General features: G+C 36.6%; 4 protein-coding genes, 1 non-coding gene and 1 pseudogene across 7 annotated transcripts; 4 read left to right on the top strand and 2 right to left on the bottom strand.

Annotated features, from left to right (window-relative positions):
• The first annotated feature begins 10,712 nt into the window (after positions 1–10,712).
• LOC113276252 lies at positions 10,713–12,993 on the top strand. Its single transcript, XM_026525831.1, has 4 exons — positions 10,713–10,748; positions 11,525–11,635; positions 11,771–11,955; positions 12,219–12,993. Exons 2-4 carry the CDS (start codon positions 11,540–11,542, stop codon positions 12,553–12,555), a joined length of 618 nt encoding a protein of 205 aa, XP_026381616.1. The 5' UTR covers positions 10,713–10,748; positions 11,525–11,539; the 3' UTR covers positions 12,556–12,993.
• Positions 12,994–31,589: 18,596 nt separating this feature from the next.
• LOC113272934 lies at positions 31,590–40,304 on the top strand (annotated as a pseudogene).
• Positions 36,091–38,555, top strand: LOC113276251. Of its 2 annotated transcripts, none has more exons than XM_026525829.1 (4): positions 36,091–36,371; positions 36,861–36,971; positions 37,122–37,306; positions 37,578–38,555. In XM_026525829.1, the coding sequence occupies exons 2-4, from the start codon at positions 36,876–36,878 to the stop codon at positions 37,912–37,914; spliced, it is 618 nt and encodes a 205-aa protein (XP_026381614.1). In that variant the 5' UTR covers positions 36,091–36,371; positions 36,861–36,875; the 3' UTR covers positions 37,915–38,555. The 2 variants fall into 2 exon arrangements, with proteins under 2 accessions (XP_026381614.1, XP_026381615.1); XM_026525830.1 differs by having other exon boundaries at positions 36,841–36,971.
• Positions 40,263–40,335, bottom strand: TRNAA-AGC. The gene has a single exon. It is a non-coding gene; the product is annotated as a tRNA-Ala (tRNA).
• A 5,081-nt stretch (positions 40,336–45,416) lies between these two features.
• Positions 45,417–48,393, top strand: LOC113276250 (UDP-galactose/UDP-glucose transporter 2-like). Its single transcript, XM_026525828.1, has 6 exons — positions 45,417–45,813; positions 45,930–46,160; positions 46,480–46,722; positions 47,001–47,102; positions 47,688–47,795; positions 47,927–48,393. Exons 1-6 carry the CDS (start codon positions 45,688–45,690, stop codon positions 48,158–48,160), a joined length of 1,044 nt encoding a protein of 347 aa, XP_026381613.1. The 5' UTR covers positions 45,417–45,687; the 3' UTR covers positions 48,161–48,393.
• Positions 48,394–50,246: 1,853 nt separating this feature from the next.
• On the bottom strand, positions 50,247–58,505 carry LOC113276248 (valine--tRNA ligase, mitochondrial 1-like). 2 transcript variants are annotated; one of them, XM_026525827.1, is made up of 20 exons: positions 58,412–58,505; positions 58,193–58,332; positions 58,042–58,089; positions 57,892–57,954; positions 57,539–57,708; positions 57,386–57,458; positions 56,594–56,659; positions 56,427–56,510; positions 55,337–55,414; positions 55,133–55,216; positions 54,938–55,017; positions 54,721–54,778; positions 54,345–54,647; positions 53,461–54,234; positions 52,722–52,973; positions 52,138–52,638; positions 51,750–51,856; positions 51,497–51,596; positions 50,964–51,112; positions 50,247–50,657 (listed from the first exon to the last, which is right to left on the bottom strand). In XM_026525827.1, the coding sequence occupies exons 2-20, from the start codon at positions 58,238–58,240 to the stop codon at positions 50,504–50,506; spliced, it is 3,192 nt and encodes a 1,063-aa protein (XP_026381612.1). In that variant the 5' UTR covers positions 58,241–58,332; positions 58,412–58,505; the 3' UTR covers positions 50,247–50,503. The 2 variants fall into 2 exon arrangements, with proteins under 2 accessions (XP_026381612.1, XP_026381611.1); XM_026525826.1 differs by lacking the exon at positions 58,412–58,505 and having other exon boundaries at positions 58,193–58,398.
• Positions 58,506–72,089: the final 13,584 nt, after the last annotated feature.

The following is a 72,089-nucleotide window of genomic DNA, read 5'->3' as shown; positions in this document are numbered from 1 at the left end:
ATAGATCTGATGCATACAAACAGTAGGACTTATACCCTTAATGTCTGCTATGGTCCACCCTAAAGCTTCCTTGTTGTTTTGAAGGACGGTACTAGCCTACTTTCCTGATCACTATCCAAGTCGGAAGCAACAATCACAGGTAAAGTCTACGGGCCTAAAAACACATACTTCAGGGTATCTGGCAATGGTTTTAGGTCCAACTTAGGAGGCTCTTCTAACGAAGGAACTAGGGTAGACTTAGAAACTGGTAGTGGTTCGAACTTAGGTTTCCATCCGTTACTAGTGTCTAACAAAGGGGTTGAATCTAACAAAGCATTCACCTCATTAATCACATTATCATCATCGAAATCAATCCCAAAGTGAGCTAGGCATTTCTCTAATGGATCTTCTAACAAAGTGTTTGGTAATGACTCCTCGACTAATGTTCCTATCATGTTACCTCTTCTATGCTCGAGTCATCTAGTTCAGAGGGTAGCTTACTAATTGAAAACGTTCAGCTCAATAGTCATATTACCAAAAGACAATTCATAATACCAGTTCGACATTAATGATCGCATTGGATGTGCTAAAAATGGGCGACCTAAAATCACTGGTATCTGGTTCTCTGGGTCAGGGACAGGTTGGGTATCTAGGATAACAAAATCCACTGGATAAATAAACTTGTCGACCTCAATAAGAACATCCTCGATCACACCACGAGGAATTTTAACGGACCTATCAGCTAACTGAAGTGTCATCTGGGTAGGTTTCATATCACCAAGTCCTAGCTTAAGGTACACATGGTATGGAAGTAATTCACACTGGCTCCTAAGTCAAGCAAGCTTTCTCAACACGGTATTTACCTATTGTGCAAGAAATGGTGGGGACCCTGGGTCTTTATACTTAGGAGTAGTGGTATTCTGAATAATGGAACTCACGTGACTAGCTAGAAGGCTTTTTTGGACACTAAGCTTACGTTTCGTGTACACATATCCTTAAGAAACTTGGCATAAGCGGGAATCTGCTTAATGCATCCAACAATGGTAGGTTGATAGTTACCTCCTTAAAAACCTCCAATATATCATTAAATTGGACTCCCTCTTAGTTGGAACTAGCAGCTGGGGAACGGGGCTCTGGGACAAAGTCGGGCTCAATATGACCCTCATTGGTCTCTTTAGAGACTCTATCAGTCTCCTCATTTCTGGTTCAGAAGGGTGAACTACAACATGTTCACTTCAGGCATGGACCTTATTGTCAACTTTCTTACCACTCCTAAGGGTTTTAATAGAATTCACATGATCAGATGGTCTTTCACCTATTTCATTAATTCCTCTAGGGTTGGGTTGAGTCTGACTAGGAAACTTACCTTTTCTCTTAAAGACTCATTTATCTGACTAACCTGGTTTTTCAACTCGGAAATAGCCTGAGAGTTAGCCTGACCTATTCTCTTATTTTCTTCTAAACCTTGAGCAAAGATTGCTGAAACTGCACAGTATTACGAGTTAACAAAGCAAGAGACTCTTCTAAACTCATAATCTTCTTATCCGAAGGGTTCTGAAACTGTGCCGGAGCTGAAGGATTCTTAGTATAGCCAAAACCTGGGGGAACCTGAGCATTACTAGACTGACCTTGATTCTGGCCCTTGGACCAAGAAAGGTTTGGATGGTTTCTCCAGCCAGGGTTATAGGTTTATGAATATGGGTCAAACTTCTGTCGGTTATCAAACCTAGTGTTGTTATAAAGAGCATTGGCTTGCTCTTCAACAACAAGGCCTTCCCAAAAAGGCTCATTTCTTCCACTACTACCACTAGAATGACCTAATTCTAAGACTTCTAACCTTTTGGCTATAATTGCTATTTTGGCATCTGACTCATAAGTTCCTTCTACCCTATTAACATTTCCTCTACTTAGAAGAATTTTTTTCTGGGGTTCCCTACTATTTTCCCATTGTTGGGTCTTATCAGCGATTTCATTCAAAAATGTCATCGCTTCATCAACAGTTTTATTCTCAAACCCACCTGTGCATAAGGACTCAATCATGGTTGTTGTTGAATAATCTAAAACCTCGTAGAGGATATGAACTAACCTAACCTTCTCCAAACCATGATGAGGACATTGAGATATCAAGTCATTGAACCTTTCTAAGTACCAATATAAAGATTCTCCCTCTTGTTGGGAAAAAGTACAGATTTGTGTCCTAATAGACGATGTTTTATGCCTTGGGAAAAACTTATGTATAAAGGCATAAGTAAGTTGGTCATAGGTTTCAATTGACTCAGAGGCCAAACTATACAACCAAGATTTAGCTTTATCTTTTAAGGAAAATGGGAATAACCTAAGTTTCAACGCATCATCACTTAGGTTTTTAATTTTCAGAGTGCTACAAACTTCCTCAAATTCCCTAACATGAAAATAGGGGTTCTCATTCTCTTTTCCTAAAAACATTGGGAGCATCTGTAAAGTCCCAGGTTCCAGTTCATAATTTTCCTCGGTTTCAGCTAACTTGATACAAGACGGACGAGAGGTCCTAGTTGGGTTTAACAAAGCATTCAAAGTTGCCATTTATGGCACTACCAAAGGACTAGGAGTACTTTCTTCACTAATTTTCAAGTTTTCAAAGATGAAATTTCCAAAGACAGGGCTCTCAAAAGAAGAGTCTTCGAGCTCCCCGCCTTCACAAGAAGAACTACTAGGTTTGTCACTAATCAAACGACCTAGAGTGTTTCTTTTCCAAGCCCACTCTCTAATGACCTCGGGCTTACACTAGAAAAACAAAAATACAAAGAAAAATCCTAAAAGGAAGGGAATATCTAAGCAAACACAAACAAGGCTGACTCCACCACAGCAAACCTACTGATTTCTAGCAAACAAAAAGCATGATGGCTCCACTTAGATTGTTTCTAGACCAGCTTCTAATCCTTCGAAAGGGAATTCGTTACAATTTAAGCAAACCCCTCTGGAATCAATCCGAGTCAAAGTAAGTTGAATAGAGGCGAGGGAAGCTCAGTGGAGATTTGATACCCAAGGCCTCACCAGTATTACAAGGCGGCGCAGTCACGCATTCAACTCACAGAAACCATCATGAACTTCGAAGTATGCTTAAAAGGGTAAACAATATTTTTCGAACGACTTTCCTACTAAGCTCGTTACCCTATCGTTCTCGTTCTAGTCAGTATTTTAAGCTTAGGTTCGCGTAGGTTACGTGTTCCTAAGGCGGGCAAGAAGAGAACGGTGATGAAATCCGAACCCTTATCTTGTATGGCCAGTCCTTGCGCATTACTAGAAAATTAAAGCAGCTGTATTCAGTTCCTCGACATATATGCAAACGAAGAAATACAGTAACTCGCTAGCAGGGGATTCGCGAGTGTTTCGACAAACTTACCTCCCATTCCAGACGGGGGATGAACCATTAAAGTCGACTCGGGCCACGACTCCTATGTCATGTGCGAACCCGAGGGGCCGAGGCGATATCGTAATCGCCGTCCTTCTCTGCAAACAGTTTAATATTTAAACTACCCTTCCATAGGGTTAAAAAAAATAAAAGAAAGTCCAATTGTCCAAAGTCCAAAAGAAAGTCCAAAAATAAAGTGCAAAAGAAAAAGAAAATTAAAAAAATAAAAGATTCCTAATACAATCTAATAAAATTCTCTCTCTTTTTTTTTTATTATTCTTTTCGCTTCGTCTTTTGATTCCAAATATTTAAGTAATCACCAACAGCTTTGGTAACTTCTTTTTCTTTCACTCCAAATTCCAAAAATATGTAATGAAAAGACAAATACCAAAGAAACGTAAAATAGAACAAAAGAAAAAAAAACTATTAATAAAAACCTAAAAAAATAAAAAATCTAGAAACTCTAGCCTAAAGACAAGTCCGCGTCGGCGGCGCCAAAAATTGATGTGACTCAATAATGTTGTAGTAAAAAGGTTCGTTGAGACTTGTGAAAGCAAAAGGATTTAGACTTAAAAATTAAAGAAAACTTAACTCAAAATTTGATTTCAAGATATGAGAAAATAACCAAGACACTGATTCCACTATTACACATGAATGAATGATGGTAAATAACCCAAAACTCTAATTATCTTTAAGTCCCTTATTTTCTTAACTCACAAATAATCAAGCAAATTCTCAAAAATTAATTGTATCCCCTAAGCATAGATTATCTAATCAAAGCATAACCTATCTAATTGAATCACAACTAATGAAGAAAATTATGCAAACAATTAAAAACTCTGCAAAAGCAGTGATTGAGTGAATTATAATTAAATATTAGAGAAAATGTAATAGTTACCAAATTATTCATGCGTAAATAGCTTCCTCATTGCCTTGGTTGTGAGAGAATTAGCACATCATCATGTTGGAAACACGCTCGAAATTCATTATTATTGCTCAAAAATGGTTTACAAATGATGAAAAGGGAGAAATATAATGAGAACCAGGTTTGTAACAGTTATATGTGTTACAAACCAGAACGATCCACAGTATGTGTCACTGATACTGTAGCAAATAAGTCTGCCTCTGATGTACGACCCTCGGCTGTGAGTCGTTATCACTGTAGAAAAACGACTATCTTTGCTGGTATGTTATTCGTGTTCTTCAGCTATGCAGCAACAGAAATGGTGACTCTCTGCAACTTCAATTTCTCGCCTATGTGATGTTCTAAATCCTCCCAATTCTATTCGTCCTCCCTCTCTGAGTTCCCAGCACCCTATATATACTCAACAGGACCAAAATATCTCGCCATAACTTCATATAATCTTCCATTACTCGACATTGTTCTTCACTGTCTGTTTTAGGAAATAATTTAGATATTTGATTTCTCGACGAGTTCTGAAGCTGCCAAATTACCATATTTATTTCCTTCACACTCCAGATGGTTGTTAGAGTCATCCTAGCATACGCAAACTCATTCCAACTCATGCAAATCCCGTGAATATCTCCATTCAATGACGTGCTCCCTGTTTTTCTTCTCGCAGAATATCAAGCCAATTTGGATCGAACCAAAGGCCTTTACCAAGCCTTTTAGGCTATATCATGTCCACCCATGAAGTTTCAGCGATTTAGTCTACCTCTAACCCATCCAAAATCCGATCGAGAAAACTGCCAGGAGTGAACTCTTCTTCCCGCCAAAAAAATGAATTTGAAATGAAGAAGAAGGGTTGCCCCCTATCCGGTCCTGGGGTGCGATTAGCAACTGCCTAGAAATGGGGTTCCCCTTAGTAATTAGGTTACCCTTTATCCAAAATGAGGGTCCGTATAGCAAATGTCCTCCGGGGAGCCCTGAGTAACTTTTCGAGCCGAATTTTCCAAGAATGTTTATTTTCCCTACAAACACATAAAACACCATAATCAGTACGAAATCGAGTACTAACAATACGGAACATTGAGGACACATTAGAGACATAAATGCGTCTATCATCCATCATAACAGGTTGATTTGTACCAGTATTTTCAATTTCCAACCCTTCTTCAGAAGTATAAGATCCTGTCTCAGTTGGATCCCTTACTTTTTTACCAGATTTAGAAATCCATCCCTCAACATCCACAAAATTACTCTTCTTATTTGTAGCCTTATCACCCTTCTTTGTCTTAGAGATCCACTCCTCAGCATCCACAGTAGTTGTAGTCTTGTTTTGAACCCATTTCTGTACTACTTTTTAGAAAAATCTTTACTTGTTTAGGACAAGTAGACTGGGTATGACCAAACACTGCACAATCAGTACACTTGGGAGTTTCCAAGAGTAATCCATTTTTATTTCTACTTTATCCTTACCCCCAAGAGTAAAAATAAAGGAATCAGGAAATTCACAATCAACATCTACTTCAAGACAAATCCTTGCACTCATTCTAGTCTTATGTAAAGTCTGAGTATCCATCATAAGAGGTTTCCCTAGAAAACTGGCAATCATACTCAGGCCCTTGTTATTCCACATAAACAAAGGAACATTTCTAAAATTCATCCAAACCGGAAGGGATTTCAATTCTGCAATTTCCTGTTCAACCTTCCTAGACCAAGGTTTGATAATAAACAATCCATTTGAAATAAACATTGACCCCATCTCCAAAGCATGAGTTTTATCTTCAGCAGATTGAAAATCAAATATAAACATACTTTCACCATGAATAGTCATTTTAAGGTTACCTTTGGGTTTCCATGCAAGATGTACAGCATTACGAACCCAATTGAAAGGTAATCGTATACCCACAAAAGCTCCAATAAATTTATCTTCACATTGTCGAATATCCTCATCAAACACTTCATAAGGAATATCCATCGATTTCTTACCATCAAGCACTGGATATGAGTAGAACTCCATATCTGCAGAGATAACTGACTTCTTCTTCTTATCAAAAAGGGCAGACCAAGCTGCCGGAACCATCAGTACCTGACTTAGGAAAACCCTCAAACCAGGTGGAATAATTGGATCCATGATCAAATCATTACCAGAGAACTTAGTGTGGAATAACTGGATCCAAAATGGAAAATACACGAGGAAATATTATTAATACGAAGCCGCCACCCAACTTAGGGAATTGAGACCAAAATAAGCACTGGTCCAAAACAGAGAAAAAGTCTGGGAATCAAAATACGAGCTAGAAAGGTGTGAGACACCTAGCTCGTCCAATCCAAAAATTGGCCTCTACTTTATAATCGGAATTTTAGGGGTCTTGATTGGTAAACACAATATAAAATAATAAACTCATACAAAAATTAATACAAGAATATTATATGCGTCGCCTCGTACTTTGTCTAGCCGATCAAATTCCCTGCTCTCAAAACAAGATTGATCTATCACTGTTGTAAAAAATGATCACAAATAATTATTATTAGTATTATTAGAATAGAAATCAAAGAAACTCAAAAGATGGAAATTATTATTATTATTATTGTGACAATTGAATTATTATTACAGAACTAGTCATAAAAACCCAAGGTGACCAAACTTGTGGTACAAAAACCCCATTCAAATGTTGGGATCAATTAAAGCTCCATTTTAAACAAAATTGATACAAAAACCCCCAAATTTTTAAAAAGTGATACAAAAACTCCAAATTTCAAAATTGGTTTCATCAAAATTCTTTGTAGTTTTTGTATTACTTTTGTTTTGATTGGGTTTTTGTGTTACTTTTATTTTGATGGGTTTTTTATGGATGGATAGTGACACCTTTGGGGTTATAACTCGCAGACCGTTATTATTATTATCGAAATTTTCATGAATTAAACCACTACTCTGCATTAGAGCTGGCAAACAAGCCGAAACCCGCGGATAAACCCGTACCCGGCCCGTGAAAACCCTAACCCGGCTTGGCTGGTTTATAAACAAGCCGGGTTAGGGTTGGAAAAATGTTTGCTTGTAGGGAAACGGGTTAACCCGGACCGACCCGTGAAACCCGCAAGCTCACCCGTTAACCCGTAATTTCATTCCCTACAGTATATTTATTATGCCGCGTGTCCCATACTCCCACTCCCATTAATATAACGTGTGTCCCTCATATGTAATTGAGAAACCCTAGTGGTAGCAGCGTCTTCTTTTCTTTCTTTTTCTTCTTTTCTTCTTTTTCATTCTTCCCTGATGGACAAAACAATAGGCTCCTCTTTATTTTCTTCTTAATTTTAATTGAAAAGAAAAAGTTCTTAATCATCTTATCAATTGATGAAAAGAATTAACACGGATTTAAATATGGAGATAGAAATAGGTGGTGATTCGAGAAAAAGATGGAACTGAAAGTGAATCGGGAAAACAGAGAAATTTCTGAAGAAGCTAGGGTTTGAATTTTCGCTGCTGCTGTGACAAACGAGAATTGATTTTGGTTTAAATCTGAATCTATGTTGCAATTCAGAAGATGGATTAGTAGCAGAAATTGAGATAGGGGTTTGACTAAATTTATGCATCTGAGCCGTGAGAGAAGATGAAGAACAGCTAGTCGGTGTCATGATTGAATCTGAAATGGTAAATTAAGATATTGATTTTTTTTTGTAAGCATGTTTGATTGGTTAAATCAATCTTCTGAAAAATTAATTTTTAATTTTGGGGTTTTGGAGATAACTTTGAGCAAGCTTCAGCCAAGAAAGGGGATCTGAGATGTTGAATGAATGGGTTTCTGGTGGAATTACAGAAGATCGAGAGGTGTTTGAATTTGGTGTTGTTTCAAGAAGGAATTTGACGGGGTTTTTAAAGACATCGATTAACATAAAAAGGGGAGTATTAGAGGTGATGTTGTGCACTGCTATAGCTGGATTTGGTGGTGCTGGACGTGTTAGCTTCTTGTGATGATCCTGCTATGGGATTTCAGAGAATAAGGTGTTGGTGGTTTGCTTGTGGAGATAGAATTGCAATTTTGAGCTGAGCATTGAATTGGTTTTCTGCCATTGGTACTTTGTCAAGGATGTTTCAGAAGGGTTTGAACCTGTTGAATTTGTTGATTGAATTAAATCGAAATATTAAATGAAATAGATGAATGTTAGGTTGCAGGGAAGGAGCTTAAGCTTTAGATGGCCTGAATGTGGCCTGAAATACGCCAGAAATCAGAGGAAACTCGGTTTCTGGCAAGTTCTAACTAGAAACACGGGCTAACCCGTGAACCCGCAAGCTTTACCCGTTACGGGCGCGGGTTGAGAAAATGACCACCCGTGAAGAATATCAACCCGCAGGTTTTGGCCCGTGTTAACCCGAACCCGTATAACCCGTAACAAGCCAGCCCCGACCCGCTCGTTTGCCAGCTCTACTCTGCATACGAAGGAAATCTACATATGCCTATTGTGTTCTCGAGCACTACGTAAATCAGCTGTTGTAATCAACTAAACATGCAAAATCTAAATTAATTAAATAATGCAAATGGATAGCTTTACCGTGCCCTAAGTGCTAATGAAAGGACTGATTGATGATGTGAAGTTGAAAATTAACTACTGACTTATGTCCTAATGCATGTGAGCTATATTACTACTGACGAAGAATAATCACTTAAATAATAAACGTAATAGCTAGATTGTGAACCTGAACATGATGAAATACAGAGAGCTGACTTTTACTCAAAATCAATATTACACTGTCTAATACGTACGATGCTTTCTCAAAAAAATCATATTGATAAATTAAAAGAAATAGGCAGATGAACACCGAACCTATCTCCGCAAACAGATGATTGAAATGTTACTTAGCTTAATAAACGAATAATGACGCCGCAAATCGTACAGAATACCTCTCAAATGACTATCGACTTCTTCCTATGATTTTTTTCCCGTCTTTCTCCTCTATAATTTTTCTCCTAGATTTCTACCAAAATTTTTCCTCCCTAAACACCAAAACTAGCTCCCTATTTATAGTTTTTCTCCATTAACCATAGTCATAGGATTAAATGACGTCGATCTTACGGCTCACATTAAAACCCTAAATATTATTACTAGCTTTATCAAAATCATTTCATTTAACAAAAATCTTATATATTATTTCATTTTATTTTCTAAATTTATAAAAGATATCAATTAATTCCTATGATTCTAACTAAATGGGAAAGTCTTCGGAATTAATCCAAAAATTGTGTCGACATATTACCGTGGATGGATGGCAAACACATGGGAAAAGGACGGATTTCGCACAATGAACTTTAGGGAACTTTGGTGACTAGTGAATAGTAGGTGGTGGACTATCATTGGGTCGGATACGGACAAGTCCATATTATCTCGTGCTAATATTGGTTACCTAGTGGACGCGGGTTACGGGGGAGCACAGTGGACCTTCGGTCTTCTAATGAATGGATAGTGGATTACTAGGGTCTAGGGTGGTCAGATTATAACGCTAGCTCACATTTTGGGACTTGTTTGTACGCTCGCACTAGACCTTAACACCCAGACTACTTCCGATACGATTACGTGGCGAAATTTAGTGATCGTGCAAAATTGGGGTGTGTACACTTATTATTATCAACACCCCCATATGAGAGTCCTCTAGGGGCAAGGAGGAGGCCACTAGAGGAGGAGTTTCCCGAGAAGATCCCTGCATCTCATTAGAGGAGAAGCAGAGAAACGGAAAAAAAACCTAACCTAAAAATCGCTTCAGAATCGCCTTTGACTAGGTTAGCGCTCAACGACCCTCTCTAGGTAAAATTGTTAGTTTTTTTCCCACAGTTAGCAAGTTGCTCTAACTTATCATTGTGGAAATGACCGTTGTTCATGATGATGATTAGTGGGTTTGGGCCTCTAATGGGGCAGAGTAGGATATTCATAATAATTGCCGCTGCTTTGTGTTCGTTTTTGATCTAGCAACATCAATTGTCATTTAATCAGTTTAATAAATTTAGAAAAAAATTCATTTACTAAGTATTATATCATCGGAATCACCCATGCATAAATTATGATACTATTAGCTAAAAGCAAATAAATTAACACGAGAACAAAAAGAAATTCGTTGAAAATCATCTATATTTAGGCCATTTAAGCTCCACACGGTTGATTTATTTGGATGGGGGCGGTTTTTGGCACCATTGTGCTAGCTTTCATCACTCTCGCAAGTCTTACCCTGTACCCGTTACTGTATGATGTGATATGATTCAAATGAATTTAAAGCATTTTATACGACAAAACAACCTTAGAAAATTAGGCATACCAGTAATTCTCACCAAGTTAGGTAGAAAACTTGTCCACCTAATATTTCGTCTATAGGTGTTTCTCGGTCATCCATAGCCGCTCACCTATATCTTGGCCAATAGGTGTTTCTCTCCCACTTTTATCCTTTTCATTTCCTTTCTGGGGACGACAAGCTTGAAAAGTCAAGTACGGCATTTACCACCACTTCCCCTCTGTAAACAGCGGAGTAGTTTCTTTTCCAGTAGTTATCTTCCAATGAGTTTTTCTAAGTTTAGACTTTGTGATATACAAACATTAATCTTTGATATCCATGATTACTAGTAGATTCAGTACTTCCATTTCTTGCTCCATCTCCATCTCTCTCTATGTGTTGAGTGTGTATATACATCTTCTATTTCCCTTAAACCCTAGACCCACTTGAGAAGTCAGGAGCTTCTGAAAGCCCTCAACTTTTTAACAATTTATACTACTAAAGTGCAACTTGGGTATAAATTTCTCTCTGTCTCTCCTTAATTTTTTGTTAATTTTTGCATTTCTGGTTGAAATTATGTTGAGAAACTAGGTTATTTTACCCTTTCTCAGGTTGTTGTTGTTATTTCATCTTGGCTGTGTCTTATTTTCCTGTGATTGATGCTTGATGTAAAAGAGTGCTTATACATCAAATAATTTAAACCCAAATCTAACTGAATACTTTGGTAGGTAATAGAATTTTGAGGTATTCTATAATTCGTTATGAATTTTGTTCTTTAATTGGTAAATTAAGATGCAAACGAGTTGTTTCGACCTCAGCATCATGGGTGTTTAACTTCATGACCGATTTATATGCTTTTTGAATACCTATTTGAATATGTAAGAATGTCATGGTTGAAGCTTTTGACAATAGTTTGTCTGCAAAATAGTTCAAGTGCTTTCTTACCTTTAGCTCTTTGTTATGTGCTGTGGTAAAAAACACCACTTATCAGGAATTTGTACAAGATATGAAGAGGAGGGTTCTACTTATATGTATTGGAGTAGGTTTTCTGGGGCTCATAGCTGCTGCACTGGGATTCGGTGCAGAATCTAAGAGGATCAAGGTATTGCTCTTTCCCTATAAGATGACGTTTTCCTGTATGGCAGTTATTTACAACGATTGGTACTAGAGTATCATCCATAGTGTATTTTGTGTTTGGGATGTGGTTTAAGTGATTGGATAATGATCAACTTCGCAGGAATCTGAGATTAATTTTATCGATCCTGGCAAATGTACATACCCGAGGGCCCCAGCTTTCGCCCTCGGATTGACTGCATTTTTGGTTCTTATAGTTGCTCATGCAATTATCAATGCTTCAGCTGGCTGTATTTGTTGTAACAAACTATCTGGTGCTTGGGTTACATTCTGTGCTGTGTTTTCCTGGTAATTGATACTTCATGGTTTTTCATTTGTCATTGATACAAACCATGTATTCTTCATCCTCTAAAATGCTATAAATTCTCATGAACGGCTATAGAACTACTTGACATAGTCTGCATTTAGCACAAGAATATATTACTAACTTGGAATGTTATCCTGTTTCGATTTTCAATCCCTGTGGCATTCTATGCTTGTTATTACTTTTTCCTTTTCATTGTATGCGTTGGTATCAATTTATAACGGACGAGTTGTGGAAATTATTGCAGGTTAATGTCTGCTCTAGCTTCTATTCTATTACTTGCAGGATCACTTCTGAATGATCGACACACTGTGGATGAGAGGTACTCTGTTGACTTTTGTTACGAAGTTCTTAGGCCTTGGATATTTGCAAAAGGTGCAGTATTGGGTCTTATAAGTGTTACCTTTGGGGTTCTATATTACCTCCACATATCTTCAACCGAAGACATGAACCAAATGGGGACCCCTAACAATACTGATAATCATGGAAATATCGCGATGACCCAACCTCAAGTCCCAGCTCAAATGACTCAACAACCAGTATTCGTTCCTGAAGACACGTACAATCGGCGGCAATTCGTGTAACAACTTCGTGGCAGTCGGTAGTAAATTAGTAATATCGTTATGTCTATAATATATAAGATCCACAGCATATAGTCATATACATGGGTCTCAGCAACGACTCGAAGAATAAAACAAGTTTTCAGTTGAATTCAATGCTGTGCACAGCATATAATCATATACCCAAAAATAGTGTCACTGTTTTCTCCTTTTCTTTCCTTATGCTATTTTTGGTGTTTTCCTATGACAGATCTTGCAGACATGTGTCTGACAAATTTTACTGCATCTGTTGCTCTCCCATCGACATCTGACGATTTAAAGATTTGTGGTTACAGGTTTTTTTATGCAATTTTGTTGTTGAATTAAGTTAAAAACAGACTGCAACGAAATCGAACAACTGCAGTGTCTGAAATTTGTCCTTAAATCATGAATAGACAATGTTTACAGACTTGGGTGCGGTCATACTTTGTCTGCCATCTTTGATCTGTGACAGTTGTTTAAACAATATTTCATTAATGTAGTTTGACAGTGACTGTCTCATGTACTTCTGTCCGATCATATTTCTTTGAAGCTGCTCGTTGTTGGTTTAGTTCTAGTCACCACTTTTATTATGGTTTTCTAACTTCCGATTCTCTTGGATTTTAGAAGAAATGGTTGGGCATTGTGTCACCTCCCAAGCCTCCCGGCATGTTTGGCTTCATATCCCTTAGTGGGATCATAAGTTGTTGGTTCAAATGCCCTGCACTATATACCTTTGGCCTGCGTATGCCCAGCCCTGCATGTGTAGCTCAAAGGTTGCGTAAGCCTTGAAGAGGACTTTGTGGGTAAGAACTGTTTTCCCTTCTCCTACTACTCCAAAATCAGAACTTGATTCCCAAAATCCACAATTGCTGTTGTTGGTTGTTGAGTAATATGAGAGATGTCACAAGGATTCAAAGACGTGACATTTTGTACACACAATTTCCATAGGGATTGCCCTAAAAAAGAACCAACAGACAAGTGAGATGAGCTACACTTCTTTGTATGGGAAGTACACTTCTAAAGTATGTCTTGCGTGCAAACAAGATTCAAACACGAAGATTTCGCTTGCAGCTTCAAATTCTTCTAGCCGAGGGCCCTTGCGCATCCTGTTTTAATGTGTTTCCCCAAGCTACATTAATTTGAGATCGGTCCCAAATACTAAGCGCCATTCATCCTATTTTTCCTGTGGCACCCCACCTGAGTACTCTCCAGTTGCTTGAGATGCTAATAAGATAGAATGATTTTTTAAGGACCATGATTTTCTGGAGGGGATCATGGTTTTATTAGACCATCTTCCCTATAGTTATAAGGATGTCCTAAAGCGTTGAAATGACTAACCTATCCTTAATCTAATTTAATTTAAAACCAACCTAATAACCACCTATGTATATATAACCACCACCTCCTCACACCATCGCCGATTACCACCACCACCACCTCCGATTATCACCACCACCAACCACCGATTACCACCACCACCTCCGATTACCTCCACCACCAACCACCACCACCTCTATATATATAGCTTAATTTAAAACATTAACAAAGATATTCACACAAACCCATTACTTGTCATTCGTTTTTGGTTGAGTAAATGAGAAGTAATCATCAAAATGAGTTGAAAATGGAAGTTGCAGAGAGGTTTAATGGAGGTTTTTTTTCAGAGAAAAGTTCGGTTACGTCGCAAAAAGCAAGTCTCAGCCGAACTTTTAGTTCGATTACGTCGCAAAACGTTCGGTTTCGTCGCAAAAAGTTCGGTTATCACGAATTAAATTTTTCTTAACCGAATTCAGAGTTCGGTTGATTCGCAAAAATACTTTTAACCGAACTCCTTGTATTAAAACAACACAAGTCCATAAGTTCGGTTCCTTCGCAAAATAATATCATCGAACTTTAGTTTACGAAAATAATGAGAAGTCCAAAAGTTCGGTTCGTTCGCAAAAATGTTAAGTTTTCTTTGTAACCGAACTCTACCTTTGAAACTTCGTAACCGAACTCTACCTAATTCGCCAAGAAATAAATTTCGTAGTAACCGAACGTTTGCCTAATTGTGTATATGCATATATAAGCCCAGTTCGGTTGATTCGCAAAATATGTTGAAGTTTGCGAACCAACCGAACTTCTAACACTAGGTTACTTTTAACCCGCAGTTCGGTTGGGAACTTGGTTGCGTTGAAGTTTGCGAACTAACCGAACATACCTCTGTAAATCTTATTACTAAAGTTCGGCTACCTACGTGTTTGAAGAAAGAAACCGAACTCTGTGTTCCGTTATATGTTCTTGACATTTATTAACCGAACTCCGTGTTCGGTTACCTGTTCTTCACACTTGGTAACCGAACTACCTGAACCTAGCAGGAATTTTTTATAAAAATTTACAGTTTTATGAATATTTGGACCAATTCAACCACCATTATCTAAGTTTGAACCATACTTGGGTACCCAAATACTCTTCCTTCGGTTGTGGTTGGTAAAATCCATCATTTTCATCTTGAGATTGAGTTTGTGGAAGAATACATTCACCATCTAAGAAATAACTCATATCTAGATCATTGTGACGATTAACAAATACTCTAGGAGAGGATGGAGATGAAGAATCAGATGAGCTATCATCACTTGAATACTCAAACTTAGTGAATTGGAAAAAAAATTTATTTTCCATGTTTTTCATCTTCATCTTCTCTAACTTTACTCTCTCAATAATTCTACTTCTTTAGCTTAATCATTTCACTAATCATCGCCAAAATTAATCAGGAGGATAGTTAGGTATTAATATAAATATCTAGATAAGGGATGACCTAGATTTACTTCTAAATGTCTTACTAAAAATGGAACCATGGTCCCCAAAAAATCGTTCATAAGATAACGATTACTGGGCTTGCCCTCCAATGGGCTAGAAAACAGTCTTCATTTTGATATTACTGCCTTACTGGAGAGTACTCAGACCAGAGAGTAGACCTGTTCTTTGGTTTAGCATGAGCTTGTATTGTCCCCAAGTTTGTGTCTAACTGTTTAGTTTAAGTGTGTAACCATTAACTTCATATCTTATGTGTGAGTGTTTAATTCATACGAGTAACCTTCTTTTCATGTGTTTCGTGATATAAGAGGAGAATAAGCCTACGATTAAAATATATAAAATTTGGAATTGTTACACCAATTCAAGAGTGTTAAGCAGATTCTATCATGTACGTTGTTCAGATACTATTATGTACAAAATTGTTTAGATACTATTATGTACAAAACCGATGAGAAATGAGAATCATGAGATGGTGGAGATAACTGAATGCAAGTAAATTGAAGCTAGGTAAGCAATGTACTAGTATATTCATTACTAGTGGCAGTGTGAAATCAAGACGTCCTGCTTTTGTTTTCGTATTATGGATTAATCAAATAGGACAATCTGGTTGGTTCCTTGCAACAAGTTTTGGCGTAATAACTACGTATCGATTTCACACTTACAAGTACAAGTATGAAACAGTTAATGGACAAATCTTTGTTGGTTGGACTCACACTACATTCACCCGAGAGCCACAAAAAAAAAGAAAAATAAAAAAAAATGATCCTCATATCTCTCGCATGCTAAGCAAGTGCTCTACCATCTGTATTAGGCACCTGTTAGGATAGAAATCTTGGTGAAAACGTACTTATTTTAATCCATCCTGGTTCGACTTTTTTTTGTGTTTTCTACTCACTACTTCTGTTATGGTATTCTAAATTTTGATTCTCTTGGAGTGAATTTGGTAACCTTTTGCGCATGAAGGTAAGAAAGAATTATGCCTGCTAAATATGAAATGTTGCGTAACCCTCCGAGAGTACTTGGTGATTAAGGACTGTTTTCTCCTCTCCCATTACTTTATTTACTGCACCAACAATTATTGGAATCTTGCAACAATGAACAACATGTTAGATGTATCAAAAATAATATGCAAAGAACTAAACCGAAACAATTTTACGAGGACAGAATCACAGGTTCAACAAGTTGTCCTTAACACATTAGTTCGCGGGTATACTCGAGATGAGCAATACTAAACCCCCCACAGCGAAGATGTTTCCAGGATAAGACTGCCTGATATAACTTGAGTTAGCACAACGCAAGTCACCCACTCATGAACTTAGTAATAGGGATTGGAAGTGAAGACGCGCCGCGAAAACGAAGAAAGAAGATGATAAAACGAATTGCTTCTGATGTCTCTTGAAAACACATTTTGGAGTTATATTTATATGAGAAAATACCTGCAAATCAAGTTAGGTTTTTGGTTTCCTTCAAAAACAAGTTTTGTTTCTTGTAAAACAATTAAAACACGTAAAAGGAATTTTCCCATAAATAAAACTCTTAAGAAAACATTTTTGGAATTAATTTCCTAAAGGAAAACTTGCAAAAATAAATTCTACTAGATACGGGACTTGGTACATTGTATTCACGCATGTGCATGGGTCGAAAAATGTATATTTCACAATGTGGGACTCCTCTTTAGTTTTCCACAATGTGGGACTAAAGGATCATTTCATTCACTCACAAAATGAATAAGTATCCTTGGACCCTTAGGTCACTAGATCAAACCACACCAAGATAAAACATCTTTATGAAAAACTCATTTTTCTCCAACAATCCCCCACATGAATGAAATCTTGGTAAATAAATGAAAAATCAGAGTACGGAAAATACCATTTAGGCAAAGGTGCCCATGAGGTCTTGAATCTTGCTTAGTGAGAATTTACCGGAACTACTTGCTAGACAGTGAACGCGATGTCTTGAACTGCTAGCATTTGGTGCAATTCGCGATAACATCCACGCATGATATCCTCCAAGTGTTGCTAAGTTCGTGCCATTTTATCCATTTTGGCCGTGGACATATATATCCTGTTCCTCAGAATGCTTTGGAGAATCGGCTTCATTCTCATAGGAAGCGACCCACTTCCTCATTCAGATAGGTTAGTTTCATCAAGAGTGTTTATTGCTACACCCCACTTCAATCTTAAATTGAAACTATAGAACTCATTAAGACTTATTTAAAAAGTCATCCTCCACATGCAGTTACACTATCACATCTACACCATAGGGAAGGGACAAAGAATAAAATTTTCTGATAGTGTTTATCTTTACCCACCACAAATTAGTTGCCTCATTTTAAACCTTGATCTTGGGGTCTCCAGTCAGCAAGGTTGAGTATCCTTCATGGAAAGTTTAATTATTGAGCCTAAGCCCCATCCCCTTCGATGCTTTACTAACTATCTCCTGGGACAAACCTTTCATCAAAGGGTCCGCGATATTCTCGTTGCACCTTGTACAATCTATGGAAATATCGCTAGTTGAGATTAGTTTTTTCAAATAATTGTGTATTCTATGCATATGTATAGACGTTCCATTGTACAAGCTACTTTTAGCTCTACCTATTGCAGATTTGTTGTCACAGTGTATAGATATAGCTGGCACAAACCTATGCCAGAAAGGAATATTTTCTAAAAAGTTTCTTAGCCATTCCGTCTCCTCTCCTTCTTTATCTAACGCAATAAACTCCGACTCCATAGTGGAACGAGCTATACATGTCTGTTTGGAACTCTACAACATACAGACACACCTGCTAGCGTGAATACATATCCACTAGTACACTTAGAATCCTCTGATCCTGCTATCCAGTTTGCATCCCAAAATCCCTCAAGGACGGTCGGATACCCTTCGTGATTCAAACGAAAGGTCATTGTGTACTTCAAATACTTTAGCACTCTAATAAGTGCATCCCAATGCATCTTCCCTAGATTACAAGTATACCTGCTTAACCTACTCACAACATAAGCAATGTCTGGTCTCGTACGATTCATCAAATACATCATGTGACGCCCCAACCTAATCACCTGCTTAGGTAATATGATTACATTTTAATTGAAACATCAAATTTAGATTATCGATTTTAAGAATAATAATAACATAAAATGCTAATAACAAAACCCCAAACTCCCTGGTATTATATAAATGAAAGTCTCTTGAATGATATGTATATAATAATGTGTTGTTTACATAGAAAGAATACATATATAAAAGAAAAATACACTTATTCCGTTCGCTAAAACTGTACGCTACAAAAACGGATATCTTCATGTGCACCATTTCTTCTGATTACTGCAACTGAAGTGGGAACGAGTGAGCACATCATCCCAAAGGGGTTCCCAAAGGAAATATATAAATCTCAAGTAATCACTAACATACTACTAAAATATAGAATAATTAAAGTACAACAATAAAGGAAAACAGTTGTCTCGTCCGTTCACAAATCTAAATGTAATATCAAAATACGACATTCAAGAAAGAAATAGGAAGATAACATTTCATAGCGCAGTCAACATACGACAGTCAAATATGATATGCATACGAACGATTTCCCCAGATAGTATATAATATAATATTGATACGACCTCTCGTGCTATATAGGTAATATTCAACGGCATCCCGCCTAATATTGACAGAATTTAATTTATAAAATAAAAAGTAATAATATCGTCATGACCTCTCGTGTTAATAGACTATTTAAGCAACGACCTCTCGTCTATTAAGTGCTTAGCGAGGATCTGTGGGGTTACACAGTCACTCCTCGTGGGGAAACAGTACTACGCATATCACACAACATACCCAACCAATTTCACACACGCATGCTCAACAAGAAGTAACTGTACATCATGATCGCAGATAAAAAGGAAGCTCAATGATTACAAGAGGGTTACAAGAGTTCCCACCTTATTTGATGACAAACCATGCCTACCTCGAACCACGATCCACTGGTTCATCCTTTGAATCGTTCTTTGTTAATAAAAGAATAAATGTTAATCACACAAGCACTTTAAGAAATTAGCGTAAAGGCTCATTATAAGTCTACCCAATGGTTCCAAACCCCTTTACAGTTCTACACCTTTTCATTTTCTACCTTTAACACTTTTAAGGGTATGTTAATCCAATTGGGTTGGTTCTATAATCTATTAGATATGTCTTTTGAGTATCTACAACTATGCAGAAGAAATCAAAGGTCATGTAGAAGGAACCAAATGCTAATTCAGACCACAAGTGGTCCAACTCATCAAAATAGGAAGCCTAGACTTAAGCCCAAGTCTACTAATCTCGACCTATTAACACCAGGCATAGTCCAACTGGTCAACTGACAGTCTCTTGCGGTGAGACTGACGATCACAGGTCAACTAACGGTCAACATCTAAGTCCAGGTCAAAGGTCAACTGGTCAAACAAAAGGGTTAACTCGGTTAAGTCATATTCAAATGTGAATCGGATCAAAAGGTTCAACTCAGTCAATTCGGTCAAGGTGCAATGAGTCAAGTATAGTCAAGATAGGGAACTCGGTGAGTCAAAATGATTCATCTCATTCAGATATGAGTCGGGGTAATCTAGGTCAGTCAGATTCTGACTGAGCTGAGAAGCTCAAGGCCAAAGCCCTGTACAGGCCAGAGCCATTGCTCAGGACAAAGAATACTAATGCACAAACAAGGTGCAACACCTAACCTGCCAAGACTAAGATGATGCAATATACAACAAGCCAAAACACAAAACAACTCCTACTCCTTTAAGAATTCAGTTCAATCTAAACAACATCTAAAACTCCCATTACAACGCATAAATCATCTACAACTTGATTTCTATTTAAACTTCAGTCTCCATCCATACAACTCATTCAACTTGAACTCCTACAAATCAGAACAGTTCCCTGGAACAAACATTTTAACTTATATCTCATCTACAATTACATACAAACCCAGCACCATCATGTAACTCAATCTCCACATATGAGATTCAAAATCTCATCTTGATCAGCATCCTCATCACCTGCAATACCAATTCTCATTCTAGGCAACATCTGATTCTCATTCCAATCCCCTGCTACAGTTTATTCCTCTTATAACACATCCATATACATTTCAGGATCCTCTATGACCTGTAGAGCAACAACCAAACTCAGTTTCAACCCATCTCTTGTTCTAACTTCACCAGACTATAACTAAAACTCTCATTCTTGTCACCATCTCTATTCGTTTAGTTGCAACTATAATATCAGTTCTTCAACCACTCTGCAATATTCTAAGCATTCACATAAACTTCAATCCAATCAGTACTCATCAATAACACCACTTTCTATTCATCTAATCTTTATATTTGTATCTTCAAGTCCACCACAGCAACCCACACTAACACCAAAATGTCCTAGCTTAACAACAATATTCCATTCATCCTTGGTTATCAGAATTTATGTTTTCTGCAACACAGTTCAATTGCACAGCTCAACAATATCATTAACTCCTTCATGTTCATCACTTGTGGCTCCATCTCCCTACAACACCAACATACACATCAACCAAATAACATTTCCATTACAATCTGAAATTCATCTTCTCAAACACATCTAACTCTTTCGTCTAACTCAAACCAAACGGGAAAACCCCAATTTCATCTTCAATTCATCAAATCGTAATTCCCAGATGAAATTTCGAAAGAACTAAAATGAAATCTCTATAAAACTATCACCACTCGACTAAGAACAAACCCATGTAATAATTCAATTGATCCAATCAATAATACCAGACTTATATTCCCAAAGAACAGCTTAGTATTATCAATCACCTCACAATAATCTTAATCGACGCAGCGAAAAAAGATATTGTGGAATCACAAACGATGAAACGAAGTTTGTTTGTGATTACGTTTCTATCTTGCCTATCGGAGATATAAAATCTCAAGCCAATTATTTAAATTGTACTCGTACGATAGAAGATGCAAGATCAGATCACACAACTACAAGGTCTGGCTTCACAATCCCAATGAAGTCTTTAAGTCGTTAACCTGGTTTAGAAGAAGAAACCAAAGGTTAAAGGAGAGTCGACTCTAGCTTAGCACAACTAGTATCACACAGAATGTGTGGGGATTAGGTTTCCCAGTTGCTAGAGTTCTCCCTTATATACTCTTTCAAATCAGGGTTTGCAATCAATGTTAGCTTAGTAACAAAGCATTCAATATTCACCGTTAGATGAAAACCTGATTAGATTCAAGCTAATATTTCTCAACCGTTAGATCGAAAACTTAGCTTGTCACATACAAATGAAATGTCCAATTTTGGGTTTATGAACCGTACCCAAACATTAACATTTGTTGGTTCAACAAGTCAACCAAATGGTTAGCCATAAGATTACTCTCATATCAACCATATTCTTTTTCACCATAACTAGTTCAAATGACTCAAATGAACTAGTTAGAGAGTTTTTCAATTGCTTAGATCTTATGTAACTACACAAGATACAATTGAAGAAAAATCGGTTTGATTCACTCGAATCGGTTCATGAACTTTATAGCCACGGTTTGCAAAAGCATTTCTTAGTTTATTTAAACATTAGTTCAAGAACGACCGACTTTAGATATAACCTGCTCAAGTTCGCGGACTGGGTTCGCGGACTTAAGCTCATGGAAGGAGTACACGAACTCCAGCAGAAAATCTCGGGCCGAGAAGTTCCGCCAGTTCGCGGACTTGGCTCACGCACTTCCATTTCTCTTGATCAACAAAGTTCGCAAACTTTGGTTCAAGGAATAGGACTTATGCATATATGTGTTTCCACAACAATGCTTATATCCACCAATTGTTATGTAATCTAAACTCTCATTTCAATCATTGAAACATTCTCAGAGGACGGATATAGTCGTTATTCACATACCATTTTTCGTCAGAGCAATTTTCAAAGTGATTGAAACATAACATGACTTTCGTCACTAGGTAAAGATGAATTCGGCTAAAGCGAAAGCTTACCAACACATATTTCGAGAAAAAGATAGGCGAGATAAACTCGGCTCGAAATAGCAAATGTGTATAATGAAAGTCTATATATCAAAACAACTTTTGTCTCAAGAGTAGGAGATAAAATAAATATACTTTTGAGTGACAGATAAGTTCAAGTCTCCACATACCTTTTAGTCGATGAAGATCCACCAGTTCCTTGAGTAGTCCTTCGTCTTATATGATGATTGTCATGGAGTTCTTGAGCTCAACTACACTTTCTATCCTAGTCCGAGACCTTTAACTATGTAGGCTAGAAATCAAGACTTATAGTTTTGATCACTAACATTGACAAACATGCTTGAGATAGCAATGCATGCGAGTTCGACCGAGCAATGCTCTAACAGTATACCTGTACGGTCAATGATAACAATTCCATAGCCTCCATTAGGTGCACTTTTTCTATAAAAACCATCAGTAAGGACTCCATAGAACTGACTCTCTATGATTAAGGGTTTCTCATGGTATAAGTTGGTGAGCTGGCGAGTAGATACCTGAGGTGGCTGCGGATCTGAGTTGTCATCAGAATTATCTTCATCACCATGGTTATCACCGTTGGGATTTGGAGAGGGCAAACACTGATTTTCATAACGCACAAGTGATGGATTACCACATGAGGATCCTTTCTCCATGACTTGTAAAAACCTTAACAGCGCTTCGATCCTAATCTTTTCTACTGCAAGCAGAGAACCCTAATGACGTTCAAAGAAGAAGAAAAATGTGCGCGAGAGAACTTGTGGTAATTGAAAAGAAATATGACCGGAGAGTCCTTTATTTTCCTGGTTTGATGGAGGTATACCCAAATTAATTGGGGTATACCTAATAAGACAAAAGCTAGGTCATTTTGAAGTAAAAGAAGCCATCCCTCAATCTTGTATTTTCTAAATGGCTAATATGCCCTTGTTTAATTAACACTAAAAATTCTGATTAGGTTAATTAATTGAGTTTAGATTAAATTTTTGAAATTATACCCAGATTGATTAAACCTTGAATCTGTCTTATGAGTTCGATTTTGATCAAAAAAATTGGTTTTGAAAATGTGAAAGGTCGGCAAGGTCGATGTTTGAATAAGGTGTCGGCTATGTTCCGCCGGCATGGTTGACGTTTGAATAAGATGCCGACTAAGTTTAGCCGGCATGGTCCGCGGATGAAGAAAACGCCGACCCTTTTTAGGCCGGAATGGTCTTTGAATGAAGATTATGCTGACTATCTTGGGCCAACAATCTTATGGTCGGCATGCAAATAATTTCTAACATTGTCGGCTGACTTATAGTCGGCATGCAATTAATTTCTAAGCTTGCCGACTTTTAGTTATACCCAATAGAGGAAGATGTAATTCAATTTATTCATGCAATTTTGGTTACTACATTGATTGAAACATAAAACCTAACTCCTTGTCGACGGAAAAACGAATGCACTTAGCATGTGCATCAAGCCTTTGAACCCCTAGGCGATCCTAGTGGACGAGTTATAGTCTCGTGAGAGTTTACATAGAGATCTACCCACAAAACCTATACTTAAACCATCAATCTTCGTTGGAGGAATCCCATTCATCTCCGGCCTGGATGAAGTCCGAGGCATACTCCGGGATTTTGGAGACCATGAATTTATAGCTTGCATCGAATGCAAATGCTTCCCCCTTTTCCTCCAACTAGCGCGCTTTCACGTCTTCATGCTACAAAAGCAAAACAAAAACTTAATTTGTTAGTGGTGATTAGTAGAAAGATCAAACAACATAGATCACGTAAAATTAACCACAAACATATTTACAAATTGTTCAATGGACAAGTTGAAGTTGGTAGCGTTGAAAATCCGGGGTTGGAGAGCTAAAAAAGCAAATATCGCATTTTCGATGGCTAGGTGCCTATCATGGACTTGTTGAACACTTATTCCATTAGGATTCCCAAACTCTTTCCTAAATTTGTTGTGTACCCTAGCCCAAAAAGTTAGTGCATCCACCCTTACGGAGAACTGATGTCTAACTGGAGTTTCCGCGCACTAGTCCAGAAGGGGTAATAAATGACGTTTTTAAATGACGGAGTAATCACGTAAATATGATGGGAGTTGCCGAAGTATTGGCCACACTTGCAAGAAGGAAACACCAAATATGCAACCAAAATGCAAAAGAACAAGTAAAAGAAATGGAGAAGCGGGGCATATGGGAGTTACAAGAGGGAAACGGTTAGTATGCAACTGAAATGTAAAAAACAGGAGAAAAAAGAAGAAGAAAAGTGGGGCATCGATCCCCATACCTGTCGCATGCTAAGTGAGCGCTCTAACATCTGAGCTACATCCCATCATTGAACTAGTTTTACAGAACTAGTTTTACAGTTACATTTACATCCGTCCTTATTTCTCTCTTGTTATTATTTTGCTGTTTTTTTGGCGTCAATTCTTATGATCACTTTTGTTCGATAAATTTATTTTATGGATTGAACAACAATTAAGTCACATATATGGCTGATCAAAAAAAAAAAAATTAATCACATATTAAAACATTTCGACGGAAATAAACACTACACTAGAAAAATATATGGGGACAGTGACAGGTGAAATCAACACACACTACAATGAACAGAAGTATCATTCTACTATTGACTACTGTCAGATGTCAAGGGATGAAAGGAAACAACATATTGGTTGTTCTCATGTTCCTCCTTAATTAGGAGAAGTGTCTCCTGCACTTTCCTTTCCCTTTGATTGATTGTTCTGTGCGAGCGAAAAATATTTTCAGTTTTGTGTTTCAAGAAATGTCTACGGGTTCTACCTTTTCATCCATAACCATAAGTCGCTTAGTCCACAAGTGTTGAGAACTGAGTTTGAGCTCATATTTACTTTCAAAAAGCATATCTAATCGCTACTCGCCTACACCTACCCAACTTATAAACTGGTATCACATAATTTCAAATTTTCAACTTATTCTATTGTGTTTATTTTGAAAAAAGAAAATTAAACTGGTATTTCCAAATTCGGCAATTTACAATATAGGCAAACTCATTGCGAATGGGATAAGCAAATTGCTTATACATGCCGAAGGTCGACAGACTCAAAGACAACGATAACAACCAAATAGCTGCCATTTTCTAGTTACTGACCTGATGACCTCCTAATTGGAGGAGAAAAAAACTCTATGCAGGACCAGAAACAAAGATTATGGAATAAAATGATAACTAAACATCTGATTTCAAAAATACATAAGAATTAAGGCTAAGAGAGTTCAAATAATGACCTTCCTGATCTACTAAATGTATTCTCGATAGAGCAAACCTTGTTCATTTACCGCATTCTCAAGTCCCAAGCGTATCTGCGAGGGTACTCCATCTTCACCCAATAACGCAAGAACTTCAGGAGGAATTTTGTCATGCCGATACTTTTCCTTATTTCCGCACTTTGCTAGAAAGTCAGCGGCTCTATTAGAGGACTTATCGATTTTAGTGACTAGACTGTCATAAGAGCAAGTTTTATGGTGGAATCCATCATATTCCAAGTGTGGAAAAACCATGGAATGTCAAGTCTAGTGGTTTCCAAATTGGTGTTTTTCATGAGAAATCCAAACAGTGTTCTATGATTTCGTGTAATGGTCCGTGGAATCCACGGTAGTGCTAATCAGATTAGCGTAAAAAGATCTAATTTATGCCAAAACAAAATTAGAATGTTATTACCAAATTTGGCAATTTAAATCACAGTATTCTGTATCTGAAGGAATTTGAAAGCATGGATTTGCTTTTATGTTCAATTATATGTAAATTTGATGGTTGGGGATTTAAATTCGTCGAGGTTTATGATGTGCTGAAGAACCAGAAACGGAAGGGCCTAGTGCTATTGCCTATTTGCTTTCTCTTGGGGTATATGTACGAGGTTGGCTAGGGTGACGTGATCAGAAGTTTAATTTTTTCTCTATTCATAATTGTAGTAAGTTGTTTGGGAGAATGTTTCTTTGGATACTTCATTGGTTGTACCTCTTCATTAATTCCATTTTGGAGATTTGAGGGTTTACATAAAATGGCAGAAGGGTTCTAAAGTCTTAAGCAAATTTACGTGCATTCATTTTGCAAAGTGCAGGGGGGCTGAATTTTCTCAAATAGGCTTTAGGTGAAAGGATTCAATGAATAATATGTGTTATTCACCAAGATGCTATTGAATCAAGTTTTACATTGAAAATTTGACTTCACATTTCTTCGAACAAGTGTCTGGGACGCAGTTGTTTTAATGTTCCCATCTGCATAAACTGTAATTCAAATTGCACGCGATTTCAACATGTGGCCTAAAATAGTTTGTTTACTGCACGCGGTTTCCTAGGGGGGAAATATCTATCCATGGTTAGTGCCAGTTTAGCTGGACACCTATTATTCAATCTCAAATGCTTTGCCAGGGAGTTTCATGTTCGCTGCTTCTTAAGGATTTTCTGAAGCTGTCTGTTTAAGGACAATCTTGGGATGGTCTGAGAGGTGGCGCTGACACATACATGTTAATGTTGATATGCAGGGCACCAAAGAAGAGAAATATGCTTCCTGGAGAGCGATTCCTCCTATGCTTCAAGCCGAGGAGGATGAAAGGTGAAATCTACATTGTCCATCCCCTTTACCCGTCCAATCACACACCTTCTGATGCCTGGTAAGAGGCTTGCATGTATAACCCTGTGGAAGTGGATTTCTGTCTTGGTTTACAGCTAGCGGACATAGTTCTCTCAGTTCGGATTTCTTTGCTCTCCTTCTTGAATTAGATTCTGAACCATTATAATATATTACCTGCAATCAATTTTAATAGACAGTCTTGGTTTGTTGTATGGAGTTTAAAGACAAGATAATAAAAAGACTCATGTGTTAAGGATGCTCTGGTTACTGCATTTTGAGTTGTGCTTTATTTGTCAAGTTCCTTTAACATTTTTAAGATATGTTTCTTGGATGTATGTGAAGATGACGAAGAATACTCCGAGGAGGAACCGGAGGAGCAAGATGTTGATATTGAGAACCAATACTACAGCTCTAAAGGTACTTCCTTCTAAAGTAGGGGTGTAGATTATTGTTTAGGATTATATCGCGGATACTGCTTGAAATTTCACTATCAAATTTTTTATACAGTTAATTACCAGATATTTTGCCGGTACCTTTGGAACTATTTTCCTAGGAGCTGAAGTTGAATGTTTTACTTTGAACTTCAATATTATTGTTTTTATTTATATTGTTGTAGGTTTGATTGAAACTGATCCCGAATGAGCATTGGAAGGATTTTCTGAAGTGGTGCTTGTTGAACTGGATGTGTCAAAAGGGAAAGTTTTGTAAAATGCTAAATGTGGAACTGTATATGTGAATCCCACTTCATTAAAATGTTTATCGGCTCAGGAATAGTAGTAGACTTCAACTAGTTAACTACACCTCTCTTCAGTTCTATGTCTCATGTTAGTTGGAAATCAACTAATAGAATCTCTTTTGTATTGTTATGTCAGTGGATGGGGAAGAGCCATGAAGTGAGTTTATGCATCTAGGCTGTCTAAAGAAGATTCTCACGATGAACTAATGGCAGAACCAATCAGTTAGCAGTATAGGGAAAGAAGGTACAATCATTGTGGGTAAAATGCAAAAGTATATGAAGATTGTTAATAAATGTGGTATCTTGGCAGCATCCTTGTTACTCCACAACCTGGACTTCCAACTGAGGAAGCAGGGGCCGCGATAGCTAATCTTTGGTTTCATTACTAATTTTGATCTCATTTTTATTATTAATTTATCTTAAAAATTGTATCCAGAGATTCCATTTGTTTGAATATTATTTTGGGTAATTAATAAAAAATTATTTTCAACGGTTCTTTTAGAATTTTTGTTTCAAGTCCAGAATAAGTTTTAGATAGTCCAAATCTTAATCTGATCAGATTCACAAGATCTGAATAAATATGCCTCCGTTATGGGAGATATTAACCGATAATTTATTTAACACACAATAACCGTGGTACTTAAAAGCATCCTTTATTGCAGGTATCAACCGTTATTCTATGTCATATACTATAGCCGTGGCACTAAATAACAGTTTCTATTTGTGACTTAGAATCACATATTTTTTTCGTCATATATAATAATGTTCTCAGTTTGTCATTTATAAAGAGTCACACTAAATAAATAACGGTTCAAATAACAGATGAAAACCGTGATAAATCATGTTTTATAGAAGATTCCATTCGTTATTTATAGCCCCTTCTGGACTAGTGGCGTACCACGCTTTGGTGATTGCCAAATCTTCATTTGAATCAACTGAAGTCATTGTTGTATGTAGAGAGCTATTGGGTGAGTTAGATGGAGTGTATGATGATATGAGCTTTGGAGAGTATATGCAAATAGTTGTGTGTTGTTTTGTAGAGAGAAGTAGTGTATTTATACGATGGTGCCCAAATTTGGCCGTTATAGTGCCTAAGTACAAGTCAATCAATGCAATTGTACTTGCAAAAAATTTGAAATTTGAATTCGCCGGTGCGTATTTTATTTCCCAATATGCCGACTAAGCCTGACCGGCAAGGTCTTTATTTTCTTACCCTGCCGACCTTATTATGATTTTTGGCATTAGGAGTTCATTTCTTCTGTATAACCGTCGGAATGGTATTTAGTCATTAGCGTACCGGTTACTGTATAGTCGGCGAGGTAATATTTTATAACCATGCCGACCTTATTATGATTTTAAGCATCAGGAGGTCATTTTCTTCTGTTTATCCGTTGAAATGGTATTTGGTCACTAGCGTGGCGGCTATTACATAGTTGGGAAGGTCATATTTTAAAACCACGCCGACCTTATGATGATTTTAGGAAACAGGAGAAGATATTTTCTGCAACACATAGTCGGCAGGGTCGATAACATAATACATTGCCGGTTGTTTTATAGCCGGAAAGGTATTAATCTGCTTACCGTGTCGACCCTGGTATGCACATAATTTCTGTTGTCAGGGCCGGCAGTCTGACAGTTCACAACCATGCCGGCCCTGGTGTAGTCAACAATGTAAACTTAAAAAAATCATATCGGCGGTATTGAAACATTTCCATAGCTAAACAAACCGTTCATTCAACAACTAGAAATCCAACACTTTTTGTCCAAAATATGAAAACATGTCCCATAAACCTTAAAAAAAAACATTTGTCCAACTGTTAACCTTAATATTTGTCTACCACAACATAAAGAAATAAACTAGGAATGCATTCATTCACGACCACGACCACGTACCCGTTTAGGAGCACCACCACTACTACTACATTCACCACCATGGGAACGACCCCTCTTTTTGTCAGCATTCATCTTGGCTTGTGCTTCCCTCCTGGATTTTTCTTCCCTCTTTACTTCAGTATCAGCTTGCTTGAACAATTCATAGGCATCCTCATTGTCAACATTGCTAGCATAGTCAATGTTTTTGGTTTGATCTTCAATCGACAACGGCTCTCCTCTGTCTCTCTCGCAACACAACACCTTCACAAAGGTCTTCAAATGCTCCTTCTATTTTCAATTAAACAACAAACAATTAATAGAATGATTTGATGATGCAATCTTATAACAGTAAGAGCAACTCTAAAATACTTACAAAGAACTTAAGACTTGTTGTTGGGTCTTTCGATGCCATCTTCTTCTTACGAGCCAATTCTTCAAAAGTCATTTCCCTAATCACAGTAGGACGAGCCCAACCCAAGTACCACGTCATGTATTTCTCATTAGCTTTATGACCTTCGATCACCTCGTCCAAAAGACTCGTATCGACTTTACGACCACGTCTTTCGTTCCAATGATCTTTTAACTGGCGGTAGAGCGTAAGCGACGTTAATAGTTTTTTGGGATGTGGTGCAGTCAGCCCTTAACACATTAAAGAACGGCTCAGCATCGAAATGGGGTTCTTCTTGGACATAACCCAATTGTCGCATTACCCGATGTGGATCGTACATTGAAAATACAAGGGAGTACAACAAGGGTCCGTAGTATAATGCAACATCATCTCTCCTTTGGATTAAACCTTGGTTTCTAGCATCTCGATACTGATCAAATATCACCTCATCCGCAGTCAATTTGTCGATGGTGATTCGGATTTTGATAAGCTGTTGCAGCATTTCCTTATCCTGACCACCCTTAAAATTGTATCTTTGCCCTCTTGGCTTATTAATCGCAACATTCTCATCCACTTTGATATAGGAGTTGGCTTTCACCAAAGTAGGGAAGTGCTCATATATCCAAACCTATGCAAACACAAAGTTTAGTAAGAATCTTTTCTTACGATAATTTTGCAAATATAAATGATTTAGACAATAAAATTACTTGGAAGAGACATATATTTCCGTTAACTTGCGCAGTTAGTACCCTTGAACCCTTTGTCAACTCATTGTTCAAGAAGGCGACCACCGCAGTACCCAAAGAATACTCATGCATCTGATCTAAGGGATCCAATAGTTGCATATACCTGACGTCGACCAAACTTCCGAACTATCGGGGAAGATACATGCCCAGGACGTATAGAAAATAAGCTGATGCGGTAGCATTGATTCGCACCGAGTTTACCCGTCCTTCCTTATCAAAGATTTTCTTGGTCCCAGATAATGTGTCCCTCAAATTCTTCAGATTAAACTTCTTGCTTAGATGACCATCCTTCATCACAAGCATAGACTCCGTCTCAATCTGATTCCAACCGAACAATTTCTTGCTCAATTTGAAGATACCCTCCCAAGAAATTTTATTATCGAAGCCCTCATTGATTGCTTTTCCCTCAACCTCAAGGCCTAGAATTTGATGAGCATCATCGGGAGTTATCGTCATCTCACCGAATGGAAATAACATTGTATCAGTCTCTCCATAGAACCTCTCACAGAATGCAGATACGGTAACTCTATCATGCTCAATATTCGAACTCTCCACCGCAGGCCACAACCCGGAGTTCTTGACAATCACTTTCACCTCGTCACATTCATCCTCAAGATCCCAATTCTTAGTCACTAACATGAAGCTTGGAGCCTCATGAGACAGATGACATGCTTGTGATCCTAAATACCAAAAAAACAAAATGAAAAGAAATACAAACACTTGACGCAAATTTAAGATAGATACACTTGAACAAAAAACAAAGACGGATTGAGATTACTTACGATAGTATTATGGATTTGACATGCCCATGAGTCTTTGTATCCAAAAAGACATCTCCACCATCTGCTGGGGTCCCCTTTGGAGGCTCACCTGGTTTCAGTCTAACCATCATGTGAGGGGGAGGGATGTGGGAATCAGCTGGTTTAGTGATAACGCTCTTTTTCTTTCCGGTTTCAGTTGAAGTTAAAGCTTGGGTTTGTTGAACATTAGCTTGAGTTTGTTCTCCATCTCCTTCTTCTTCTTCTTCTTCTTCTTCTTCCACTGCCTCTTCAACAATTTCATCTTCGATATTCTTGTCTTTATCTCCATTAACATCATCATCATCATCATTACCTCCTCTAATAGGTAGCATGTTCTGATCACCATCATCATCATCATTGTTACCTCCTCCAACATCCGGAGTTCTTTCATCAACATCATCATCATCACCTCTTCTACCAGATGGAATTGATTGGTCTTCATCTGGAGTTTTATCTGAATCACTTGGTTCCGATGGTGGTTGAGAATCATTCCGCACACGAATCTTGAGCGTCCCCGACTCAACAAATTCCCATCGATGTGTTGCAGTCAAGAGTTTTTCACCAACACGAGGAGGTCTTGAAGGAGGAGAAGCAGTTTTATTCTTTGCCTTTTGCAACCTGAACAAGAACAATTAAGAAAAAATTCTTAAGTCAGCGGGGTCGACAAATATAACCTTGTCGGCTACACAAAAGTCGGAAGGGTCGATATCTAAACTACATGCCGGGTAAAGTATATTTGGCAGGGTCTTATTCCAATAACCTGCCGGCTTATAACAACTTGAACACTAGGTTTTGAACATCAATAGTTGGCAGGCTCTATAATAAAAACAATGTCGGATAACATAAAGTCGGCAGGGTGGTATTCAAATACCATTCCGACTTTCAAAATTCAAGGCATCAGGAGATACTAAAAAATTGAAATACAGCCGGCAAGGTAAAAATTTATAGCCCACCCGGCTAAAAAAAACTGACGCCAGCAGAGTCATAGGTTGAATGCCTTGCCGACCCTACAAGTAGCAGTTACAGATACTAAACAGTCGGCAAGATCTTCAACCTAAGATCTTGCCGACTAAACCTAGCTATGAAAATTCGGCAAGGTCGTGAAACAAACACCTTGCCGGCTAAATAACTGCAAATTCAAAGATTCGATTTTTCTGACCTAATTTGACATGCAAACATGAAATTGAAGTACTAGAGTGAGTTTAAATAGGCCCTTACTTTCTTAATCGCGTCATTTTTCTTTTTTCAGCAGCTTCGATTTCTTCTTCTTCAACCGTTTTTTTCTTCTCTTTCTTTTGAACTAACAAAGCAATTTCAGGGTTGTATTCGTTGGGTTTTCTATTTGTGTTTATCGTACGACTAGGTTTCGGCCGTAGTGGCTCCATGTTTGAAGATTAATCGGAATTTTCGAATCGACGATTACGACAAATTAATCGACGAGTTTTGATGGTGGTGTGATGGAGAGCCGGTATGGTTTTAGAGGAGAAGAAGAAGAGAAGAAGGAAGATGGAATGAAAAGAATAAAACTGATTTAGGGTAATTAGAATTATAAATGGTAAGGGTAGTATTGTAACTTCACCCATATTTGGCCTCCCCTTAATAACGACACTATGTCCATATAAATCTGGGTATACCCCAATCCCGCTAGGTTTATTTGGGCCTCTTAAAAAGAAAAAAGTCCATGAATAAATAAAATATACTAAGAGTGCGTTTGCACGGGTGAGTTGAGGACAGAGTTGAGTTAAGGGAGGTAGTCAATGTAGTCAATATCGGATACCGGTTTGTCTCGGCTGAGGACCGGTACACTGGTACAACATTGTATCGGGGAGATCTCGGTTTCAAATATCGGGGAGATATCGGTTCTAAATTTATATCTATAATTTATATTGTTTCACACAAAATTATACAACATTGAAATGCATCAATTTTAGAAAAACAAACAAGTTCATTCAAAACATAAGAGTCGTCGTATGAAGTTCAAATTGGAAAAATGGGAGAATTCACAACTTTAAAGTTCACAATCTGGAAACATAATTAAACATGGACATTACAATTTTAATCAAAATCATTCGATTCATCATAGATATCATAATCTTCCGTAGCTCCATCATCTCCACCAAGTAGTCCATAATTAGAGTCCAACATCAAGTCATCAGTATCATATCCACTATATTCAGAGTCAGTTGGATAAGTAGATTTGCGTCGGGAGATACAAGCACTTTTACCAACAACTGGCATACCTTTTTCACCAAAAATATCTTGCAAATCATCCAAAATAACATTATCTCCTTGTACAACCAAGTCATCCAAATTCTCTAAAGCCAACCATTCATCATTGTCATCACGCTCATCCAGAAAAATGGGATCATGAGCTTTCGGATCATCATTATATTGACTGATTTCTTTGTATCGACGTTCCAATTTCTTGTTGTATTGAATAAAGACGCTATCATTCAATTTTTGTTGCTTTATGCGATTTCGCTTCTTTGAATGCAACTGAAAGACGAAAGGATAATAAGTAAATGAAATGAAACACATCAAACAGATTGAATCTTGATGTTCATCATTATAAATTGAACCAAATAGAAAAGCCAAATATAAATCAAGTGTGTTGGAACATAACTTAGTATTTAGCGACCCTAAATGCAGGGAAAAGGAGAAGACAGGTTTAGATTGACTCACCACCGGTCCATCAAAGGTAGCGATGGCAGCACAGAGAACAATACCATGATCATTTTGATTTTGGGTCATAGACTGATTTGGATCATTAGCACATGACATCATATGGAACAATGAACCAATGGATGTTGAGAAAAAATGATTGGCTAGAGAAATATCATGCAGCAAATCATGACTAATTGTGCTTCAAAAAGAAATGACCAACTGACTAATCCCCATTTTACATGAGTCCATGACAATTAAACCAATTGATACACAGGAAACTTTACTTACCAATATCATGATCAGTTTTAATATCTGCTGCAAAAAATTTGAGTGAACTCAATTCACCAAAGATGGAGGCCCAAAATTCTGTGACTGATGCTAATGTTGGCAAGGTGTGAGGTAAATCTAAGACTTAACAGATGGACTCAATGGCTATAACCAAACAAAGCACGTAGAACCAATTAAGTCTTCAGATTATGTTTGTTGTATATTCAGTCTCATAGAAACTGTCTACAGTACTCATACCGAAAATTCAAATACGATAGAAGCTACAATTTAACCCACAAAGATATAAACACCGTTGCTTAGATTAGTGGAAGTCAGTGGAATGACTCACATGACTATAAAGCAACCTACAGTCCAAACTCATACCAAAGGAACCTGTACAGTTGGTTTGATAGTTTCATACAGAAAGAACACACATAAATTGATTAGATCTAACAAGAATGGAACTATCAATTAAGATGGAGAAACTAATTTGTTAATGATGAAAACCAACCTTTTGTTAAGATAGAATCAATTAAGATGGAGAAGAAGAACCTGCAAACAAATTTACCTGAATTAAATCTCTTCCCTTTGCGTATCGATGGGATTTAGGGATTAAATTTCTTCCTTTCTCATAGAATTCCGAAAATGCCCTCATAAATTACTGTAAAAGCCAAATATCGCCGAATATCGCCGATAAATCGATGTACCGTTTTTCCCGTATCGGACGATATTATCGGTAAAAATTCGTATCGCGATATTAGGATTTCCGTATCGCTCAGCGTCCGATACCGGTAATATCGCCGATATATCGGCCGGTACGGACGAAATTGACTACATTGGAGGTAGTTGGAGGCCTAGTTAGTAAGTTCGCGAATGATTCGCGAATCATTCGCGAATTTTTCCGTATCACGAATTTTACCGTCTTATTCGCGTACGTTTGCAACTCCGAACCCAAGTCGCGTATTATGTGGCATTCCCGGATTATTCGCGAATCGTTCACGAATTTTACGTATCCCGAATGATACGTCCGCTTAATTCGCCATAAATTCTTTAGCTTTTACTTTTCAAAGACTCCACTTTTTGGGCTTTACTGCCTCCCGAACATACACGACCGAATATTAGACGTGTTGTAATTTTTATGAAACAAAAACGACTGAAGAGATTTGAAGGTGAAGGTGAGAGAGATCTCAAACTCACTAACCAAGCATCTAAACCACCATACGACGTCCTTTTAGATAACTAATGTTGTATATATTATTAATATCATCATATTGAGTTTATTTTTCCTTAAATAACTCACACATATGCATAAAAATTGGTCTATGACCTTATAAATACAAATTATTTGTTATATATAGATACCGAATTTTCAGAGCCGAACTCACATTTATAAATCGAATTATACACGTATATATGCCGTTCCGAACTAATGACGAATCACGTCCCGTTAACCGAATTTTGAACCGAATCTGAATTTTACAAAACCGTACAATACTCGTACGTTTGCCGTTCCGTACGTTTGCCGAATCCCGAATTGCTAACTAGGGTTGGAGGAGGTAATTCAAATTTCCATAGTGGGACTAAAAACTTTTCAGACTTTTTTATCATTGAAAATTGAGTTTCAAGGAAACTTCATGAGCTGTCATCATAAAAGTCAAGTCCGAATTGACCACACTGAAGCATTTATCACTTCTCCTCTGTAAACAGTGGAACACTTTTCCAGTATCTTCCAATTGAGTTTTCCCAACTTTAGAACTTGTGAATTTGTGATATACAAACCAACATTAATCTCTGATATCAGTAGATTCAGTACTTCCATTTCTTGCTCTATCTCCATCTCACTGTATTGTGTTGAAGTGTGTGTCTGTACATCTTCCATCTCCATTGAACCCTAGACCTACTTGAGCAGTGATCAGCTTCTGAAAAGCCCTCAACTTCAACAACTTCTACTATTGGGTATAAAATTCTCCCTTTCCTTCTGTAAATTTTTGTTATGTTTGCATTTCTTGTTGAAATTATGTTTTCAGACACTTTCCCTTTCTCAGGTTGTTGTTGCTGTTATCTCATTTTGATTGTCTTTTTTTCCCCCTGTGATTGATGCTTGATGTTAGAGAGAGGCTATAGATAAGCAAATTAAACCCAAATCTGTATATTTTGAGCATGATGGATTACAATAGAATACTTTGGTGGGTGATAGAATTTGAGGTATTCGATGTTCTGAATTTTGTTCTCTAATTGGTAAAATTAGGGTGTAGTAGACGAGTTGTTTCGATCTTGGGTCATGGGTATTCAACTTCATGTATAATATATATGCTTTGGTTACCTCTTTGAAAATATGAAATGTCACGGTTGATACTTTTAAGTAGTCTGTTTGCAAAATAGTTCAAGTGTTTTCTTGTACTTAGATCTCTATCATGTAATGTAGTGAAACACGCCACTTTTCAGGAACTTGTAGAAGATATGGAGAAGAGGGTCCTACTGATATGTATTGGAGTATGTTTTCTGGGGGTCACAGCTGCTGCACTAGGTTTCGCTGCAGAATCTAAGAGGATCAAGGTATTGATATTTCTCCATAAGATTCATTACCCATTTATTTTGTAGTTTTTCTGTACGGCTGTTATTTGATTGGTAGTAGAGTATTATATCCATAGTGTATTTTGTGTTTGGGATGTGGTTTAAGTGATTGAATAATGTTTAACTTCGCAGGAATCTGAGATTAATTTTTTCGGACCTGGCAAATGTGCATACCCAAGGACCCCAGCTTACGCCCTCGGATTGACTGCATTTGTGGTTCTTATAGTTGCTCAGGGAATTATTAATGCTTCAGCTGGCTGTATGTGTTGTAACAGACTATCTAGTGCTTGGGTTACATTCTGCGCTGTCTTTTCCTGGTAATTGACACTTAATCATTCTTCATTTGTCAGTGATGCGTGTATTCTTCATCCTCTATAATGCTATGGATTCACATGAACGACTACAGAAGTTACTTATCCTGGTCTGCATTTAGGACAAGAATATATTACTTCTTTGGAATGTGATGCTGTTTTGAAGTTCAATCCTTGTGACGTCCTATGCTTGTTGTTACTTTTTTCTGCATTCAATATGAGCTGTCATACATGTTGGTGTCAACTTATAATGGACGAATTGTGGAAATTATTGCAGGTTGATGTCTACTCTAGCTTCTATTCAGTTACTTGCAGGATCAATTTTGAATGACCGACACACTATGGATGAGATGTACTCTGTTGACTTTTGTTATGAAGTTCTTAGGCCTTGGATATTTGCAAAAGGCGCAATATTGGGTCTTATAAGCGTTACCTTTGGGGTTCTATATTACCTCAACATATCTTCAATCAAAGACAGGAACCAAATGGGGACCCCTGTCAATACTGATAATCATGGAAATATCGCGATGACCCAACCTCAAGTCCCAACTCAAATGAGTCTACAACCGGTATTCGTCCCTGAAGATACGTACAATCGGCGGCAACTCGTGTAACAATACCTTTTTCTCGGCATTCAGTAGTAAGTTACTCATTTTTATGTCTATATATATAAGATCCACAACATATAGTTATATACATGGGTTTCTGGCATTCTGCAACTCCAGTGGAGACAAATAACCACAACAACTTGAAGAATGAAACAAGTTTAGATTTGAACTCAAATGCTGTGCACAGGATGATACAAATAGTACTCAAAAAAAGTGGCACTGTCTTCTTCTTTTCTAGAATATTCTACAAACATGTGTCTGCCAAATTTAACCGCATCTCTTTCTATCCCATCTACGAAGATTTGTGGTTACAAATTCTTGTATGCAATTTTTCTGTTGAGACTGCAACGTCTACAGCTACTCCGAATAAATGACGGCAACGAGTACACGTGTTTCTTCACATACCCAAGACAAGGTTTACAGACTTGGGCACGACCATATTTTGTTTGCCATTTTTGATCTGTAACTACATTGTTTTAAACAATGTTTCAGTATTTTTTGAAGGACAAAAGATTCACTTTAGCAGAAGAATCAATGCATAGTGTTATTTTGTTGTGAAGAAAAATCTGTTTAAAACAGTGAGTTTCATACCTTGCCTGTTTTTCCTTGGATCATCAAATCCCCCCAATCTAAAGAAATCACTGGAATGAAAAAATAAAATAAAAATCTAAAGTATGATGAAATATCGACAGAGTATACTGCAGTATCGCTGTTCGGATACCAACTTCAATTAGGAATTTCCTTATTTGTTATTTGTCCAAGTTATGTTCTCTATACATATACATACTTTGCTCTACGAGTTCAATTCAATCTATTCATCAGTATAAAATATGGCTAATAACCGCGAGGAAATTGTAGATCTGTTTTTAAGAATAGGATTGGATGCAAAAACTGCGAACAACACTGTTGCTAATAACAAGGTTACTGCGAACCTAAAAGCGGTAATCCAGGAGGCAGCAGTGACTGATCATGGATGTAGCAAAGCCGTTGGAAATCTTTTGTACACAGTTGCTACAAAATTCCCTGCTAATGCACTTGTACATCGACCTACTCTGCTGGAATACATAGTGTCACTGAAGATCAAGTCCCCTGCTCAGTTAGAGGCAGCTCATGCATATCTTGGACGCCTGGGTTCTGAGAACCTTCAGCTGAATGAATTTGAAGAGGCTTGTGGTGTAGGAATAGAAGTTTCGTTGGAGGAAATTGAAGACACTGTCTCCATGGTTTTTGAAGAGAAAAGGGATGTCATCTTGGAGATGCGCTACCGGTTTAATGTTGGTGAACTATTTGGGAAAATTCGAGCTACGCATCCATGGGCTGATACACAGATTGTGAAGAAAGTGATTGATGACAAACTATATGGATTGCTGGGTGAGAGGACCGCTGCAGATGATGAAAAGCCTGCAAAGAAGAAAAAGGATAAAGTTTCTAAAGAAGATGTGAAAGTGGTAGCTGTGCAGACTCCTGAAGAAGAAATCAACCCCTTTACTATATTCCCCGGGCCAGAGGAAAATCTAAAGGTGCATACAGAGGTATTCTTTAGCGATCGCCCTGTTTTAAGAGCCTGCAATACAAAGGAGATGCTGCAGAAGCATATTGAAGTGACCAGCGGCAGAGTCTTCACCCGCTTCCCTCCTGAGCCAAATGGGTACTTGCATATAGGCCATGCAAAGGCTATGTTTGTTAATTTTGGCCTAGCAAAAGAGAGGGGTGGATGTTGCTACCTCAGGTATGATGATACGAACCCTGCTGCTGAAAAGAATGAATATATAGAACATATTAGGGAAATTGTGCAATGGATGGGGTGGGAACCTTTCAAGATAACGTACACCAGTGACTATTTTCAAGTTCTGTATGATTATGCTGTAGAGCTGATCAAGAAGGGTCATGCTTATGTTGATCACCCGAGTGCAGAAGAAATAAAAGTGTCCAGGGAAAACAAAAGGAACAGTCCGTGGCGTGATAGGCCAATTGAAGAATCACTGAAGCTGTTCAATGACATGAAAATGGGGTTGATTGAAGAAAACAAAGCGACACTTAGAATGAAGCAGGACATGCAGAGTGATAACTTTAATATGTATGATCTGATTGCTTATCGAATAAAGGTCACTCCTCACCCACGTACCGGAGACAAGTGGTGCATATATCCTAGTTATGACTATGCTCACTGTATTGTGGATTCTATTGAAAATATCACTCATTCGCGGTGCACACTTGAATTTGAGACTCGGCGTGCGTCATACTACTGGTTGTTGGATGCATTAAGCCTATACCAGCCCTATGTTTGAGAATATTCACGGTTGAACATCACTAACGCGATAAGAAAAAAAGAAAAAAAAAAAAAGAAAAAAGATTGGAGAAGTGGGGCATCGATCCCCATACCTCTCGCATGCTAAGCGAGCGCTCTACCATCTGAGCTACATCCCCTGATTGTGCTATCGGGGCAACTTAATTTGATTTATTTACATATCGTTTTCCAGTTTCAAGGGCTTTATCTTTCTTTTTTTATTTGAACAAGAGACGAGGGTTTTATCTTTGCGTCCATGAGTCACTAGCGAACTAGCAAGGATGCTTTTTTCATGCCCGGATGATTGTATTCAGCTTTCCAGGATATGGTGTTGGCAGCTAATAGTGTTTTTATGGCATCAAACTGAATAACGATGCTCGAAAATCATATAAAGAAGCGAATATAATTCTATTCAAAGTTTATTTATTTTCATTGGATGAATGTGTTTTGTTTATCATGCAAGTCATATTTCATCACTATGATCCATTATGCTGAATTAGGGTTGCACATGTGTCGGGCGGGTCGGGTTTTAGCTAATACCAACTCCGCACCCATAAACAACGGGTTTTTATTTTCATAACCAACCCCGCACCCACAAACAGCGGGCGAGTTTTGTTACCCGTCCGTTACGGGTCGGGCGGGTTTGGGTTTAAACCCGCTTAAATCCGCTTTATATTCCATAATCATTCACACACACATGTTTTAAAGTTTAAATAAACTACTTACTTAAGTTCTTAATAACTTAAAAAAACAAACCATAAACATAACTACATAAGTCTTCCATAAACATAACTACATAAGTCTTCATTGTTAAGCTTAAACAAGTACTAGTGTACATAGTACACTAGGACTTCCAATCACGTAAGTCGACAATCGGTTTATTTTCGTGTATATGTAATCTGATTTTAAAGTTCCAGGAAAAAACGTGAACAACAATCGGATTATATGACACGAGACGTGAACCGATTTTGGACTTTAAAATTTTTTAGACAAATCTTTAATCGGTCTTTATAGTTGCACATATAAACCGATTATGAGAAATCGATTTAATCGACTGTAACATATAAACCGATTTTGAATCATCAGCTTGTTGATATTTGTTAAAGATTGTTGTGGCGTTTGAAGAAGATCAACCCAAAGTTGTATCTCTATTGCGTCCTGATACCTCTTCCCACTATTTCACCGATTTGGAATGGCAAGATAGAAATGATGCAAAGTGGTTTATAGACAAGGGAATAGAGATTAAATGCGCCTTAGTTTTAGGCCGTCATTCAAGTGAAGATCGTTTGGAAATTGCGTTGCGTTGTTCATCTATTTGGTAAGGGATCATGTTATACATACGCGCCAAAATACACCATTTGGGATGAATCGCTTAAGGATCGGAGAATTTTTTTATTCAACCATAACAACATACATTATGTCGGTCTTAGAGTACGTGATGATTGTTCATTACCACCGCTAGATGGGTTTCATGAGGTCTCGGAGCTCACCAAGGAGTGGCTAAAAAAATACGATCCCAACATGAGGCGATGGGAGGAATTGATCGGGCCGGATCAATTCGATGGTCTCCATTTGTTGGAATGAGTATTTTCCTTATGTTAAAAATTTGATCTGTCGGATGCTTATATTTTGTCGCTTTCTTATATTGTATTTTGCAAACTTGAACCAACCTTAATGAATGAAAGTGGTTTTCTTTTTTTGGGGAACTTGGGCTCATTTATAGAAATTTGTAACAAAATCGTACTTCTTATTCATTTATAGAGTCTGATTCTGGAGTTAGTTTGTTGCAGCTTTTTCAGAATCGGTTTATATGGAGGATAATGTAATCCGATTATTGGAAGAAAAGGGTACATAGATTTTTAACTAAACAGTCGGATTACATGTGGTCCAAAATGATCCGAACAGGAATCCTGAATCGGTTTATATGTGTATTAATGTAATCCGATTATAGTTGATGTTCATCACATCAACCCATAATCGGTTTATGTAGGTTCACATTAAAATCCTATTAAGATTACAATCGGATTACTGTGCTGAACATATAAACCGATTCTGGGTGGATTTTCAGAAAACTTGATGAGTGAAATTTCAAGATTTAGAGGTAAATCATTGTAGAGTATTTCTTAGAAGGAATGGTTTAAAGCGATTTAACTCAATCACTTGAATTGTCTGTTTTTGGGTTTTCTTTTTACAAACAACGAAAGAAGATTTTAATTGTTATTTGTGATTGATTAAGATTTAGTTTTGGTTTTGATGGAAATTGAAAAATAAATTAAGTTTTGATTAATGATTTTTGTATTTGTTAATTAAGTTATGATTTTGTTTTTGTATTTGTATTTGTGTTAGAATAATTAAGGTTTCTTTAAGGATTAGTTTAGTATTTTTACAATATTTTAGACACCCCTTATCATTCTCTATTGGGTGGATGAAGAAATCCATAGGTCCCAATTTAGCCAGGATTTTTTATTAGCCCACCCGGACATAGAATCCTGGTTCTGTCTATAGCCCGTTTGGATACAAATTTGTTTCTGACTTCTGCTTTTGCTTCATAAAAAGCTGATTTTTCTGCTTCTATAAGTCGTCCTGAATTATTCTAACACAAATGTCAGAGCTTTAGCAGCTAATATGCATAAGTTTGATAATTTTGGGCAAGACATTTGTGATCTTTTAGCCCAAAATCAAAACAATATTTCTGGTTAATCACTAAATTCCTATTTTATCAAAAAAAAAATATGATAAAGAACAAAACTTAAAGTTAAGGGTATATGTGACTAAATTTTTTGTGTCTTTTTCACCCCGACACATATTTTGCTTGTCCTACTACTCCCATACATTATGGGTTTTGGTCATATGACCCATTTTTCGTTTGATTTAATTACTTTTGTTTGTATCCTCACAAATCTCTTTCGGATTTTATTTAGGGTTTTAGTTTTGTTTGTATCTTCACTAATCTCAATTAATTAGCTGTATCATTTACACCACTTTGGAAGTTATGGAGTATTCTTCTCATTCATGACGACTTGTGAGCGATCGCATTATGAGTACAATCCTCTTCATTCAATTCAGGTTTGCTCGGCCCGACCACAAATTATGAGATTTGTGAATATATATTTGCACAGATTCATTTTACGAACTTATTTATAACACCAAACTGAATAACGTTGAATTGTTACTTTATTTGGTGCAAAAGTTGAGTTGATTGTTCCTTTTCGTGGAGCTTTGAAAATGCAAGTTTGGATTGAAATACGTCTAAATCATAAAACTAGGCTTGTCAATATATGTCCGATATCCGAAATCCGTTTCCGAGTATTCGGGATTTTATAGGATTTTATCCGTTTTATCGGATATCGGATACAGATATTTGTCGGATATTTCTTCCTTAACCTATCGGAATCGGATTAGACTCTATCCGTTTGGTTAATATCCGATATCCGATAGAACATGGATTCATTTATGATTTAGCCTAACCATATTTATGATTTATTTGTGATTTACCCTAATATACGATATCCGATACAAACATCCGATATGAAATGTTTGAAAAATTAAACTTAAATTTCAATTATGAACATGTTTTAAAGGGTTTTTAACATTTTTTTTCTTAACCGGATATTATCGGATAAATATACGATATCCGATAGCTTAGCCTATCGGAATCGATATCTGATTTTGATATCCTATAGGATATTATCGGATATCGAATATCCGATAATTCTTAACCTGTCGGATATCGGATTTCTGAATATCCGACGGATATTCTTCCATTGACAGGCCTACATAAAACTAATTAATCAATTTCATATACAAACGTCACTTACATCACTGAAGTGTATGTGCTAATCTCTGCAGTGAGCACGCCATAACATTACGTAATCATTTTTAGGCGATGATCGCTACTCCTGCTAGTACGATATGATATTGAATGAGGGCCAAATATTGACGATTTGAAACGTAGATAGATATTGCCATGGCTTACAGATTTGAACGACAAGTTCAATTTTCGCATTATGCAAACAAGTACAAGAAAGCCTGTCACATGTCGTGATTTTCATGGTGCGACTGCTCAGAATCAGTGTTGCTGGGAGACTGATGATTATTCTGAGCTCCACGACAACCTGCTCTTCCGCAAGAATCTTTGTTGCTTTCGTCCAACGGGATTTATAAGACTTGCTCTTCTTTTACAAGTAAGCTTTCCCCTTTGATGACAGATGGCGAACCTTAGCTAGCCATGTGGCAAGATCATTTCAGTTTCTCATTAAATTTTCTGCGCAACTAATTTCCGATGACAGAGAGTTTCTCTCCTGCCGTAACGACAAATGCTAGAGTTCTTCATGTGCAGCAGGGGAAGAACATGGGCAAAGCATTTGGCCTCACCTTGCAACTTATTACCATCTGGATGATCTGGTCATCCCAAAAAATCTCAAATCTGTCTACGTCATTGCAGGCTTGCGGCACCGGATCACTGCCGTTTCCGCAAATAACTGGGGCTGTGCTACAGCAATGTCCTGCTATGGGAGGATGTTTCCACCCCACATTTCCACAACTTCTCAGCTTTTGGAAAGTAATTTCTTGAAGTTTAGAAGCACAAGTACACTTCTGGTATCCAAACAACCTATTATGGTTTCATCCCATTTACATACACTCTCTTTCGTGCGTGAGAAATGATACAAGGATAAGTAGACATTGATACGTCTGGTTCTATCGTAATTGCGTTTTGCGACTCCTCTTTTACAAGGACATGAGGTGAGAATAACTTAGATCCTTATTATATTGTTTGCTCTAAACTTATTTAAGTGATAGTTGCTTAGAAATGTTATCTGGGTTCTTTTTTAATAAATGTAATTTCAGGCTATCATGTCATGTATTTTAAAGATAATTAACGCGTTTGGATACAAATTTGTTTCTGTTTTTAATTCATAAATAGCTGACTTTTCTGGTTTTAAAAATCGTTTTGAAAAATTATTACCAAATTAATTATTACCATTTCTTAATTTTCACCCACCAAACAAAAATATTACCCATAATTTAATACACAGCATAAATATCAATCAATTACAGACAGCAAAGCAAATATCTCGAGGTAATTCATGAATAATAAAAACATAAAAATATGGTAAACGTGTACTACCCGATTCACTTTAATGGTCCTACTCCTCCTCCTCCGTACATCGTGACTCTCCCTATTAACCAGCACCAGCAGCCTCAGCCATCCCTCTTTATAATTCTCCTCCTCTGTGTCTAAGTTTAGACAAGTCTCCGCCAAAACCCAAAAAGAAGAAAGAGAAAAATGGTGTCTCAGCCTCTGAAAATCAAAATACCTTCCTTCTCTGTTTGATCAATCAACCCCCTTTTCACTTTTCTTCTTTCCATGCAATAGTAGTAACCAAGAAGAAAGAAAGAAAGAAAGAATCCTCCTCATCTTCTTTTACAAAGACCCCAAGATTTTTCAATTTTAATAAAGAAAGTTTATAGAGAGAGGGGGGTAAGCAAAAATGAAGAACGAAGAACAAATACGGACTCTGTTTGGGATTAATTTAACAAGTAGACCAATTTGGCAACAATTTCTTATTTGTTCTTCTGGGTTTTTCTTTGGGTATCTTGTTAATGGCATCTGTGAGGTAATCACCCCATTTCTTGTTTCTTGTTTTTTTATCTCTGGGTTTCTCTCATAAATCCTTGTTTTGTCCGCCATTAATTTTTAGTATATTTTTCTTTTTCTGCTCTGTTTTTGCAGGAATATGTGTATAATAGGCTTCAATTCAGCTATGGATGGTACTTCACATTTGTTCAAGGGTTTGTTTATTTGGTACTACTTCGATTACAAGGGTTTACAACAAAACATATGGTGAATCCATGGAAGACTTATTGGAAATTATCAGCTGTTCTTATGGGTTCTCATGGATTAACTAAGGGTTCTTTAGCTTGGCTTAATTACCCAGCTCAACTTATGTTCAAATCAACCAAGGTAAAAATTTCATTCACTAATCACTAACAAGTAATAGCACTCCATTTTTTATTTTGGGGGTGAAAATTTTTTGCCCAATTTTGTTAATGTTTGATTCAATTTTCATGGTATTTGACTATAGGACTAGTTGACTAGATTTTTTCTCATGGTTGAAATTTCGTAGAAGTAGTGTTTTGAAACCTAATTCGGATTGCGTTGAATCGTTCCAGTTAGCCGAAAATGACTAGTTTGGACTATAATGTAGTGATTTGTTGAATTTGGTATTGAGGTTGTGTGTTTGTGGTTGCACTAATTTTGTTACTGCATTGGTGGAATTCAGGTATTGCCTGTGATGATAATGGGAGCTTTCATCCCGGGTCTTAGACGGAAATACCCACCTCATGAATACATTGCAGCTATACTTCTTGTCATTGGGTTGATAATGTTTACATTAGCCGATGCTAATACGTCCCCGAATTTCAGTATGCTTGGGGTTATTATGGTTTCTGGTGCTTTGATTATGGATGCGTTTTTGGGTAATTTGCAAGAAGCAATTTTCACTATGAATCCTGAAACATCTCAGGTAATTATCGTGCTCTTGCGTTTCCGTTACTGCGTTTTCACTTTAACTGAAAATCATGGAGAAGGTTTAGTGTAAAATGTGAATTCTTACTTACTTTTCACCCGGAAAGAAAAAGCTCTTTTGTGGATAATTTAGTTACAACTTTAACCATATTCTGATTGCGAATGTGAAACAGTTAAAGCGGTAAATGTGTGCAGTGAATTTGTTTGCGCCATTTTTGCGCTGTATGGATAAAAAGGATTCTAACTTTATCCCCTTTGTTCTCTCAATTTATGCAGACGGAGATGTTATTTTGCTCAACTGTTGTTGGGTTACCTTTCTTGATTCCACCTATGCTTTTAACCGGAGAAATCTTTAAAGCCTGGAATGCGTGTTATGAGGTAACGTAAAGATCAATATTCAGTACCACTGCCATCCATTCATAAGTACTTTTCTTGCATTTCTCTTTTCTTAGTGTGATAAAAGTCAAGAACTTCTGATACCAGATTGGATCATCATTAATGAATTTCATTAAGTTTACTTGGTAATTTTTGTTTAATGGATACTGCTTACCTGTTAAGATCTGTTTGCAGTTCCTAGGTTGTTATTTTATTGCATTAAAAGGTACTTCTTGCACTTCATTTAACACTCCATTTAAAGTCGAGTCGCGTAACGTGCCAACTGCGGAATCCTAAAGGCAACTTGCCATTTTTTCTATTAAGTTGACAATTCTTTTCCATTCTTCCAATGCATATGAGTAATTTATAAGGTATTCTGCCATGCCGGTGATTTCCCTGATACAGTGTCACTTTTTCATTCTTACACTATGTTGACATTTTCTGCTTAACAAAGATGATACCTTCACTTAGTAGATTATCTTTAATTCTTTATTAACCGTCTTTCTATTCTTCTTTTTAAATACAATTAAAAATAGATTGAACTCTTAGATCTTTTGTTGAATTTCTACTTCTTTATCTTGACTACAGCATCCATACGTATATGGAGTATTGGTGTTCGAAGCAATGGCCACCTTCATTGGTCAGGTATCTGTTCTGTCTCTCATTGCAATCTTTGGAGCTGCCACGACTGCTATGGTACGTTACTAAATCCATTATTTGTCTTACATTTTTTATATCATATAAATACACATACCCATTGTTTATATATGAAATTGATATAAAGATTCCAGATTTTCATTTTATTATTACTTTTTCAAACCCCACAGATCACGACAGCAAGGAAAGCTGTAACACTACTGTTATCATATCTGATATTTACGAAGCCGCTAACTGAGCAACACGGAACAGGACTCATTCTTATAGCCATGGGAATTGTATTGAAAATGTTGCCTGAAAACAAAATCCCCACTTACAAACCTTCTCCAATTCCAATGAAGTCTTATGACAATGAGAAGAAGACCCTCACAGAAGATGACGAAGAAAAAAGACCTCTAGTCTGAAAAATTTGTTAGTTTACTTTGTAATCTGCCACACATACAAAAAATGGGACAAAATAGGATGTGGTTTACATTTTAGTTTTATCGTATGTGGTGCGTAGTAAAAATACTCGCAATGGTAAAAAAAGAAGTCATAAACGAAAGATGTAAGTCTTAAGTTTTAGTAGAAAAGAAAGTTTAGAGCATAGAAAAGTTTCATTATAATTTCATTTTGTTGATTTGGTTTTGGGTTTTTTCGGCTCATTTTGTACTTAATAGCAATTCAATTTTTCGCATACCAGTTTCTTCTTACTGCGTAAATTCCATATCGTGGTATGAATCGATTAATCTTCTTCTGTCAATGCGTCCATTCGGCTTAAGATAAGGCCAACCCCGGTTACCTGAACTGCCGTGAAAGGCCAAGCTCTAGCGCTACAACCTGGCACTTCTGCTTTGATCTGCTGATAATCAATGGAATGGAATCTTTAGGACAAAATTTTGTTGGACAATTGCTGGTGTCTGTCGGTCCCCCGGCGGCTGGGCAATATGAAACTTAACCATTACAGGTAACTAGTACAGTGAGCTCGACTCTACAAGCAAGTGCAGCCAAACTGATCACAACCACATTGTGAGAGCATAAGATAACAAACAAATTAACACCAAGTACGAAGATGACAAAAACATACTCCCTCCCTCCATCCCACTATTAAATGACCTGCCTTATAACTAAATTTAGTTATAAGATAGGTCACCGGGATGGAGATAGTAGTTTCCAAATAATTGGGGCCTTCTTCTGTAATCTTAATTGTAGATACCTCCATCCAAGATGACAAAAGGCCAGAACTTCTTATTCCTTTGCCACCACCACCAAAATATCTACAGCATATTTTCACATGCATCATCAGCATAATCAAGAATAAGACCAATACTTCTACTGCACTGCAAAAATCAGTCACATTTTGGAATTCATTACCTACTTCATTTTTATAGGTATAAGAAAATTCAAAATTGGCAGCAAAAAAAATGGAAGTTTTATTATAAATTTTTTGGAATTGCATAACCACACTACACTTGTACATGGACTTGTTAACGGCATGATAAAATGAATGAGCAAAGGCCTGGATTTCTTAGTAGGAGCAAAGTCGCAATCTATTTGTCCCACCCTTGAACAAAAAGTCTTCAATCAAACTTATCAAAATAAGATGATTTTCATCTTCTTCCTTTTCTGAATTGGTTCCAGTGAGATATAACCATTTATAGTGACAGAAGACTGTTACACGACTAGAATTCTTCTAAGCATTTAATTTAACATATTTAGCATTATTTATCCAAAATATAATGGGGACCAAAATGTGCCACATTTTTTTTATACAGAAAATATCTGTTTATTTTTTGTATTATGATTAGGACCACCCCCAGAACAGAAAATGAAGAAAATATTTTCTTCGAAATCGAATAAGACATACGTCAAGGGCCAGTCCATCATATACAGTGTTCACTCAATTCCTTGACCATCATATTCAGTGTTCACTGCCTCAATTCATTTGGTCGACATTGGAATATCTAAATTTCGTATTGAATAATTTTGTTTTGGTTTTCCAAATAACTAGAAATCCCAATTAGTAATATAAGAAAAGGTATCTGAATCTACTATGCTTAAGTTTCTGAGCAGTTTCATTGATCATGTTTCCCTGCACACGGCACGGCTCATTTTTTGCGCCACTACCATAAACTTGGATACTCCATTAATAGATTATTCAAAGGGAGAGAAACAGAAAAAGAAAAATTAAAAAAATTCCACTTGTATAAGACTCTTGTCTACAAAATTACTACATAAGTCAACTGTTTGAATCACAAGTGCAATGACTATGGCCAGTTGGAATCAACGAGGGTTCAATTAGGATAGGATGCACGAACGTCCAACTTGCATGAAATTCAGGACTTGAAGAGGTTCATACTACAGTGTCCTGCGGAAAGAGAAAAAAAAAAGTAACTCTGGTTCCCAATGCTTTCTTGAAATCAACCAAGCAGTACTTTAAAGCCAAAGTATGGGTTCCAACTTCACATTGCCTAGCACTCATGTTAGTCATTTGTCGTGTCAAAGCCAAACAACAAAACAAGACTAGTCATTTGACCTTCTTGTGATATATTCTTACTCAAGAAATGGTTTTCTAACAATAAACACTATCAAACATTTGAAGAAGGAAAAAGATGGAACACTCAAAATTTTAATCATATATTCAGTGAGTCAAATGTATCAATTTGAATCAAGTGGCAGAAATTTTCCACCAACGAAATCCCTAAGGAATCTTAAAGCTGTCAGTAGTTTCAATCCATCTGTGATTCTAATCCTGAGACAACTAGAACTCAAGGTTGTTCTAAAATCTCACATGCATCTTCGACAATCTTCAGCTCTTGCAACAATTTGGCTAGCTTCTTATCATTTTCTGCGCGAATATGCTCTGGAACCTTAACTTCATAACCTATAGAGTTCATCTTTTGTTGCAAAGTATCTCTTTGCCTGCGGAATAATAAATATCCAAGAGAGAGAATCAGGTCAGAAAACTATTTGGCAGAAACCCACGTCAGGTGCAACTAATCTTGACAAATAAATTAAGTCTTGACAGTTGAGTTTTTTCCAATTGAAATGAGGGCATGTTGAATCCAAATACAACCTAATCTAACCAAACCAACATGATTCATACAAAATCATGCTAATACTGAAAACTGTAGCAAACCATTCGATTAGTGTGCTATTCGTTTTGTTGATCATCGAAATTATATACAGATCAAGAAATGTATTTATTTAAGCAATCGAGAAACTCACTTTTGTATATCATCCTTCCTTTTCATTAGTTTTTCCCGTTCAGCTTCTGCATTAAGCGATCCTTGGGCCTGTTGTAGATAAGTTGAGAAGTGCTCGTTTGCAACATTAACAAGACATGTTGCAAGGTTAGCATCATTCTCAGCCACAATCTGCAAGAAGTTTAACCCCATACTGTTAAGAGGTTGAATATACAGGATGATGAAAACAAAAACAAGCACATATTCCATTAGCTTCACACATACCAAATTCAATTGGTCACAATGATGAGAACAGTAGTAGTATATATATTTCCAATAGTATATATGCAATTTTCTGATGGAACTTGGGAACCAAAATTGACCAAATATCTAGAAGTTAAACCTAAAGCGCATGGAACTTCTACAATAAAACTCTACAAAGGGATGGTTTGTATCATCAAAAAAATTGATGTAGAGAGCAATCTAAGACAAGAACCTATATATTATGAAGTGGAGACTTGAAGAGAGTGCTAAATTCTAAGCAAGTTCAAGAACCAAGATCAAATGTTAACTAACCTCAAAAGATGACAATGAAGCAAGAGTTGATATCTCAAGTTCACGGCTTCTGATAACATCTCCAACAGCGTCCGACCGGCAAACCACAAAAGCTGGTTTCCTGCAAACAGAAAGATTTCAAGGTAGATGTCAAGGCATCTCTAACTAGAAGCTTTTCAGATATTAACTGAAAGCGTCCCTGTTAACATTTGCAAAAGTATCTAGTCTGAACCATCTCATTTAGTGATCAAAATCCGAACTTCGTGATTTTTACCTTCCTAGCCTTTCATTTGGAGGTAAATTAGCACGGATAGATCTAATTGACTTCACAAGAGTTTCAACCAGATCCATCTCACTTTCAACTGCTTCATTTGTCCACTCCTGCATGAGAAACAGATGTACCAACTTTTTAGCTTATAAGGAAACAACCATCAGACAGGAAAATATTAGTTACTCCTATGTAGTGAAACAATAGATGTATTTCGCATAAGAGTGACCATAGGAATCTTTATGCCCTCATCCAATTATGAGGCTGGAAGCTTAAGTCTGGAGCCTATTAAGAAAGCTTGAGCAAGATATTTTCGCACACTCAAGTCAGACCATCCCGTTTATTCCCCCGAATTATATAAAAGTTTCATGATCATACATATCTTTTGACTAACCTTTACAACTGACGGGTACTCGGAAATCATGATTGATTCCTTCTTGGCACAGTTTCCGGCTACTTGAGGAAGACGCTGCCACAATTCTTCAGTAACATATGGCATAAATGGGTGGAGCAACCGCAAACCATTGTCCAAACAAATCCACAGAGTATCACGTGCAGCACTCCGTTCATCATTAAACTTATCATCCCCCACAAAGTAAGGTTTAATTGCTTCGATGAATATATCACATAATTGGAATTGCCACCATGAATATACTGCTGTGGAAGCATCAGAAAACTCGTAAGACTCGAGGGCTGCAACTGTCTTGGATATGGCTTTGTTCAACACTGACAGTATCCACTTGCAGCTGAATGGAAGAGAGTCTGGATTTAGTTTCGCGGGAGGAACGTAATTGTCGCCGAGCTTGGTCATTGCAAAGCGAATGGCATTCCATAGTTTGTTGCACCATTGTCTATAACCAACAACTCTTTGGATATCCAAATTTATCTTATCCGACTGGAAGCACAAGATACAAATAATTACTATAATAAGCTAAGGGAAAGAAATCAAATACATCAGTAATGAGCAAATAATCAAACCTGAGCTGTATAAGAGACAAGGGCGAACCGCAGCGCATCTGCACCACATTCAGCAATGCCATTAGGGAAGTCTTTCACTTGTCCCTCTTTGGCAACAACTAGCTCATTAGGATCCAGGTTACCCTCTTCCAGCCTTTTGTGCAGGTTTTCCAAGGTTACCCCATTTATTACTTCAAGTGGATCAATCACATTTCCCAAAGATTTTGACATTTTACGACCGTGTGCATCACGAATCATTGGATGCAAGTAAACCTACAAATATATGTCAGATTGTCAGGTGAATTTTTTGGCTGGCATGAAATATTAGGGCGAATCGACTAGAACAAAAGAATAGGGAAAGAAAAGAAGCAAGGTTAAAAAAGGACACAAGCTGCACAAAATTTTTATTCGACTACACCAGTGTATTTTTTAATATGTATTTCATAAAGAGAACGCCTGAACAGACTGTGAAGATTCACCTACAAGTGCAACAGTTTATGATATATGCAAGGAAAGCAAAATATCTATTCTACAGCAATATCTAAACATGCGAACCATATTTTTAATCTAAATTCCAAAACTTATCTAAAACGTCTTCTTTTATTTGGATAAGCCTATACATGATTTATACATGCTGTTGGAAAAGAACTATCACATGGTGTGTGTGTGTGTGTGTGCCTACTTATTGCTAGTATGCACACATTACTATGTCAGACATCAATTTTTTAAATTTTACCACCAAGACATCCAATCAATCTACCTTTCTGAAAGGTACATCACCACCGAGCTGCATTCCTAGCATGACCATGCGTGCTACCCAAAAGAAGAGAATGTCATGTCCAGTTTCAAGAACTGAAGTTGGATAAAATGCTCTAAAATCAGCAGTATTATCAGGCCATCCCAGCACAGATAACGGAAACAATCCAGAGGAAAACCAAGTGTCCAATACATCCGGATCTTGAGTCATCTGAAACTTCTTTCCACCAGAGATTTTATTAGCCTCGGATAGAGCTTCCTCTTCATTTCTCCCAACCACCCAATGATCAGCATACACACCATATTCTTGTAACTGGTCATCCTCCAGTGTAACATACCATGCTGGAACACGGTGTCCCCACCACAGTTGCCTTGAGATGCACCAATCTCGGATGTTTTCCAGCCACCTTCTCCACTCAGCAGTATACTGCTTTGGAATGATTTCAATTTTCTTACACTTCTCATCCACGACAGCATCGAGAGCTTGCTTTGCCATACCATTACAATTAACATACCATTGGGGCTTAATCATCGGTTCCACAACATCGTTAGTCCTTGAACAAACACCAAGACGCATCTCGTTATTCTGAGCACCTTTATAGAGATCCTTCTTCTTTAGTGCCTCAATAACAGCTACACGAGCTTCAAACCGTGGCATGCCCTTAAAAGCTGACCCACCATTGCTGTTAATTAATCCTTCATTGGTCAAGATGTTGATAAATTCCAGATTATGACGTTTCCCAACTTCAAAATCATTTGGATCATGAGCAGGTGTGATCTGGTAAGATTCATGACAGGAAAATTAAACGCCAAACACAAATAATAATAACCAAGCCACTTGAAAGCCAAAAAATGTAATGAGTCTCACTTGAAGTCAGATCATATTACCTTAACAGCACCTGTCCCAAATTGTGGATCGACAAGTATTCCATCACAAATAATGGGCAGTCTCCTTCCATTGAATGGATGAATTGCATACTTTCCATGAAGATGAGTGTACCTCTCGTCTTCAGGATGGACAGCTATGGCAGTATCACCTAACATTGTCTCCACTCTAGTTGTGGCAACAACTATCTCGCCCAACTCCCCCTCCAAAGGGTAAGCAAAAGATGTAAGTACACCAAACTCTACTGGGGTATCATAACCGGGAACCTTTAACAGCGTTCTTTCCTTTATGTCTTTGTAATCCACCTATAAAACGAAGCAAGATCAGGAAATCGGCATTTTCACGAGAAAATGAACCACTTAAAGTTTGTGCTCATACTTCGATATCAGATATAGCCGTCCGCAAGACGCAATCCCAGTTCACAAGTCGGTTATCCCTAATAAGAGAATTCACACATTACAAGTTACCAAAATGAATAAGAAAAATGCATTAAGAACATAAGACTGAACAATGCCAAAAAGATACAACAAGTAACAAGCGCAACAAACTTGGGACAGAAAAGACTTGAGCAAAAAGATTACAGTGTCAGAAGTACCTATATATGAGACGATCTTTATAAAGGCGAACAAAAGCTTCAGTCACAGCCTTCGATCTTGGCTCGTCCATTGTAAAGCACTACGACAACGAGACAATGAAAAAACATTATATGGTAGTGCCAGAAAGAGCCGTACTTATTATTTTTTAGTCGAAGTGAAGTAACAAGGGATAAGAAAGGCACTGAATTCTGTACCTCACGAGACCAGTCGAGAGAGACACCTATCCGCCGTTCCTGATTTAATATTGTATTTTCATGCTCATTCTTCCATTTCCATACCTTCAGAGCACAAGCATAAACCAAATAAAAAAATTGTGATTGTTACTAGTTAAAAAGGTATTTACTGGCATTATCTTATAATTCATGCCTCAGGACTAATCACTGAAGTTCAAAACTCACTTCTTTCACAAAATCTTCACGACCAATATCATGCCTTGTTCTTTTGCTATCACGCATTATCTTTTTCTCCACAACAACCTGCAAATGGCATCCTCAGTAATTGGTTAGGAGTAACAAACAACCTGCAGTAAACACCTCTCAGAGAACATAAAAGAATTTAAAGAAGAAAAGCAGAAACTATAAGTTTCTAGAGACCAATCAGTGATCAACTTAAACCTGGAGGTGTTGCATATGCAAGATGTATCATGTCATCAGAGCAATGTGTCACTACTTCGGTCTTCCTTTCTTTTACTACTTACTACATATGCTAAGCACCTCTAAAGTGCCGGTGCAAATTATAAGAAGCCTGGTGGCAAATAATCCACAGATTGTTCAGTTCATACACTCAGTCTCTCTTCCATTATTAACGACTCGTTAAAACCCCAAATGGTTTAGAAAATATTTGTGCAAGCACAGAAATATTAAATGCAACTTGGCCATGTATCAAACAACAAGTAACAATAGATGATACTTTAACATGGAAGTTACTTTTTTGCTTTCGTATGCAAAAGCATGTGCCTTTCCACCAGTGTACAGGTTAACACTCGCCAATAGCACAGCAGTTTATCATGTATTAAATATTAATGTTAAAATCACATTATGTATTAAATATTAGTGTCAAACCCGGTAAGTAAGTCTCTGATGTTTTTTGTTTATTCCAAAGCCTTGGGTATGTAAATCTAGCATTAGATACAAGTAATATTGTACTCCCTCCATTTCTGGAAAAGAGATGCCATCACTTTTTCATTTTAGGTATCTCTTTTCCAGAAACGGAGGTAGTATGTTGTGTTTATTTACTCGTTACATATGTATACTAAATAGATACAATCTTTTTTGTTTACCATATTTCAGCGGTGTCTAAACAGTGAACTTGGAGTCTCATAATTTGAGTTTTATATAGAATATAACTCAACTATTTATGACTAGCACGGCAGCTGTTTCAAGCTCAAAAGAAAATATTACTTTTACTAAATCAGAGAGCATAGACATCGGGAACCATCTAATTAAAACGTTAAAACTACAAAGACAAAAAATTAGTAAAAAGAGGAACCTGTGTCGCTATGCCAGCATGATCCATCCCTGGGACCCAACAAACGTTGAAGCCAGACATTCTCCTCCAACGACAAATTGTATCCTGCATTACAAAGATAACAATTGTCACTAAGTATTACATACTAAAATAACGATTAGTTAACAGAAAAGAGAAGAAATACAGACCTGAATAGCAGCAGTTAGAGCATGGCCAATGTGTAGGGCCCCAGTCACATTCGGGGGTGGGAGTACCTGCATGAGATTGCACAAAATGCCAGCTAATGGTTAACAAACCCAAGTCCAAGATAGGAAAGAAAAAAAAATTCAGGGACAAGAATAGATGTAGCTTGACAGAAATCATGCCGTTTGAAAGAGATGATCCTCTATATAAAAACAATATCTCAGCAAAATTTTCTTTTCTCTGCTCTACTCTTTCTTAAGAAAGTTGATGGTGTTACCAACATCCGAACACCAGGTAAACAGTATATTAAAAATACTTGTATTAAGGAAAACGTTATTGATTTCATATCATACTTCTAACATTTGGATGTAGTTTTAAAACGTAGAATTTGACCTAGAAGAATAAATTATAATCAAGCGTGATCATGTGCGAAAGACACGGAATACACATCACATTACTACATGCAAGTACCCTCAGAAGTGTCCACGAGCGATAGCGTGCCCACGCGACCAAATGAACAAAAAAAGTGACGCACTAACATAAAGTAAACTTCAATCAGAACTCACATTTGGATGTAGTTTCATATCGTCCTTCTAACATTTGGATGTAGTTTTAAAAACATAGAATTTGATCTACAGTAAATTACATTCAAACGTGATCATGTGCAAAAGACACGGAATATACACATCAGATTACTACAGGAAAATACCCTCAGAAGTGTCCATGAGTGATAAAGTGCCCACACGACAAAAATGCACAAAAGAAGTGACATTAAAAAAACTTCAATCAGAACTCACAATTGTGAAGGCAGGTTTAGTACTGTTAGCATCTGCAATAAAATAACCTGATTTCTCCCACCATGCATACCACCTACACCATAGAAGCACACAAGTTATATACATCACCAAACCAGAGTTCATTTAGCATATAAGTACGACTTTAATACTTACGATTTTTCCACCGCAGCTGGACTATACTGCTTTGCCATTTGACGGGAAAGATGTTTCTTCTCTCCAGGATTAGTTGCAGGGTCAACATAATCCTCAAGATTTTCTTCCACAGCTTCTTTCTTAGCAACTTTCTTCTCACTTTTCTTACTAGCAGCAGCAGCCTTCTGTGCCTGTATAGCATCATCGCAAAAGTCAAAACAAATTCAGTTCCATATTTTAAACACCCAAAAAGACATTAACCTCAACAGCCTAGAATCTAAACATTACATAAACATAATACCAAGCTTAAAATCACTTCAAAGTCTCCTCATAAGTCATAATATAACTAATAATCCACAAAATCAACAATTCACCTGGTTTTTCGCCGCTGCTGCTTTCTCCAACGCCTTTAACTTCTTCAATTCTTTCTCCTTAGCCTATAAAACAACAACAGAATCAATACAATGCAGCAAGAGTTGGTAAACAATGATTTAGATGGAACTGAGAAAAAAACAATCACAAACCTTCTCTTCTTTCTTCTTCTTCCTCTCAAGTTCTTCAGCTGTCTCAACCTAAAACCACCAATCTAAACTTCAGTATCAACAGTTCATAACACCAAATTCTATTCAATCGGAACACAAAACTTGAAAATTCAAATCAATCGGGAACTTTTACCTTTGGAATCTCCGGTTCCTTCTTCAAATCTATCTTGTTTTCTTCCATGTTTGTTACAATTTTAGATGAAGAAGAAGACCACCACCGTGTTTCTGTAAATTGACTTCTAGAACTGATTAATTTCGTTCTCGATTTGAACCCTAAACCAAGAAAATGTCTCAACATAAGTTGTTTATTCGGCACATTAGAGATAAAAGATGGAGATAGAGAGAGATATACCTGATGAATGCCGATGTCAGATTTAGGGTTTTACGAGAATATGTTTTCTCCTCCACAATAGTTGTGCAAGTCAAAACTGAGTCTTAGAACTTGGGTTTTGATTTCAATCGTGGCCCAATGGCTTTTTACATTTATTCCATTCGACTAGGATAATCTGGTGTTTGTTTGGATACCAGCATTAAAAGTCAAGTTATTCTTTTGTTTCATTTTGAAATTGTATACTCAAACTAACTTCTGTATTTTATTATTTCTAAAATTCAAAACACAACTTTCTTGGTGATATCCAAACATGATGTAAATTAGGTACAGAATTTGGCAACTTAAGAGCCAAAGTCTTTCGAAATCAAGTTAGGAAATTCTATTCTAAGTGTAAGGACTATGGGTAGTCCCCAAATAAAGACTGACTCTTTCATATGAAGGAGGACTCGCTCAAAGAAACGAGTTAACCCACTATGGGCAAAAATTAAAAGAAGCACTACACGGGAGATAAAAAAAAAATTGAAACTAAAAAAAAAAAAAAAACATCAACATGGGGGACAGTCCCCCGTGTGTATCTAAAAAACTGCCAAACTGGGAACCGCCCCCCGTCCAGTGCAATTTTTTTGCTACACGGGAGACAGTCCCCCATGTAAGACAATTTTTTCCTCCCCCGTGTAGCTTTATTTTTCCATACGAGAGACTGTTCCCTGTCTAGTGTTACACTACCAACCACTCGTTGAGTTGAAATAGTGTGTGAACAAGTGGGGGTGGGGGGTGGGGGGGTAAGGGTAAAAACTACCCATAGTAGCCTCTAATCAGCTCAAATTGGTAGTTTACCTTTTTAAATGAAGGAGTGACACTACCCATAGCTCTTGCTCTAAAACTTAGTCTTGTGGCCTTCCAATCTAGCATCCATACTGGAAGTCAACGTTAGCTAGAATAACCCCCTAAGTCTTATGGCAATTTTATTCTGGTATACCAGTCGCAGAACCAAACAATGAGGCTACGCTGAATCACTCAGCGTAAACTTTTTTTTCTATCTTCCGCTGAATGGAACAACGCAGATATCGTGGAGTATTCCACTCGGCGCTGAACCAAACAATGAAAAGTTGATTTATTCTGCGCGTAACCATTCATAAAAGCTATCTCGCTGCTAGTTGGCATTCGAGATATATCTGGAGAGAGAAGTAGTGCTGAAAATAGACAACGCTTTGACAAGAAATTGCAACGCTTTTTGTCTAATCTAGAAGCCAAATCTAGCCCATAAGACTTAGCCTAAGTCAAGTTAGGAAACCAAGTATTATATATATAAAAACCTCACGAGAGAACCTAGTTAGACACATCATAAATCTCTTCTACTCTTCTTGGATTTTATATGTTTCTCCATTATGATATTATATAAAATCATTTTTTCATTCCCGAGGATTAAATCTAGTTGTATAATTCTCGTTCGGTAGGTTTTAGAACCATGGGAAGAAACAAAAAATAGCACAATAAGATAAAAAAACCGTCAAGCGTCCATGGCCGACTCACGAGCATGAGAAAATACTTAATGTCCTCCCGGTAAGTACGATATTTGGCCCATTTGAGTGTAGGATCCAAATATCGCACAACAGTAAGAGTTTGCGATATTATAGATAGAGCCTGTGAAGTTATAGAGAGAGTTTGCGAGTAGGTAGAGAAGCTTGCGAGAATGTAGTTTGGGCGCGAGATAATATGAGTTGTACTCCACTACATATGAGATGTCATCCACTATGTAAACACCTATATAAAGGGAAAGTCAGAGTGAGAGAAAACAAGTTTAGAATTTGTATTATTATTATTTCGTTCTTCTTCCTCTACCAACCTAGAACTCCAAATACTCATTAATGGAGATTCTCAATGTAAACCAAATGTAATTTCAATAATTATAATGAAGATCTCTGAACCCGTGGATGTAGATCATATTGATCGAACCACGTAAATCTTGTGTCTTATTTTCTATTTTCATTATCTTTATCTTTATTTTCATATCAAATAAGTTTAAATCTAGAAATCATAGTCATGATAATACAAGGGGTGTGTTGTAGGATTTCCCGCAACTACATTTTGGCGCTAGAAACAGGGACGAGTAAAGGATTTATCCTTCCTGTAACTTTTTGGATCAAGAAATTTTCATGAAGATTAGCTACTGTTCATATTTTTCTAGATCTACAAAGTTTAGGTTCAAAAATTGAAATTCTATGGAAGAAATCACACTTTCAGGGAATAAACATCATCAACGATTCAAAGACATGAAAAGAGGGAGAGAAAAAATTAGTTGTTGTGGTGAAATTTAAGAAAAAAATGGAAGTTTCAGTGGAAGATTTTCATGTTCAGGAGAAAGCAAGAGGCATTTTGTGAAGAAACAGAGGAAAGAAACAAACAGAAATTCACACAGATGGTTCAAGGCTGAGCGAACAACAAATAGGTCACGGGTTCGAATTCGCTGAGACACATATTTTTCATTTTCTTCTCATTTGCATGGGAGAATAAAAGAATAAGGAAAAAAGTTATGCGTTAATTTCGCAGAGAGGTCCTTGCACAATTGGTTCAGAGAACAGTATGTGCGTTCGTGGTCGCAAGTTCGATCATGCGAACATAGTCTTATTCTTTTTTACAGAGAGCGAAAAAATGAATAATTTCGCAGAACTATTTCATAATTTCGCAAACAAGAGGCAGCACAATTGGTCATGTGCGAAGTTTATGAGCTCATTGTCGCGTGTTCGATTCCCACCTCATGCGTGCCTTTTTCGCATATTTATATTTAAGCTATTAAGGGTGAAGATGAGGATAAAGGTTTACAGTTGTTTAGTTATTTGCACAGCAGAGTTGTCACAGATGGTTCATGTGATACTTCGCAAGGAGAATGTCATGAGATCAATTCTTGCCACTCGCATATTTGTTTTTGATTATTTCGCACAGAAGAGAGTTGATGATAATTTCGCAGAGGTATTTCGCAAAGAATAAGCTTGCACAATTGGTCACGAGGCATGAATGCAAGCAGCAGATCGCGAGATCAATTCTTGCTTCTCGCATGATTATTTTTGTTACGCAAAATTTATACAGAATTGCCTCTCACACGGTTGGAATTTGATTACTTCGCAAGAAATTTGATTATTTCGCAAGAGAGGCTTCGCACAGTTGGTATGGTGCAAGAAAATCCAAGAAGCATGTCGAGGGTTCAAATCTCACTTCTCACACTTCTTTTTGATGCGCGAAATTCATACATTTCAAGGCATTTATTCACTTCTCTGATAACAACAACGACTCACATGAAAGATAAGTACCACTTCCTTGAACATTTTACTTTATACTAAGAGCGAATAAAAAGATTTTTGATTTGATTTACAAAAAGCGATTCAATCGCACGATAACAAAAATTTCAAGATTTCAAAAATTACTAAGATTTCAAAAAAAAAAATCGATTTATATATATTTCTAGAATATTTCTTTTACAGAAAATAAAAGATTTTTGATTTGATTTAGAAAGATTTCAAAGATTTCAACATTTCAAAGATTATAAAGATTACTAAGATTTCAAGATTACAAAGATTTCAAAATTACAAATATTGGGAGATTTCAAAATTATAGAAAACTGAGAAAATTCAATTTATATATTTCTCTAGAATATTTCTTTTACAGAGAATAAAAAAATTTTTGATTTGATTTACAAAACGCGATAGAATCGCAGAATTACAAAGATTTCACAACTACAAAGATTTCAGAGTTAACATGTATTAGAATTTCTCTTGAATATTTATTTTGATTCAAATGATATGATATTATGAGAATGAAAGAATGAATGAAAGAGATGACAGAAATGAAAGAATGAATGAAAGAGATGACAGAAATGAAAAGATGAATGAGAGAATAAAGAAACGCGAACATTTTGCAGAAACAAAGAGACGCGAAAATTTCGCAGAAACGCGAATAAAATTTCGTATATAGGGGCGAACCTTTATGGCGTACACCCTAGTTCGCGAATAAAATTTCGCAAGAGGCAAATGTAAGACCTAAAGTACGTCATATAAGGGGGTACCTGTTGCATGGCTCAGGGAAAGGTTACACCGCCCCCGGAACCTGAGTCATGGAGATTTGGGGTCAATAAAGCCCATCCGGGAGAGGCACCTTGGATTCTCATCTTAAGCATATGACTTAGGTTGGGCGACTAAGGTAATAAGGACTCTCCCAAGGAGTGCAGAATCTGATCAAGGCGCCGAGGTACACGGTTGAGTCAAGAGTGCTAGGGGAGTTTGAAGCGTCCTTGCCATTCTTGACAAGTCTTGGCTTATACTGCACTCATCCCGAAAAAAACCCCACTTAGGGTGCAGTCTCGTAACCATAAGCTTTATAGGTAAAAGGCACAAGAGTCTGCGAAAACAACTGGTTTTTGTTAAGACCGGATGGGAGGATCTAACCTTGTATGGTAGAAGTACGCCTCCTTGAAGGGGCAACCAGGGGGGAGATAAGGGCAGCACCTTCCATTAGGGATCTGATAAGTGTCTTAAGACGCAAATGTCATGAGGATTTTTACTCGCAAGGGTATTAAGGCTTGTCATATTTGTGCGATAATCTTGAAGAGGCAATAATACTAAAAATAAAGATAAGACGAGATCAATGGGTCATTACATGAAAGTGTGAAGACGTCCTGTGATTTCGTCGCAAGACGACAATGTCATGGGGCTTTATTTTCGCAAGAATATTTAGGCCTGTCATATTGTCGCAACATTCCTGAAGAGGCAATAATACAAAAGAAAAAGTTAAGGCAAGATCAATTGGTTTTTACATGAAAGTGCAAAGACGTCCTGCGATTTTGTCGCAATGACAAGAGGTGGGAAAATAAGACCTTTAACTAGGAAAGCAAAATAAGACCACATAAGAAAATGAGTAAGCAAATAAGCTTGTGAATATGTACATGGAAATGAAACTGAGGCAGTGAAAATGCCGCAGACTTGATATTATGATCATACTGTTATGAGATACTAATAGTGCAGGAAAAAGGAAAGATGAAACACAAGTAAGAACTTGTGAAGAACAATAGCTACACGAAAATGAATGCACACACTAAATAAAAAGCCAGAGAAATGAATAATGGAAGCAATTTAAAGCTACATCAATTTTAGACGGCAAAATGAGCTAAGTAACATAAACATTGACTATACATTGCAATAGATAAGCATTCTCATCATACAAGCATCACACTCGCATCATCAAAGCATCGCATAAGCATTTCATGGCATAAGCATCACATACACATTTCCTAACATAATCATTACATAAGCATTAGATTCTCATAAGTATTTTACAAAACTTTACGAAATAATATCGCAGAATTATTCAGAATTTCACAGAATTATTATTCAGAATTTCGCAGGATTATTCATAATGTGATTATTTCGCAGAATGTGATTATTCCGAACGATATGATTATTTCTCTTAATTATTTCGCACAATTATAAGCAACTTGAAGAGATCATACTATCGCATAAGCACAAACATGAGACAGAGGCAAGATAAGAATGAAGAAACAACTCGAACATTCAACATTTTCTCAAAGATTCTACCCTCATAGATAAAGAACAGAGGAAACTATGGATTACCAAGAAAATGTTTTATGTTCTTTATTTCCTCGGCAAGAATCATTTCCAAAATGGACGTTCGTTAATGAACAACAAGAATCCTCACCAAAAATGGAGTAATAATTTCGCATGAATAGAGGCAATACTTGTTCAAGGGTTAATACTTCTTATTTACTTCGCAAAATTCTTCTTATATATTTCGAGGATTGAGTACTTCTTATATTTCTTCAAGGATACTTAATACTTCGCATACTTCAAGAGATGATACTTCTTATTTACTTCGCAACGCACCGGAACTTCACAAAATAATAGAGGCAAGTACGTACTTTAAAGTCCAGTGTTCTTTCGCTCGTTCCTTCATCAATAAAGATCAAATACTACTCCAACAACACGTATCTCTCTCCAACAACTACAACAAAATGGATTTTTCCTTAAAGATCGCTCTTCAAGCAATATTCAAGGAAAAAAGGCAAGATGTAGGATCCAAATATCGCACAATGGTAAGAGTTTGCGATATTATAGATAGAGCCTGCGAAGTTATAGAGAGAGTTTGCGAGAAGGTAGCGAAGCTTGCGAGAATGTAGTTTGGGCGCGAGATAATATGAGCTGTACTCCACTACATATGAGTTCTCATCCACTATGTAAACACCTATATAAAGGGAAAGTCAGAGAGAGAGAATACAAGTTTAGAAGTTGTATTATTATTATTTCGTTCTTCTTCCTCTACCAACCTAGAGCTCCAAATACTCATTAATGGAGATTCTCAATGTAAACCAAATGTAATTTCAATAATTATAATGAAGATCCCTAACCCCGTAGATGTAGATCATATTGATCGAACCACGTAAATCTTGTGTCTTATTTTCTATTTTCATATCAAATAAGTTTAGATCTAGAAATCATAGTCATGATAATACAAGGGGTGTGTTGTAAGATTTCCCGCAACTACATTTTGGCGCTAGAAACAGGGACGAGTAAAGGATTTATCCTTCCTGTAACTTGTTGGATCAAGAAATTTTCATGAAGATTAGCTACTGTTCATATTTTTCTAGATCTACAAAGTTTAGGTTCAAAAACGGAAATTTTATAGAAGAAATCACACTTTCAGGGAGTAAACATCATCAACAATTCAAAGACATGAATAGAGGGAGAGAGAAAATTAGTTGTTGTGGTGAAATTTAAGGAAAAAATGGAAGTTTCAGTGGAAGATTTTCATGTTCAGGAGAAAGCAAGAGGCATTTTGTGAAGAAACAAAGGAAAGGCGAAGATAATGATAATAGTCAGAAGTTGTGATTTCTGTCACAAACAGAAATTCACACAGATGGTTCAAGGCTGAGCGAACAACAAATAGGTCACGGGTTCGAATTCACTAAGATACATATTTTTAATTTTCTTCTCATTTGCATGGGAGAATAAAAGAATAAGGAAAAAAGTTATGCGTTAATTTCGCGGAGCGGTCCTTGCACAATTGGTTTAGAGAGCAGTATGTGCGTTCTTGGTCGCGAGTTCGAATTCTCCTGCGAACATAGTTTTATTCTTTTTTCCAAAGAGCGAAAAAATGAATAATTTCGCAGAACTATTTCATAATTTCGCAAACAAGAGGCATCACAATTGGTCATGTGCGAAGTTTATGAGCTCATTGTCGTGTGTTCGATTTTCACCTCATGCGTGCCTTTTTCGCATATTTATATTTAAGCTATTAAGGGTGAAGATGAGGATAAAGGTTTACAGTTGTTTAGTTATTTTGCACAGCAGAGTTGTCACAGATGGTTCAGTGTGATACTTCGCAAGGAGAATGTCATGAGATCAATTCTTGCCACTCGCATATTTGTTTTTGATTATTTCCCACAGAAGAGAGTTGATGATAATTTCGCAGAGGTATTTCGCAAAGAATAAGCTTGCACAATTGTTCACGAGGCATGAATGCAAGCAGCAGGTCGCGAGATGAATTCTTGCTTCTCGCATGATTATTTTTGTTACGCGAAATTTATACAGAATTGCCTCTCACATAGTTGGAATTTGATTACTTCGCAAGAAATTTGATTATTTCGCAAGAGAGGCTTAGCACAGTTGGTATGGTGCAAGAAAATCCAAGAAGCATGTCGAGGGTTCAAATCTCACTTCTCACACTTCTTTTTGCTGCGCGAAATTCATACATTTCAAGGCATTTATTCACTTTTCTGATAACAACAGCGACTCGCATGAAAGATAAGTACCACTTCCTTGAACATTTTACTTTATACTAAGAACGAATAAAAATATTTTTGATTTGATTTACAAAAGCGATTCAATCGCACGATAACAAAAATTTCAATATTTCAAAAATTACTAAGATTTCAAAAAAATAAATAAAATAAAATCGATTTATATATATTTCTAGAATATTTCTTTTACAGAAAATAAAAGATTTTTGATTTTATTTACAAAGATTTCAAAGATTTCAAGATAACAACTAAAAAGATGAATAAGATCCCTGGAGATCTACATGCCCATCTGAGGGACCTATAAACAAGTATTTGACATTCACAAGTCATATGTGGCCCACAACGCAAAGACAGAATTCAAAATCATCTCTTTTCGTATTATACACATCATTTTCAAGGCATTCTTTGCTCAATACATGATTCATCCTAGTCATACTAAATCAGGAAGTATTCTTTTATATTGAATCATGTCACCTACATAAAATATCTTACCTTATCAAACACGTCATCATAAAGGCTAATGCAACAATAAACAAATGAGGGGATATTAATTAGGGTTTTGATCTGGCGTTGTAAGGCACGTATGAGAAATATCAGGATATTTCATCCTCATCACATGAAAGAGAGTAAAATTGGTCAAAGTAATCTGGATAAGAAAGATTTCACCTATCCTTAGTTATTCCTGGATATACGGGTTGAACATTCCGCATGACAAGCGAACTCTATTTTCATTGGCTAGAGATCAACGAATTCAGCTATAAATAGGTCCTCTATTCTCAAAGCTAACAAAAACTTTCTCTCAACGACTCAGAGCGATTCTTCTGCAAAACTTATAAAACTCTGAATCTCTCTCTCTCTCTTCAACTTCCCTCCCTAAGACCATTCATATCTCCTCATGTGTCTGAAGCATCCCTTGAACGACCAATGTGTGTGGTTTAAGCGAAGACTGTTCGTGCTCAACCTCCCAAAACTCACACCAAGAAACCCTAAAATAGCACTTTTACCATCTCACCATTTTTATCTTTGTTTCAATGGGAACTTTGAATTGCTTCTATCATTTATCATTTTAGATACTTTAAGTCGTCTACCAACTGAGTCAGTTTTAGAGTGCAAATAAGTATCTAAACCATGGAAAAATATTGTTCATCATCCATCATTTTCTCAATTGCACTTACTAAATCTCTTCTATAGTCTCGATTCTGGTGGTGGCATGTTTAGTTTATATTCTAAAATTCGTATATTCATAATCATATGCCTTCTGGATTCATACATGATTATTATTTAAGATAGGGTGAATAATATACCTTGCATCCCAAACATTATTTAAAATCAAGTCAGCTACGAGGCTTTTTAAAAACTAATGGGCATCCTTGAGGATAACATCAAGATACTACTATCACGCAAAAACAGAAAAGATTTCCAATTCCCAATCGAGCAATTTATGATGTCTACCAACAAATGCGTAGACCTAGTCCCTGATACCATATGAAAATTTTGCACAAAATAAATATTCTCACTGATATATGAACTTTTTTTAATAGGAAAAAGAGATTTTATTGATAACTTAATTAAGACAGATTGTTTTGTTCATTTAGGATTAAAGAGTTTATCCAAGTAGACCAATTAACATCCCAATCTACTCTAGCCGAAAGATTTCTTGCATACTTTCACAGAGAGTCTGCAATATATTTTGCATCTCTATGAACATAAGTACAAGTCCAAAACTCAAAATCTGACCGAATAATAAAACATCTCTTATTATGCCACTAGTAGTCCATTTCACTGTTGTTGAATGATCATGGATAGCTTTCATAACATTCATACAATCTCCTTCAAGATGCAGTCTCCTAATTCCACGTTCTTTAGCCCATAAAATTGCCTCCAGTGCACTCAACGCCTCTGCTTGTTTTGGATCTATTGCGTTCTTTGGGATGCATCGCACTCCATTGCATTCACATGCATTATTTCTTAATATTAGGCAAGTTCCTGCTAGAACATTATTATCAATGAAGGAAGCATCAAAGTTAGTTTTTTACACAGAAAGAGATGGGGGATGTCAAGTACGGATAACATGTGAGACAGTTCTTGTATTAGATGAGGATTCAGCCAGATAGCTTCTCCACTCCTCTAAATGCTTTGTAATATTTCAAGCTATTACTTTATCATTAACCTGCACATTATCAAAAACCGTGGAGCATATTGCTTTCCACACATACTAAACAATGAATCCAACATACTCTATTACATTATGATCAATCTGTATTCATGTAGCATTAACACTGAAAATTGAACAAAGCCAATCATGGAAGTTATGATTACTTACGGTCATATACAGATTATGATTCACAGTGCTCCAAACTCTAATAACCACTGGACATCTTATAAAAAATGATGCATAGACTCGTCATTGTTATCACAGAGTGGGCATACCATACTATTATGTCTAGTGAATCTAGATTATCCTTTGTGATAAGACAAGAATGAAGACATTTTCATAAAAAGTGTTGAATTCTGGGTGGGAGCTTTATGTTCCAGAAATATTTCTAATTAATGTTTAAGTTATTCTTAGTAGGATTATGAACTAAGGCTTCATTCAATATAACCCTATAAGCAGATTTCACAGTGAACAAACCATTATGACAAGGTTCCGATCTTAACATATCATTACCAGACAAATGAATTCTAATTCTAGAGATTTTTTGAACTATATCCTGATCAAAAAAGACCTGTAAATTGTCTAATTCCAAGATTTAGTTTCCTTATCAATAAGCTGACTAACATAACTCATATTTGTAGAGAAATTAATAGAAGGAGGATAACTGTTACTCTCTGGAATCCAAGGATCCTTCCATATGGATATGGAAGCACCATCACCTGTTTCCCAAACATAATGTTTCTTAACAATTTTTATGCCATGACAAATTCCTTTCCAGGCCCAAGAACCCTGCTGAGACACAATATCAGTTAAAGGATTAGATTGACCAAAGTATTTACAAGACAAAATTTTAACCCAAAGTTCATCTTTTTGATTAACCATCCTCCAAGATAACTTAGTAAGAAGAGCTAAGTTTAGAATACCATTTCTTCTAATGTTGAGGTCAACTAAAGCTTTAGGAAGACAACAGCTAAAAAGTGTACCAAAAAAGATGTATTAACATGGATAAAACTGAATATTTAAATATGTGATATCGTATAACTATAACTACAAAATAATTTTGAAGTAAAACTTAATTTTTAAAACATGTTATATTGCATAACTATAACTAAAACATAATGTTGATGAGTGAAACTGGCGGACACCAATTTTTTGAGAGTGTTTTTAAATGAGAAGCGACAAAAGATTTGATTATATTTTTTGGAAGCATCTGAGAAAATGCTAAAATCGAACGTAAGAGTATATGAATTTAGTCGTACGTGTATGGGTTTATGCATGGCTAACAAGAATTGTGCATCCTTTACTATTATTGAATTCATTGTCGAACACCGAAGCAAATAAATTTCTTAATTAACTGCAACCAACATCTCGTTGCAAGTCTCATTTCTTCCGCCATTAACTCTGGTTAAACTATGTTCATATACTTTTGGTACTATTCACAATCTAAAATCAAGCATTAATCCCAAACATAACCTTAAGTCTAAATGATGAAAAAGACTGCCAAAGACCATTATATTAGAAAAACAAAGGTTACCACCTAACAAGTGCAGGTGACAACATGATCAACAATTGCGAATTGACTTTTTTCTTGAGCAGAAAGGTTAAAATTTTGTTAAAAGATAACTACAAAACCAGTTGAATCCTGTCAGGTTAAAAGACTACACCGTATTTTTCCTACTAACTAGCCTCCAATTGTACACAAGGTCCCTCCGCATGGTAAACCGGAATCATTTCGTTCTATGCCCTCATATGGTGGTTTGACATTAAGAGTTGGAGAAACAATAGGCAAAAAAATACATAAAAATTGTAATACATTATCTAAGAGTGTCTTTTACTCTTAGTCTCTTAACTAGTTTACGAAAGATCCAACAATTAGAATAGCATCATTAAAGTTCAGCATCCTTTTGGTAAACTCATGAGTAATTGTATATGTCAAAGAAGATAATTTTATGAACGAAATTATTTTTACCTGCAATAAACAAACAGATATAACATATGATACAAATACTTAACATTTATAATAAAATCAGTTATGGGTCGATTACAAAGATATTTGATTTGTAAGAGACGAAATGAGGGACCATAAGTAATACTTAAGTAGTTGTTTGTCCAAAGAATGCTCATCTAGCTACAATAGTGCTTTATATGATTAAAAACCTCATTTTATTCAATATTTTATTTTGATCCGATCAATATTGTTGTAGTTTGTTTTTTTTTTTTCAAATTCAAGATTGATTTTCCCAAAAAATGAAAAGACGAAAATACGAGTGCTGGTACAAGATGGAAAAACGAAACCAAAACAAAACAAACTTATGATATTATATTTCTTAATATATACTTATATGAATAGTTGACTTCTATTTGATAAATCTTGTAATGTACTTGTATTTAAAATTAATAGTTTAAACCGTATAAAATTGTGATTGATAAAGAAAGATAAAAATGGAAATAAATACATATTTCGCGTCAAACGGTAACGTCAAAGCATGATCATTAAGGCATTATGCAATCCATGATTAACTTCATTGGTTTTCCTATGTTGTGCATTTTCTTTACTTGTTCCTCAGAAGATTCACTTAAAAAATCAAAAGTATAAAACTGTGAAAAACATAAACACCAATAAATTATGCAATCCAAAGTCAATTACTCATCTTTAGGAATAAACCATGGAGTAAATATGATACAACTTAGGTATGATTACAATCTAGTGGAACAAGTTTTTATATTTTCTCTGTTGAACAAGTCTTTTTTTTCTATCTTAGGTATGATTATAATAGTTTTACTTTGGATGGTTGAAACCTTACTTATAACCACGTAACTATAAACAACCAATTGAAGAAGCTGACAGATTTATTAGGATATAAAGAATGACAAAGAGGGGAAAAAACAATTCTAACGATAAAATTACATCCAACTAACATTCTAATTATGGGACTCTTTCAAAGAAAAACCATATCAAAGATAATCATTGGTGTAAAGGAGAGTGACGGAAATACTTCTTACTTTCATGTTATTGTTAATTGAAAAAGATCTAAAAATAACATTTATTGTGGATCTTAAGGATCAAAATGAGAACTGGTAACAAGGTATCTAGGAAAGAACTTGAAGTGAGATATAACTTGCAAAAATAACATGTGTAAGTTAGTAACTTAGATTCATCTCATATAAAAAAGAACAAAAGAACAAAACCACTTCTAGTTATAACGTAATCGATGATCAGTGGATGTATGTATCGTTCTTTAAGAAAAAATCATCACTCACTGTAATCTTTTCAATTTTGAAAATTTTCTACTGGGGAAAAATTAACCCTTGAAGCATGCCCCTGAATTATTACACTAGATATTATGGAACAATACATGCTATCAAATAAAATTAGTTACCTTAATACAATTAAAATCCACTTGTATGTATCACAAAACTTAGTGTAGTCGATAATCTAATATACAGTGTTCTCATAAGAAGTTCGTTTTTCTTTTTCAATTCATTCCATGTTTTTTGTTGTTGCTTTCTTTACTTATATGTCTTTGTCAATTGATTGTTCTTTTCTTCATTTATGAGGACATAAATCTTCAATATTAAATGAATAATAGGAGCACAAATCTATGATAAGGTTAAGTTTTTTTCCCAGAATTATGATATATGTTGTTGGCCCCCTAAAAGAGTTGACTGCATAACCCAGAAGGTGTGTTTGGCAGATGAGAGCAGAACCTTTTGGTCATATATCCATCAAGATGTATGTA

This window comes from Papaver somniferum, chromosome 4, assembly GCF_003573695.1.
Source record: "Papaver somniferum cultivar HN1 chromosome 4, ASM357369v1, whole genome shotgun sequence".
In the NCBI taxonomy this organism is placed as follows: domain Eukaryota; kingdom Viridiplantae; phylum Streptophyta; class Magnoliopsida; order Ranunculales; family Papaveraceae; genus Papaver; species Papaver somniferum.
This window is presented reverse-complemented; position numbering and strand designations above follow the sequence as displayed.

Excerpts from the sequence above, each read along its gene's own strand:
- LOC113276250 (XM_026525828.1), top strand. The coding sequence starts at position 45,688 with ATGAAGAACGAAGAACAAATACGGACTCTGTTTGGGATTAATTTAACA. Across the intron at positions 46,723-47,000 it reads TGAATCCTGAAACATCTCAG|ACGGAGATGTTATTTTGCTC; the intron begins GTAATTATCGTG and ends CAATTTATGCAG. Across the intron at positions 47,796-47,926 it reads GAGCTGCCACGACTGCTATG|ATCACGACAGCAAGGAAAGC; the intron begins GTACGTTACTAA and ends CAAACCCCACAG.
- LOC113276248 (XM_026525826.1), bottom strand. The coding sequence starts at position 58,357 with ATGTTGAGACATTTTCTTGGTTTAGGGTTCAAATCGAGAACGAAATTA. Across the intron at positions 57,709-57,891 it reads CAGCAGCGGCGAAAAACCAG|GCACAGAAGGCTGCTGCTGC; the intron begins GTGAATTGTTGA and ends GATGCTATACAG. Across the intron at positions 57,459-57,538 it reads CCAGCTGCGGTGGAAAAATC|GTGGTATGCATGGTGGGAGA; the intron begins GTAAGTATTAAA and ends TCTATGGTGTAG.
- LOC113276251 (XM_026525829.1), top strand. The coding sequence starts at position 36,876 with ATGGAGAAGAGGGTCCTACTGATATGTATTGGAGTATGTTTTCTGGGG. Across the intron at positions 36,972-37,121 it reads CAGAATCTAAGAGGATCAAG|GAATCTGAGATTAATTTTTT; the intron begins GTATTGATATTT and ends TTAACTTCGCAG. Across the intron at positions 37,307-37,577 it reads TTCTGCGCTGTCTTTTCCTG|GTTGATGTCTACTCTAGCTT; the intron begins GTAATTGACACT and ends AAATTATTGCAG.
- LOC113276252 (XM_026525831.1), top strand. The coding sequence starts at position 11,540 with ATGAAGAGGAGGGTTCTACTTATATGTATTGGAGTAGGTTTTCTGGGG. Across the intron at positions 11,636-11,770 it reads CAGAATCTAAGAGGATCAAG|GAATCTGAGATTAATTTTAT; the intron begins GTATTGCTCTTT and ends TCAACTTCGCAG. Across the intron at positions 11,956-12,218 it reads TTCTGTGCTGTGTTTTCCTG|GTTAATGTCTGCTCTAGCTT; the intron begins GTAATTGATACT and ends AAATTATTGCAG.